Source organism: Phoenix dactylifera, chromosome 1 (genome assembly GCF_009389715.1).
Source record: "Phoenix dactylifera cultivar Barhee BC4 chromosome 1, palm_55x_up_171113_PBpolish2nd_filt_p, whole genome shotgun sequence".
Taxonomy (NCBI): Eukaryota; Viridiplantae; Streptophyta; class Magnoliopsida; order Arecales; family Arecaceae; genus Phoenix; species Phoenix dactylifera.
Genome location: NC_052392.1, coordinates 26,734,470 through 26,806,558, shown reverse-complemented (window position 1 = coordinate 26,806,558; position 72,089 = coordinate 26,734,470). Strand labels below are relative to the sequence as shown.

The following is a 72,089-nucleotide window of genomic DNA, read 5'->3' as shown; positions in this document are numbered from 1 at the left end:
GCCCACAAGCCTTGATCACACGGGCTGGGTCCACCGTACCTCCTTGGACCTGGGCCCGATCCAGGTTTGACGGCCCACCTTCCGTTGCAGATCCCTGTTCGGGCTTGGGCCTTTGGCCCAGTCTAGTTTCGCAATTGGGCGTAGGCCCTAGGCTGGATTCAGCCTAACTTCCTCGCACGCTGGGGCATGACTCGGGGCCAACTCAGGCACCAAATTTGGCATCTTCCCTGCGCCCAACACCGAGTTGCCCTCCATTCCATTCTTCGTCGGCGAGGTCCGACGAGCAATCTTCTTCGACTTCTGCCACTCCTCGGAGTTCGACGAAGAAGCAGGCGAACTCGGGTCGCCCCCAACCGGAATCGCCACCACCACCAGCTGGGCCTCTTCTCGATTTGGCTCGGCAGCGAGTTCAATAGCCTTCTTCCTCCTCGGGGCATCCCTGTCGGCGTTGCCCTGCTGCATGCGGGCCTGGGTCACGGTCATCCATGGTCTGTATGCACTCAGCATGCTGACCCCTGAATCTGCACTCAAAGCCACCTCCGGGGCACTGCCCCCCCCAGGCTGTTCGTGGAAGGAACCATCCAACCTTCACCTCGTGTGCCCGGTACTTGTCGGCCAGGTGCCCGATGCGGGCACAATGATGGCAAAGCCCCGGCAAGTCTTCGTATGCGAAGACCTGCCAGAACTTCTTCTTCCCCCGTCAACGAAAGCGCCGGGTGCCAGTGGAGCAAGGGTGTTTATCTCCACCTTCGCCCGGGCATACCCTAGACCCCGCCGTTTACTGGATGTGCCGTCGAGCTCCAGAGGTCCCCCCGTCTCCACTACTATTGACAATATCGTTTCCATGCCCTAGTTCAGTGGAAGTTCCGACAATCGGATCCAGACTACCGTCTGGCTGACGGTGTGGGTGCCCGGAGCGAAATCAGGCAACCACTTCTCCATTGCCAGCAACTAGCCCGCCACCACCCATGGGCCATCACCTCCGCTGGGACGCGCCGTCCTAGGCTCCTCACGATAACGGCCGTTCCTTCCCACTTAGCTCGGACCTGCTCCAATCGTTCCGATGGCACCACCACCACCCAAGGAAAGCGCCTCTCAAGAATCGCCAACTCCTCCTCGCTGGGCCGGAAGCAAGGCATTTCCGGGTTGAATTGACCTCCCCTACGCCACCTCAAACCACAAGGGATTCGACCCTGCCACCCCCGAGATCGGGCCCTGCTTCGCAACCCCTTCAGTGCCGCTCAGTTTCCGAGATCCGGGAGCCGCCATCGGACCGCCCCCCAGATGCTCGACGAAAATCTCCTTCGCCGCTCGAACCTTGATGCACCCTCCCACAAATCACCCTTTCACCCCCGCCCGCAAGTATGTTCTTGATTTCTCTTCCCTCCTTGAAAATAACAGCCTCTCTGCTCCCACTTGTAACCAGATACAAAGAAAGTCAGCCCGTAAGACACAAAAACAGAGAAGAATAAGAAGGAAAGAAGAGAAAAATAAAAGAAAAAAGAGTAAAATTAATCCGAAACCTGATAGCTCTAACACCTTAATATAAACATCCCCCACATCCACAAGCAACACCTTAGTTTCTTAATCTCCAACTTCGACAAATTCTGATGAGAAGATCACAGACAAGATTTTCCGTCTCAATACCGGATCCGTACCGGTACTACACTAGCATAGTATCAATATGGTATGGTACAAAAAAATTTTAGCATATCGAATGTCGATACGTTATTCGTACGAGATACCGGTACCAAATTGGTATAGTATGATATGTTCTGTATTGTTCGGTTAGGACCGATATAGTGTACTTTGCTCACAAACGTTTTTAGATAAGTTGGGATCAGGCCCACGGGAATTTCCTGTATAAACATGCCTTATCCATTAGAGACAATTATCGAGTACGAATATGCGTCACTCCTATTCGGTTATGGTAAGACAAGAAGGGGAACACATCCCAACAGCATTTATATCCTATTATCATCATCAAAGGCCTTTTTTCTAAGCACAGAAACCATAATATATCAAATTTCGAATGTGAATTAGTGTGGTACATCTAGACGGCTTTTAGACAAATCAAATCCAGCATCTATCTCTCGCTTAACGTGCCTATCTTGTTACTTTGCTAATAATTTATAAAGGAATATGCCATTAAAAATTTCTCTATCAATTTTCCTTACCATAATATCCGTAGTTCCTCTTTTCATGAATATTTACTAAAATGTACAATTACTTAAGTTAGATATAGACCTACGGGCAAACCTGGATTCTATTATGTCTAATAGATTAGACTCCATTTAAAATTTATAAAACAAATAAAATAGTCGAATTCCAGCTAGACTTTCTCTCTCTCTCTCGCACATACACGCATCCAATCCACCATTAGAATCAAGCTTATGCTAGCAGTGCTCTACTTCCCAGCTATTCTGGATTCGAGGCCCCCCGAAGCACTTTCTCTCTCCACAGTATTTAATTATTCCTCGAGTCTATGCCTGCATCCTTGAAGCTAGGTAACGAGAGGTAGAACGAGCCCATGCTGGCATTGGAGTGGAGAAATTATTAGGTAGATTTATTCTACAACGTGGCTATAGATTAAGCCAGTAGAAATTTGATATGCCTTATTTTGGGTCATATATGTATTTCGAAAGGCAAACAGTACGATAGACTGGATCGTCTTCTTTGCAGCTCATCACTTCGGAGCCTTCTTATGGGATGGCACTGGCTCCATTTCGCAGGGCCTTGCTTGTGTTTTGCATTTTGATTGCTCATGGCGTACTCACATTCGGGTGCAGTGAAAAGAAATTTGATATGTCGACATTTTTGAAGAAAAAATTCCTCAACTCATTTAACTTGATTTCTTCTAACCATGGTAAGTCCAGCATATGCATGTCACGTACGTGAATACACAGATGTGACATGTGTGAAGAATAAAAAATATTTTTTTGTATGAAAAAAGAAAAATATGGTTGAACAAAAATGAGGTAGTGAATTCGATTGAACAAAGCATGCCCAATTCATGAAAGCCCTATCTGCTCTTCACCGCAACCACACATGCGGTGCTACCGCCCAAAGATCCCCGCAATTTTAATCTCTCTGCCACCACATTATCACCACCATCAACCAATGGAATCGTAGGTGTTTGAAGTCGTAGAACTCTCGCATAATAGCACCAGCATCTAGAACCCTAGTCGTTCTAAGTAGTGCATGTTGGATTAGCTGTGAGAAGTCTTGGAAGTCGCTGCCACCGCTTTTGGATACCACGGCTTGCATTTACCACCTGAACCTCGAGGAACCCTAGTTGTGGGAAATTACCTATGCTTCTAGTATTGAGGTCACTCTCTACTATAAGTGTTCTACATGCACCTCTCTCTCTCTCTCTCTCTATTGGAAATGGAAATAATTTGAATAGCTAAAATCATTCAAGCGATATTTATCTCAGCTTGAAGAAAATGTAAGAGAAGTTGTCATCTTGGTTGTAAACTTTTTGGAATTAATCAAAATTTGAAATTATCAGTTATTTACGTAAGCACTTGAAATTATTTTGTCACTTGATAACATGGGTTTTCTAGTTGTCATTACCGGTTTCCAGCCATAGAGGTCTATACCCTATTGCCCATTTGTTGGTCTGTTGATTTGACATTGACACAAACAAAGATTTTCTGGGGTTTGGTTTTTGGATTTTAAACAGGTTTTCTAGACCTTGTTATAACTATTGAGTTGATGTTATTTCAATGACATTATTTAAATGCACTTTAGTCAATAGTTTATTTAAGATTTAATAAAAAGGAAGCATTGCATTTCTATTAGAAGAATGGTAAAATTTCTACTATCAACTTGATCATTTTCTTTGATTTTTTTTTGTTCATCTAATGCATGTGATGGTTTGATATCTTACATTTCCAATTGTGGCTTGCTCAGCTTTTCTATCAATACGTGTCATCTTTTTTACTTAATTATTGTTGATAAGAAATAGACGTTCATAGTATTTCTGCCCATGTAATTTTCTTCCCTTGTTAGTTTTCATTTGCACATTGTATTGTTCATTTGTCAAGTTAAATTATTTGAGACCCTACTAATGCTTGTATGTGGTTAGGTGCTAGTTGCAATAATGGAAAGTTCTAGTTATTGTGCTAAGAGTGGTGGAGAGATGAAATACCTTGGCAGTGAAAAAGAGGCTATTTGCCTTGATAGTGATGGGGAAGGGGAGGCCATATGTTCTCATTCTTGTAGAGAAGAAGTTGAAAGGAATGATGAGTCACCTAATGTTTTAAGTTGTGCAAAGCCAAGCAGAGATATATTAGGTTAAGTTGTGTATTATAAGAAGAAGACTTACAAGTTGTATTATTACTCCAAGCATTGTATAGGTTTTAGGATCTAAAGGAGAAAGTAATCTTACTTTGTTGGAACAAAAAAAAAAATCACATAAAGGACTGTTGTTGCTCAAAAGAAGGGCTTAAAAATGACTAGCAGCCTGATGAATGAACCTTTAACAAGCTGGACACCAGAACTGACGACAAAGCAATGATCCGGTTCATTGTTGATGAAAATGGGGAGTGGAAGGTTATTCGATTGGTTGCAAAGGATAATCATGTGTTGGCAAAGTCTGAAAAAAGGCACTTATTAAGATTAGTAAGATCTCTTGTAGTTGCAAAGGCAGGAGTTATCGGCTCTATCGTGAATGCTAGAACTTGAACAATGAATTTATATTTTTATATGATTGAAGAAGGTGGGAGAGCTGAAAATGTAGGTTTTATTAAAAGAGATTGTTACAATTAAGTTAACATATAGAAGATGATGCTTATTTAGTTTGGGGACTCCTAGGTGAGCCATTTGAAGTGCACAGCTAGGCAAGATAGCATGCTTTATTGGAATATGCATGTTGATTAGGATGGTCAGATGATGAACTTTTCTTGGAGGGATGGTAGATCAAGAATTAATTATGATTGCTTTGGTGATGTTGTGGTTTTTGATGCAACTTACAGTACAAACAGATATACTCTCATCATGCACTGCTCGCAGGGGTTAACCACCATTGGAAGAACATAATATAGGTTGCATATTCTTACCGGATGAAACGATAGCTAGCTTACTTTATATAGCTTTTTGAGTCATTGTTGGAGTCGATGGGTGATCGGCCTTCTAAAACAATTTTCGCTGATCAAGATCAAGAAATGGCTAAAGCAATAGAACAAGTATTTCCAACTACACCTCACTATCTTTGTTTGGGGCGTATCACCCAAAATGCTCTCTCACACTTGGGCAGTCTCGGTTCTAGCCAAAGTTTCCATCACTTGTTTCATAAATGTTTGTGAGGTTGTAACTCAGAAATGAAGTTGGAAGAAATATGGGGTAAGATGATCGCTGAGTATAATGCTCAAGATCATAGGAGGCTTAATAAATTTTATAAGATTCATCTAAAGTGGTGCACGGCTCTCATCAAAGACTCTTTTGATGGTGGGATCAGATCATCTCAAAAGAGTGAGAGCACCATGGCCCAGATGATAAGTTAATTTCTCTCACCAAGTTTGTGGTTGCATTTGAGAAATTAGTTAAAGGTTGGCATAAGAATAAATACGACGAAGACTTCTATTGCAATCAAATTTCCTCTGCATGTGCAATTCGACATAGTGATATTTTGAAGCATGTGGTGAAAATTTACACACATAAGATTTTCAGATTGTTTGAGAAAGAGTTTCTTGGTGGATACGGTGCCATATCATTTGAAGAAATTACATTAGGTGGCAGTCTATATAGGTATGAGTTGAAGATGCAGGGTAGGAGTTCAAAAGTCTTGTTAGTTAAACTTGACTTGTGGAGGTTACTTGTAGTTATAAGAAGTTTGAACCAATGGGTATACTTTGCTCGCATTCCCTAAAAGCTCTTAGCAACAAGAATATTAACAGAATTCCTAAAACATACATTATGAAATGGCGGACCAAAAAAGCGAGGAAAAGTGTATATAATCTTACGAAAGATGGGTCAACATAATTGAGCTACATTGAGGCTGAATTAGTTTTTCACCCTAATTGTCAATACGATTTGCCTACAATCTTGTTACAAGAAGTCAAGGGAAGGGAGGGATAAGGAAAATTTTTATGGGGTATACTCGAGCATAAAGAAAAAAGACTAGAAAGTTTTAGAGATAAGCAGAAGATTGTTGAAAAGCTAAGTTTGGATGCACATTTTGCAATTAGAGATAATGCAGCCAGCTATGATGGCAATAGAAGTAATAAAGCAGAAGATTGTGCTGCCCCTTTGTTAGACCCTCTCTATGTGACACCTAAAGGAGTTTTTCTTGGCTAAAAACTTTGAGAAATGTCCAAAAAAATCCTCAAATAAATAGCAATTTTCCCATAGTTTATATTTGATAGTAAAGAAAGTCTATTGGATAATTATTTATGAGATAATCACATTTTATTTCACTTCATTTGATGCAAAAAAAAGAAGAAAAAACCACCTCAAAGCCGATGGATCTTCCTGCTATATCCAATAGCACTTCAATTTATACCCAACTTACTATATTGTAAAAATAGCACAGTTTCTGTATCGACGGCACATTGGCCATCTCAAAACCTACCTATGGCTTCAAACTGGTATCAATGTCAACAAGTAGTCTCTACTTGCCTCATTATGCGGCCTTAATACCCTCACAGGTAACATTTTTACCTTTTTAATTCAATAAAATATTATATTTTCATTTTTCACATTAACATGACTAGTAATTTAATATTTTTAGGTTTCCAGTTTATTTGAGGCTCCGATGGGTCAAATATCTTATTTATGTAAATGTTGCAAGGTGTTGATGCTATCAAAATTTGATAGAGGGAACCGACAGCCCATTGTCAGTTTTTTATTGATTATAAACTATTTAATTATTGATTTTTCAGTTTTGAGAATGCCGACCATTTTATTAACTTAACACCAGGAGTCAATTACATATAGTTGGAGGCCTCTATCTAAAGTTAAATGGTAATTGGTTTCCAATATGAATGACACTGATGGTTATTTACTATCTAATGAATAAAACAAGTAGTTGGTTATTTGGTAATGAACCTGGAAGTTAGTTGTTCGCAATAAAAGTAGTAGTTCGTTGATTTATAATGAAACTAGCAGTTGGCTGATTTGCGATGAAACTATCTATTGGTTGATTTGTAATGAAACTAACAATCGGATGATAATGAAACTAGCTGTTGGTCGATTTGTAATCAAACTACTTTATGGTTGATTTGTAATGAAACTAACGGTTTTTATTAGAATTTGCAGTAGGCACTTGTTTCATATTTTTCAAATACATTCATATTGATATTATCATTTCTTTTATGCGTGTATTCTATGAATTACCTGTTATTGCTCTTTTAAATAGGGCAAACTTGTTCATGGAAATATCCATGCAAGATAGTGCAACAGAGCTGGTTAAATGAGGAGTCTTTCACTACAACAAAAATAGTTTTTGCCGACTCTATATTGCCGACGCTAGATAAAAGCGTCGGCTAATTTTTTTCTCGCCACAGTAACCGCCGACGCTTCTAGGAAGCGTCGGTAAAAAACATCTGCCGACGCTTATAAGCGCCGGCATAACGGAAAAATACGACAACGCTTATAAGCGTCGTCGGACTTTATCCCTCCCACAACAAAACCCAATCGACCTTCTCCCTCCGCAGTCCTAAATCCCTAGCTAGCTCACACCGACCGACTCCCAGCTCCCTCCTCAACCCTTTTCACCGATCTCAGCCATTCCCTCCGCCGAGCGACCCCAAATCGCGTTCCTCCACCGCATCTCCTTCCCCTCCTCCCCCTCTCCGTTGGCCTCCTCTCCGTGGACATCTTCCTTCTCCTCCGCCGCAGAGCACTCACGCGGCGTTTGAAATTTGGAGCCTGCAAGGACAGAGACAAGGCCAGGTTTGGGATCTTCTTTTCTTGCTTCGATCTTTAAATTCTGGATGTTTTGGATTTTCTTTTGTTTTTATAATCGAATTGTTTAGGGATTTTGTTCTAATTTCTCTGTTTCATGAATTTATAATCTGATCATTAAATTCATTTATCCGTTATAGGAGGAGTTTGTAATATTCTACTCTCCTGAAAAGGAGCCGATTCTTGCTACCGTACGAGTGTTTGCTCAGGTGAGTTCAACTGCTAACCCAAGCTTCCTCCTGTAATAATCCCCATATTGGTTTGGGGATAGTGCGGAATAAGCTGGAATTATCCTCCTTATCCTGCAGCCAAACTACCATTTCTTTTTTAATCTGGAATAAGGCATGGTTGGTTGATAGCCAAATCGATATCTAAGGGAAGAACTGGCCGAGGTCGGTCTTTGTCCTGTGATTGCAGTACTGTTTGACAAGCATGTCTTGCATTCATTCCGTGACTGGCGGAAATGATTACTCTGCCACTCGTGGAGATTACAAAAAAGAAAAAAAAAAAAGAATCACTATTCTACTCAGTTTAGCAAAAGCTATTCAAGTAAACTATAATGCTATACATTATCCATCATGTATAGATAACACTTATGATCGTATATATAGATAAGACTTCTCTGTCACAATCAAAGACCACCACAAACTGCTTAACGGTTCCGCACACAGTTCGTAGCTCTTTTTTTTTTAATTTATGAAGAGGAATAAGTCTGTAACATGATAGAAGATAAAATGCACCAATAAAGAACATGACATGGTACGTAGTTATAATTATTCAATATGTACTATATATAACAGTATATGGATGCATGAAATTTAAATGCTGATGGTTATTCAGGCTTAATGAGATATCTGAGCCACACATTTGCATTTCATTGCCCGACCTAGCCCATTCACCACTGCACATAACGAAAGAAATATCTCCTCCTTTAAGAGGCATGATATAGTTACACCAACCTAGATGACATGTTCTCAAAACTATATTCTGAGAACTAAAACTTCAACATGTAGGCCGTGTCCATATTAAAGGCTGGTTGGATGCAGTGTCCAAGTCAATCTCTTCTACTTTTGTTCTTTATATATTTTATTCTAGGTTCCTGGGTTCAACTACGGATTGTAACATTGCCACCATATCTAAGTGTATACCAAAAATTTAATTTCAAACATAATTTAGTTATATATTCATAGCATTGCCCACCATTTGAATATTGTTACAATAACAAGCAAGATGGTTATCACAACCAAAGTCTTTTCATACAACTAACATCTCTCTTTAATTCCCTGTTAATAAAAAAATGGCTTCTTCTACGCCGGTCATTTGTAGGTAGACACTAACCTAATAAATATATTCAGCACAATAGTAATATAATTTTTTTGAATTTTTTTGAGAATTTGAGATTCGAATTGATGCCCACCGTCCACACTTGTAGTAGACATATGGGCCTCCTGAAAGGGAATTTAGTAAAGTAAGTTATATAACCTAGATCTATCCAAAAGTTGTAAAATCTTTTACGCCCAACAAAAACAATTAAATTTAGCCCAAAATAAGATTTTATTTGTCGAAGATAATCCCAAGTTTTTTATAAGTCCAAATATCAATTTTTGAAGATAAGCCGAAGTTTTGCAAGTCCAAATATTAATTACGTACCAACCTATATACCATGTTGTTCTTCAACAATTGCAGGCTAGATAAAAAAAAACTTTCATGTGTATTCCTCCATGACGCATATGAGTTCCTTTGGTTAGTCACTTGTTTGGAGTTGAGTTTATGACAAGATGCTCATGAGTGGAAAAATACAACCTATGGTGACCCACCATAGATCAACAATAGCTTCGATCTCAAATCTTCAACATAGAAAGATGAAGAAAGAGAGAACACTCCTCACAACACAAAAAAACAAGATAAAAAAACAATCAAAAGCTACAGCCCGGTCACCAATATGTCAATATTCTCACAAGTCTGGGATTCTTAAATGGGCTACCAAGATAGAGAGAAGGAATTTAGAGAGAGTGGGTAGAGAGTGAAGGGGTGTTTGGAGAGAGAGGATGCATAAATAAAAATCCTAATACAATTTTCTGTCTTACAGGTATATGATTCAAATTTTGTTCTTGAAATCTCGTAGTAATTTTTTCGCTCTAGGTTTGGATGTTGGTTAGTCAAAAATTTCAAAATGGATGGACTCACATAACCTGCAAATGGCAGACTAACCATGGTTAGGAATATTTAGATTAGATGAGCTGAAAATATTTTTATTCAAAAACGCTGAAATGTTTAATTTTCATTTGCTTAGTCTACGACTGATGTGGTAGACTAAGTCCATCTGATACTTTCTAGTCCAAGTGAGCGATCACATGATTCCATGTATGCATGCAGAGAAACCAATTCGGATCAAAATACCAAACCTTGCAAATTTGTTGCCACTTCTAACTGGTTACATGTGAGGTTTATCTGGTTTCTCTAGCCTTACAACTTATATCTACATAGTTTATTTAAATATACTATGAAACCTCCTTCAATAATTTAATTGGTGAAGGTTATTTCATTGTTTCTTTTTTCATGGACTCTTGCTTCGGGAAAATAAAACCAACTAGCCTAGCTATCTTGTAGCTATGTGCATAATTTTTTTTGATTGATCTGAAATTTGCTGATCTTTTTAAGCAATGAAGACATCCCAACCCTCCATGGATTGGATAATACTTTTATACTAACCAAAATAGGAGTAGAAGATATACTATAAAGGGAGATACCAAAGCCTACATAAATTTTTTTGTGCACCTATTTTGACATTAAAAATTTCCATACAGACACTATATAATTTGCAATTCCTTTTTCTCAACTCATATGCCAAAATATGGCATATGCAGAAAAGTCATAAAAACATTGCAAAATAGAAGGTTTCACAGATGGCCACAATTTTGTGAGCTTCATAAACGAACTCCTTGAGAGTCTTTTAAGCACATGAGAATATATAGATTTAATCTATCCATGCCTAGGCTGATGACAAGCACAAGGTTAATAAGTAGCATCAAGATAACAGTCTTTTTATTTTAATTTCTGATGGTCTTAATGGAAAGAATTCACTACCCCATTTTCACTCATTTTATAGATTAATCTATCCATGCCTAGGCTGATGACAAGCACAAGGTTAATAAGTAGCATCAAGATAACAGTCTTTTTATTTTAATTTCTGATGGTCTTAATGGAAAGAATTCACTACCCCATTTTCACTCATTTTTTGTGAATAAGTCTGTGGAGTGATTGATTATAACCCTATTTGATTTTGATGAGCTCAAAGCATTTGAGTATATCTTATGTTATACTAATGAATTCAATCTAGTGTTTCAGTCAAATATTTGTAAATTTATGTTCAAGTGTCTCTAGCTTTGGTTCAATACACTTTGGATAAGTAAGGAATTCAATTTGAACCAAAGTCTGAATCTCGAGTCGACTCCGAAAGATTACGAGTCGACTCCAAGCATATCAGAAGCTCTGGCACAAGCTCGAGTCGACTCCTGCACATTACGAGTCGGCTCCGACTGAGAACAGACAGCCGGACAGAAAGATTCATCTCAGAACCTGTCAACGAGTCGACTCCTGAAGAATTCGAGTCGACTCCGATGCTTGCCGAGTCGACTCCATGGAGTAACAGACAGAAAGACAGAGAAACCATTTTGGACTCTGAGAGCCGAGTCGACTCCGACGGTTGGCAGGTCGACTCCTAAGAAAGCAAGAGTCGACTCCCAGAGAAATGCAAGGCTAAAAGTCAGAAAGCCAACTTCGATGTCTGAGAGCCGAGTCGACTCCCGCAAAGTCCGAGTCGACTCCAAGGCAGTTCAACTCCAAAGACAAAGACCGATACTTCGGTGTCTGAGAGCCGAGTCGACCCCCGCAAAGTTCGAGTCGACTCCGAGGCAGTTCAACTCCAAAGACAGAAGATCGGTATTTCGTGTCTGAGAGCCAAGTCGACTCCCGCAAAGTCCGAGTCGACTCCGAGACAGTTCAAGTTCAAAGATAGAAGACCTGTCTCTCCGGCTCTGAGAGCCGAGTCGACTCCAAGGAAATCCGAGTCGACTCGAGGAAGTAAAATCGAGAGGATGAGTTTTGAAGCCCTGAAGATCGAGTCGTCTCCAGAAGGAAAAGTCATCTCCGGATAATTGGCGAGTCGACTCCAGGTTTAGCCGAGTCGACTCCAGAACTGGACGGCACTCGATTTCAAATTTTGAACAGTGGGCGAGTCGTCTCCAGTAAAGCATGAGTCGACTCCAGCAACACTCGAGTCGACTCCTGATCGAGCGAGTTGACTCCGATCCCAACGGGCATTTTGTCAGGAGTTGCAGAATATGCAAAACGGCCTTGAATCTGTGTCTAACAGCTATTTTTCTTTGGGAATGGCTTAAATAGCCGGAGTGAACAGTAATAGAGTAAGAAAGAGAGACTCCATTCAAAGCTAAAGGGATTTCCACAAACCAAAAGCTCTCTAGAGTGATTACACGAAAAAGAAGGAAGAAGTGCATTGAAGTCGACTCTCCAACTGTCTTCCTCACATTCAAGGCTCTCCTCCTGATAGCAAGTCTACATCAAATTCAAGAGGAGTCAAAGAGTTTGAAAAGCCCCTTCCTCCATCTCTAAAATCAGTTTGAGGGCTTCTTACTCTTCCTTGCTTAAATTGTTTAAATACGCTTTTGAGAAGCTTGCTTTTTGTTTGTGTCAAACTATTTGTTACTTACTTGATTCAATCAGGGGATTGAATCAAGGGTGTTAAGGTTTGTTGGTGAGCCAAGGTTAAAACCAACGGTGTAAGGGTTTGATTGTGATCCCGGAAAAATAATCGGGTGGTTCTAGTCGGTGAGCCTGTGAAAACCGACCGAGTTCGTTGTGATCTCGTAAAACAACAAGTTGGGTTGTGAACTTGTAAAACAACCGGCTGTAATCCGAGGAATTATAGTGAACTCCCAAGTGAGGCTTGGGGAGTGGACGTAGGAGCAAGGGTTAGCTCCGAACCACTATAAAATTGCTTGTGTTTGTGATTGTTTCATTGTCTCTTCCTTTCCCTTCATCCACTGCATATAGCAACTAATTAATCCACTCGCAAAAGTTTTAATTAGTTACTCACAAAGTCTTTTAATTGCAATAATTATTTTAAAACCCAATTCACCCCCCCTCTTGGGTTGTCTATCTGGGCAACAAGTGATATCAGAGCCGGAACTCTTTTACCAAAAGAGTAAAAGATCAAAATGACAACCCCATTTGGATCTTCTCATATTGAGGGCCAGTCCACCCATAGACCACCATTCTTCAATGGATCCGACTACTCATATCGGAAGGCTAGGATGAGAATATTTATCCAAGCACAAGACTATGAGATGTTGACCACCATACTTAATGGACCATACATCCCATCAATTTTTGTAGAGGGTGTTACTGTACCCAAACTTGAAAAGAATTGGGATGACAATGATATAAGGAAGGCACAACTAAATGCCAAAGCAATGAATGTGCTTTATTGTGCTTTAGACCAAAATGAATTCAATAGAGTCTCTACTTGCAATTCTGCAAAAGAGATTTGGGATAGACTTGAAGTGACCCACGAGGGCACAAATCAAGTAAAAGAATCTAAAATAAATATATTAGTTCATAAGTATGAATTATTTAAGATGGATTCCAATGAAACTATCACTTGCATGTTTACTAGATTTACTGACATTGTCAATGGCCTAAAAAGCCTTGGCAAAAATTATACTAACAGTGACCTTGTCAGGAAGATTCTTCGTTGTTTGCCAAGGTCATGGGAGGCTAAGGTGACGACAATCCAAGAAGCCAAGGACTTGAACAAGCTTCCACTTGAGGAGCTTCTTGGATCCCTAATGACGCACGAGCTCACAATGAAACAACACAACGAAGAAGAATCCTCTCATAAGAAAAAAGTAATGGCTCTCAAATCTACTTCTTCTTACAAGAATTTATCTTGCAGTAGCAGTAGTGAAGAAGAAGATCATGAGGGAGATGATGATGAGGCTCTTCTCGTGCGTAAGTTCAGAAAATTCATTAACCGAAAGAAGTCCTTTCATCAAAGGAGAGGTCCCTCAAGTTCCTATTACAAGGATAAAGGTAAGGAAAGAAAAAATGAGGGAATCGGATGCTACGAATGTAAAAAGCCGGGACACTTTAGAGCGGACTGTCCTTTGCTCAAGAAGGCCAGCAAGTACAAGAAAAAGAAAGTCCTCGTCTCCACCCTATCGGACTTCGATTCATCATCATCATCATCGGATGAGGAACAAGAAGAAAAGGCCAACCTATGTTTTATGGCAAACGAAAATGAGGTAACATCTGAAACGCATTTAGATTTTACCTTTGATGAATTGTATGATGCGTTTAATGAATTAATGGATGAATATAAGACAATAAATCTTAAGAATAAAGAGCTAAAACTAACCAATCAATCTCACCTCCATAAATACGATAAATTAGTTAAGGATAAGGATTTTATCATTAAAGAAAATTTAGAACTTAAAACAAGCAAGCAAATGTTAATTCAAAAAACTAATACCTTAATTAAAGATAACGAAAAACTAACCAAGGAAATTTCTGAACTTAAAAAGGATAAACAAACTATTAGAGATAATTTCACAAAAGACTTAAATGCACTAAAAACAGAAAAACAAAAGTTGGCACTAGAACTTGAAAAGTACAAACCTTTTGTAGAAAAGTTTACATATAGTTCTGAAAAATTGGAAATGATACTTAATAGTCAACGAGCTGTGTTCAATAGAGCTGGTTTAGGGTATAAACCTAAAAATAAGCAAAAGCTCCTTAGTAATTTCTTTGTAAAAGTAGGGGAAAGCAAAACTAAGAAAATAACCTATTTTTGCTGTGGAACAATAGGACATAAAGCTAATGTGTGTGATCATAGAAAAGGAAAAGCTAAAGAAAAAATTAAAAGGGTTTGGGTTCCAAAAGGAACCAACATTACTAACCATGAAGGACCCAAGAAAACTTGGGTACCTAAAATTGTATGATTTCCTTGTGTAGGAGTGTCTTGCAGCCAAGGTCGACAAAAACTGTTGGTACTTGGATAGTGGCTGCTCAAGACACATGACGGGTGACAAAGACCAATTCTTCACCCTTGAGCCTAAGAAGGGAGGTGCAGTGATATTTGGAGACAATAACCAAGATCACATCGTTGGTATAGGTAAAGTACAAATCACCTCCTCAACCTTTATTGATAATGTACGATTAGTAGATGGTCTTAAACATAACTTACTTAGCATAAGTCAATTATGTGATAAGGGTTTTGATGTTTTGTTTAAACAATTCTTATGCATCATAACCAACTCAATTGATAATAGCTTAGTATTCAAAGAAATAAGACGTGAAAATGTCTATGTAGTAGATCTAGATGATCTTGCTAAAAACAGTCCTTGCTTAGTTGCTAGTGATACTAAGGAGAATGATGCAAGTTGGTTATGGCACCGTAAATTAGGACATGCAAGTATGGATACAATATCTAAGTTAGTTAAAAGAGATTCTGTAATAGGTTTGCCAAAACTAAAATTTGAGAAAAATAAAATCTGTGAAGCTTGTCAATATGGCAAACAATCAAGGAACTTCTTTAAATCCATAAATTGTGTCTCTACCTCTAGACCTTTTGAACTACTACACATGGATCTATTTGGACCAACTAGAACCACAAGTCTAGGTGGAAACAAATATGGTCTTGTTATTGTAGATGATTTTTCTAGATATACTTGGGTCATGTTTTTAACTCATAAAGATCAAGCATTTTCAGTATTTAAGAAATTTCATAAAGAAGTAACTAATGCTAGAGATGCTTCAGTCATAGCTATTAGAAGTGACCATGGAATGGAATTTGAAAATCATCTATTTGATGAATTCTGTAGTAAAAAGGGGATAACTCATAATTTTTCTGCACCTAGGACACCACAACAAAATGGAGTTGTAGAAAGGAAGAATAGAACCCTAGAGGAAATGGCTAGAACCATGCTATGTGAAAGTAACCTCCCTAAGTATTTTTGGGGAGAAGCCATTAATACACAATGCCATATATTAAATAGAGTTTTATTGAGACCCATTATAAAGAAAACACCTTATGAACTTTGGAAAAATAGAAAGCCCAAAGTAAACTATTTTCATGTTTTTGGATGTAGGTATTTCATTCATAATAATGGGAAGGATAACTTAGGTAAATTTGATTCTAAATCTGATGAAGGTATCTTTTTGGGATATTCTACATCAAGTAAAGCATATAGAGTATTTAACAAAAGAAATCTTGTTATTGAAGAGTCTATACATGTTGTGTTTGATGATACTAGTGATATCTCTTCTAGCAAGAGAGTTGTTCCTGATGATGATGCAGAAATTCTTGAAGAAAAGATTGATAAGATGACATTACAAGAAGATGAACAAAAACTAATTGGAAATGCATCAACAAGCCAAGAGGCAATTGTGGATCATGGGCTGACTAAGGCTTGGAGGTATGCTCATGGGCATCCTTAAGGAATTAATTTTAGAAGATCCATCTCAACCTGTTAGGACTAGAGCATCTCTTAGGAACTTAAATAATCATCTAGCATTTGTCTCACACTTTGAACCTAAACACATAGAAGAAGCTGAAAAGGATGTAAATTGGATAAATGCAATGCAAGAAGAACTAAACCAATTTACTAGAAACAAGATATGGAACCTAGTTGAACGACCCTCTGAATATTCAATAATAGGTACCAAATGGATATATAAAAATAAACTTCATGAAAATGGAATTGTGATTAGGAACAAGGCTAGACTAGTAGCAAAGGGCTATAATCAAGAAGAAGGTATAGACTTTGATGAAACCTTTGCTCCTGTAGCTAGACTTGAGGCAATTAGATTGTTAATAGCATTTGCATGCTCTAAAGACTTCAAATTATTTCAAATGGATGTAAAAAGTGTATTTTTGAATGGGTATATTAATGAGGAGGTGTATGTAGAACAACCTCCTGGTTTTGAAAATCAACAATATCCCAATCATGTTTACAAACTAAATAAAGCACTTTATGGTCTAAAGCAAGCTCCTAGAGCTTGGTATGAAAGACTTAGCAAATTTCTACTAGACCATGAGTTCTCTAGAGGAAATGTAGATACAACACTATTTTTAAAGAAGAAAAACAAAGAAATGTTAGTAGTGCAGATTTATGTTGATGATATTATTTTCGGTGCTACTAACAATCGCCTCTGCGAAGAATTTGCTGACTTGATGCAGAGTGAATTTAAAATGAGCATGATGGGAGAGCTGAACTATTTCCTCGGGCTACAAATCAAACAATCTAAGGAGGGCATCTTCATCTGTCAAGCGAAATACATCAAAGAGATGCTCAAGAAGTTTGATATGGAAGGAAACAAGCCAATCAGCACACCCATAGGTACGTCATGCAAACTTGATAAAGATGAATCAGGTAAGTCAGTAGATCAAAAGATGTGTAGAGGTATGATAGGATCTTTATTATATCTTACTGCAAGTAGACCTGATATCATGTTTAGTGTATGCATGTGTGCTAGATATCAATCTAATCATAAGGAATCACATTTAATAGCTGTTAAGAGAATCTTTAAATACCTAATAGGAACAAAAACCATAGGTCTATGGTACTCTAAAGATTCAAGCATAAATTTAATTGGGTACACTGATTCAGACTTCGCTGGTTGTAAACTTGATAGAAAAAGCACCAGCGGATCATGTCAATTCTTAGAAGAAAATTTAATCTCTTGGTTTAGCAAGAAACAAAACTCGGTTGTATTATCTACAGCTGAAGCCGAATATGTTGCTGCTGAGAGTTGTTGTGCTCACATCTTGTGGATTAAACAACAACTTGAAGATTATGGCATTAAACAAGATAAAATTTCCATTAACTGTGATAATACAAGTGCCATTAATCTAACTAAGAATCCAATTCAACACTTAAGAACTAAACATATTGAGATAAGACATCACTTCATAAGAGATCATATACTGAATGGTGATGTGACACTTCAATTTGTATGTACTGATGATCAACTTGCTAATATCTTCACAAAACCCCTATGTAAGGATCGATTTTGCATACTTAGAAGAGGGTTAGGAGTGATTGATCCATTCTCGTGATACTCTCCTCTAATTCATAGATTTTGAGGATTAGTCTAAGGTAAACATAGGACTTCTTATCTATGATCATCAATTCAGCTCCTAAATCATGGATAAGTCTATAACTATCTCTAGTGGCACGAAAATAACATGATTTTTGGGTGCGTGCCAGAGTTCGAGTCGACTCGGATACATTTTAGAGTCGGCTCATAGGGGAGTCGACTCGCGTATATTTCGGAGTCGACTCGAGGTCGATGGCATCATGGGGGGAGTCGACTCGCGCATATTTTGGAGTCGACTCGAGGTCGAGTCGACTCGCGACTTACTGGAGTCGACTCGAGGTCGGGAATCCGATGTTTTAACCCTAATCGAAACGTTCAATCGACACTTCTATTCACCACCGTCACTGTTTCAAAAACCCTAGAGTCGTCTCCGACCTCGTCTCCGACCCTTGTTAGGCCATTTCCGTCGAGTTTCCCTCCGTCCCTCGTGTCCTTTCCCCCTCCTTAGGTCTAGGATGCCTCGCAAAGCCACTGTCCCGAGCTGGAAAAGGCCCCATTCCGCGAGCGGCACCGAGAGACGGTCAAAGGCTCGGAATGAACCTGCGAGGCCACAACCTCCGGTTCCTTCCCCGCCGAGGCCGGTTCCCTCGCGTCCGTGCGCCGGGAAGGCGGTCTCCACCGGGAGAAAAGTCAACTTTGACTTCCTCTCCCGGGAAGGCTTTACCCTAGGGCATCGGTTAAGGGCTCAAGGGTTAGAAAGGTTTTGTTCCCTAGATCTCCCTACTTACCCGGGGTTAGTTAGAGAATTTTACGGTACTGTAGCTAGGGGTAATGGTGGTATTCAGGGAACTGTAGCGGGTGTCCCTATATTTATTTTAGAGGACTTCATTGCTCAAGTCCTCCATCTTCCCCAAGTAGGGGTGTCTCCCTCTCACCCCGCGGATAGGACTGAGGCCCTTACGGCCATACTAGAGAGTCCACCTCAGTCCCCCCTAGAAGAGGTGTCTGCAAATCAGCTATCAGCTGAAATGCGGCTCCTCTTAAGTATCATATCTAGGACCCTCTTCTCCAAGACAGGCCGTTTTGATTTTGTGTCTGAGAGGGACCTAGCCCTGATGTTCTACATACTTCATTCAGTGACTCCGCGATCGCCCTCTGAACCTTCATCAAGGAAAGGAGTAAAGTGCGCCCTAGAAAGGCGCGAAAGTGGGCGGCTTGCCCCTAGACCATAGATACTCCAATCAACTTCCCAAAACTCATCTATAGATCCATCTGTGAACCATTAGATAAGCCTAGATTGAGTCTCCCGTATGGTATGCTATTCACCCTCATCTTTAGGGAGTTAGGGGTTCCTATTCCTGAGGGAGAACCCTCTCGCTCATTGCATCACACTGACCGAATGGGTGAGGGGACTCTCCATAGGATGGGGTTCCATAGAGTCGAGGGAGTCTGGGTACGGAGACCATCCACTTCCACACCTTCTGACCCTACTACTCGACACTTCCCCAGCCCTGATCATGACTCAGATTTTCCCACCTATCCCTCCACTTCAGCACCATCTACTTCAGCCGGACCCTCCACTGCACCACCTTCTCAGCCACTGGAGGTCCGGATATCTTCTGAGCAGCTTCGGAAGTTGCGGCAGGAGATCGTGAGGGAGCTACGGGACGACCTACTGAGGGAGCTCCGAGGTCCTCAGAGTGCTCCCTCCACCCAGCTAGTACCCTCCTTAGCAGCCGTGACAGAGATGGTTGCAAATCTGAGGGAGGAGATATTCAACATCCGAAGCCTAGTTCAAGGACAATACTGGAACATAAGTGACGTCAAGGACGACACAAGGGAGATGCGAGATAGCATCAAAAAGGAACTAGGCAACCAGAGTCAGGGTGCTGAGAGACTAGCCAACGCACTGATCTTCAAGCTCGACACCCTCCAAGAAAGTGTGAACAACATATCAACTATTCAGTCTAGAGCCACCTCGGAGATTCTTGAACAACTGGAAAACATCAATGAGGGGCTAAGCATGGTCATCAAACACACTAGACTGAGCAAGGGCTAGAGTTGTATATTTTTCTTTACTTTATGTTGTACAGTCCCTTGAGGACTCACTTGATATGTAATCACACTTGTACTTAATTTTGGATAAATACAATGAGTAGAACTTCTTTTCAAAAATTGTGCATTCTTGAGTTTTTGCATCTTACTGTGCTTTCTACCTTTTTGCTATGATGACAAAAAGGGGGAGAAAATATATTGAATAGACATGTAAAGGGAATCAATAAAAAGAAAACTTTTAAAGCACAAAATAATTTGTTCTAAGTGGATTCGATACCTCGAGGCTCATTATCTCTCTGTTGGGGCTCCTAAAGGAGTAATCTCCAGAATCTATTCAAGGGATATTCAGAGATTAGTTGAATCATACTCAAGAACAAATTGGCAGATTTTCCCTCTAAAACCAAAAATTTAAGTTCAAAAGCTTCAATACACTAAAAGAAAATTCAGAGAATCTAAACAAAGTTGAATGCATGTGTTGAGGGGGAGAATTTGAAATCTTAAGAAAGCAAACTCATTAAATATATATAAGCCAAACAATTGATTGCATGACATGAAGGCTTATATAATTCCAAATGAAAGGGGGAGCTTTAACTTCAGAATTTACTATTTCACACCTTTCAGTTTTGGATAATTTAAATGACTAGACACTTGAATTCATTTTAAAACTTTACTATAAATCTCCTTTTTGGTTGAACAATTCACTTTACAAATACTCAATGTTTTGTCATCATCAAAAAGGGGGAGATTGTGGAGTGATTGATTATAACCCTATTTGATTTTGATGAGCTCAAAGCATTTGAGTATATCTTATGTTATACTAATGAATTCAATCTAGTGTTTCAGTCAAATATTTGTAAATTTATGTTCAAGTGTCTCTAGCTTTGGTTTAATACACTTTGGATAAGTAAGGAATTCAATTTGAACCAAAGTCTGAATCTCGAGTCGACTCCGGAAGATTACGAGTCGACTCCAAGCGTATCAGAAGCTCTGGCACAAGCTCGAGTCGACTCCTGCACATTACGAGTCGGCTCCGACTGAGAACAGACAGTCGGACAAAAAGATTCATCTCAGAACCTGTCAACGAGTCGACTCCTGAAGAATTCGAGTCGACTCCGATGCTTGCCGAGTCGACTCCATGGAGTAACAGACAGAAAGACAGAGAAGTCATTTTGGACTCTGAGAGCCAAGTCGACTCCCGAAGAACTCGAGTCGACTCCGACGGTTGGCAGGTCGACTCCTAAGGAAGCAAGAGTCGACTCCCAGAGAAATGCCAGGCTAAAAGTCAGAAAGCCAACTTCGATGTCTGAGAGCCGAGTCGACTCCAAGGCAGTTCAACTCCAAAGACAGAAGACCGATACTTCGGTGTCTGAGAGCCGAGTCGACTCCCGCAAAGTCCGAGTCGACTCCGAGGCAGTTCAACTCCAAAGACAGAAGATCGGTATTTCATGTCTGAGAGCCGAGTCGACTCCCGCAAAGTCCGAGTCGACTCCGAGACAGTTCAAGTTCAAAGATAGAAGACCTGTCTCTCCGGCTCTGAGAGCCGAGTCGACTCCAAGGAAATCCGAGTCGACTCAAGGAAGTAAAATCGAGAGGATGAGTTTTGAAGCCCTGAAGATCGAGTCGTCTCCAGAAGGGAAAGTCATCTCCGGACAATTGGCGAGTCGACTCCAGATTCAGCCGAGTCGACTCCAGAACGGGACGGCACTCGATTTTAAATTTTGAACAGTGGGCGAGTCGTCTCCAGTAAAGCATGAGTCGACTCCAGCAACACTCGAGTCGACTCCTGATCGAGCGAGTCGACTCCAATCCCAACGGGCATTTTGTCAGGAGTTGCAGAATGTGCAAAACGGCCTTGAATCTGTGTCTAACGGCTATTTTTCTTTGGGAATGGCTTAAATAGCCAGAGTGAACAGTAATAGAGTAAGAAAGAGAGACTCCATTCAAAGCTAAAGGGATTTCCACCAACCAAAAGCTCTCTAGAGTGATTACACGAAAAAGAAGGAAGAAGTGCATTGAAGTCGACTCTCCAACTGTCTTCCTCACATTCAAGGCTCTCCTCCTGACAGCAAGTCTACATCAAATTCAAGAGGAGTCAAAGAGTTTGAAAAGCCCCTTCCTCCATCTCCAAAATCAGTTTGAGGGCTTCTTACTCTTCCTTGCTTAAATTGTTTAAATACGCTTTTGAGAAGCTTGCTTTTTGTTTGTGTCAAACTATTTGTTACTTACTTGATTCAATCAGGGGATTGAATCAAGGGTGTTAAGGTTTGTTGGTGAGCCAAGGTTAAAACCAACGGTGTAAGGGTTTGATTGTGATCCCGGGAAAACAATCGGGTGGTTCTAGTCGGTGAGCTTGTGAAAACCGACCGAGTTCGTTGTGATCTCGTAAAACGACAAGTTGGGTTGTGAACTTGTAAAACAACCGGCTGTAATCCGAGGGATTATAGTGAACTCCCAAGTGAGGCTTGGGGAGTGGACGTAGGAGCAAGGGTTAGCTCCGAACCACTATAAAATTGCTTGTGTTTGTGATTGTTTCATTGTCTCTTCCTTTCCCTTCATCCACTGCATATAGCAACTAATTAATCCACTCGCAAAAGTTTTAATTAGTTACTCACAAAGCCTTTTAATTGCAATAATTATTTTAAAACCCAATTCACCCCCCTCTTGGGTTGTCTATCTGGGCAACAAAGTCCCTAAATTTCTATAAACTTTCAAACAGGTCCCTATTAACATATGATTGCTTGCACTAGCATGGGTCCAAATTTTTAAATTCCTTTATTTCAAGGTTTAAACGATAATACTTAATTTAATTTGATCAATCGAACCAACTTAAAATTGAGCCACGTCAAAAACCAGCCATCCCAAGTCAGTAAAGAGCACACACCGGATTGACACCACCAAGCCCACGCCAAGTAGGCTGACACCAATATTGGCTGGACCGAATCCAAAGATGAACCATGAATCCAAAATGTTTCAACCAGACAAAGTCCTAAATACTTCTTTAGTTTCAAAACTCAATGGAAGCCAATAGCCATTGTTTGTTTTATGCATTTAAGTTTCATCTAACACTAACAAATCTGATTTCTCCAAGATATGATCTATGGTTTTCATGCAGGTATAACTTTTATCGGGCCCCAAGGCTATTATCATAAACCAAAGAATTATTTGATTTTAAATCACAAGTATTTAACTCAATGATTAGTGGATCTTTAAGATCTAATCTTACCAACTAACTAGCATAATTATAGAACACAAGCCTGTATTCTATCTAATAACGTAACGTCAGTGCCTGTATAATCATGTAGAATCACTAGAGAACAAGCATGCATGAGATAAATACCTTGTACACACTTGGTCTGCAAGTTAACCAAAGCATAATCTAACCTCTAGCTTTGTCGAGAAAATTAACAAGGTACACATCTTAAGGCTCTTCTTTCCGGTGAATGGAGAGAGGAATTTGAGCCTGTTTATAAATGTCAGATACTCTCCCTTAATAAAAATGCTGCGAAGGGCTCTGTATAATGCATCATATAGGGGGCTTCTCATAGTCTGCCATATTACCATGTTGCGGAATCCCTAAGCCCTACCTTAAAAGGGATCCAATCTATTTAATGGATGATGGATATGCTGTAAAATTGGATAATTGTCTAAATTGGTTTGACAAAATGTGATGGCAATCATTGAAATGAAGTGCATTTATGTTTAATGCCTACCCTCTTTCTAAGGTTCTTCACATATTTATTTCTTAAACCAATTGCTAGTGTAGTGGATTGCATATAGTCAATCCTTTTGAGAACAATTGCATAGTAAATTCTTAACTATTAGTTATTGTTCATGGATGTTAGTTTTTTTTTTGTGTGGTGCACATCTTGGTTGTACGGGTGGCTTGGTGCTGCAAGCACCATATAGGCATGCCTACTTGCTAGAAACAAGGATTATGGTACTAGTAAAATGAGCACCGAGGATGTAGGTAGGCCCTCTTTAATTTGAGCAATCTATCTGAGTTATGAGCATAACTTGTTAGATAAATAAGTATTGCATGATCTATCTTATAATAATGTAGATGCTAGCTATTCAATTAGCGCAGAACAAGATAAGTCTTGTGAGGAAGAGAAATTGTGCACTTGAGATCTAATATGAGTTCTCTTGAAGCGAACTATTTAACTACTTGTTACAGGACCATTGCCTAGATTAGTTTAACTTGGCGTTGTTAATTATGGTTCCACACTTGTTTTAGTGTCAGCTTCAGTTTCTCAGCAATTGATGCTTTGCCCAATTGAAGGGCCCCCTTCAAGGCAGCATATCCCTTGGTTAACTTTCGTCTTCAATTTTTCTATCTTGTTTTAATGCCATTATAAGCATCCGTATGCATTGCGAGCTTTTTAAGCTTTGAGTCTTTCAAAAGTTGGATGTCTCATTGAAAGTGATAGAAAGGACTGCAATCCCAAAATAGAATTTCAGTGCTTATCATCCTACCACGAGCTAATAATTTAATTGGATTAAGATGGCCCCCATGTTCTTTAAACTATGCATGCTAAATACTGAGCAAATAGGGAAGAAGGAATTCTTAGAGTGTGAGGTCAGTGGCTTACCATTTGTTGGATTTGGTCTGCACGTATCCTGCAAAAAAGTTCCAGCTGACATTACTCTTGAGTCATTGGAATCTTGTTTTCTTTGATGGCAGCAGGTGGTTACATATTTAATAATGCAACTGATGAAGATTATATCGTGTCGTTTTCTCCATATCAAACATATCAAACTGCATTTGTGGGGCTCTCTGCTTGCAAACAGCTAGACTCTAAAAACTTTTCCATCAACAAGCAGCCTAGCTAACTTCCAGGCGTGCATAGAAATTTTTGGACGAGTCTCAAATTTGTTGATCCATCAAAATTTGCATTTATGGATGTTGCCGCTGAGGACCGGTTTGATCTAGGTGTCGAGGAGGAGAGATACTAGGGGACTCGGCGGTGAGCTGCTCAGATCATATGAAGCCAAGGTTTGGAATGGATGGTTGTCTAGGGTCAAGGTCCGCAACCAAGCTCTGACCTGAAACAGCAAAAATAAATAAGTCCTCTTATCAGAGTATGTCTGACGAGGGACTCTGCGATGCCTAAATCATGACGATACTTAGAGGAGGCTCTCAGTGGGTGATAACGTAATGATTTATCAAGGCTTCAAAGAACTTGAAAGGTTCTTCCGAAAGTGGATTGTATAGGCAAGGAGAAGCACTTGTTGCCTAGGAATTCGGGCACGTGGGTCGGCCGTGATTGGCGGGACTCCGCACGTTCTGAGAATTAGGCGCAGGCGTTTTGAACGTATATCACATCCTGCCTGTCTTACCGATTTGATTTCAGAAACTGCTCGAGATTACAGCCGAGGTGTCACTAGTTGTAGGGGGTTTTGAAATTTTAAAAGTCATCAACATTTTGCTTCTAGGTGTGTCATATGGCGGAATCTGGTTGTCAATTCAGAGACTTCATGGCGAGATTTGATTGGCTGGCTCTTTATATGGGTTGTGGTCGGTTCTGAGGCACATCAATGGACATCCAAACCAACCATGGCAATCATCAGGCAAGTGTGATACCTTTTTATATGACACATATAGAAGCACAATATATGTCTGCATGACAAACCTGTCGTTGGCATTTTTTTTCTGGTACTTGTAGTTGGCATTAGCTATGAACAGACTTCTCATGTAGACACTAAATTTGCAGTCCTCTTTGCTCAACCGATATGCTAAATTATGACATGTGCGATGCACGTGTGGCAGTCATGGAAACATTGTAACATAAAAAGTTTATGGATTTTCACAATCTGGAGAGCTTCATGGATGGAGGAACCCTGAGATTTGATTACATACGAGATATGATTTTATCCGCCCATGAATAGTCCACTATTATTCGTGATTGGCTTAATGGGCAAGAATTCAGAGTGTCAGATTTTTTAAATTCTTATCCAAGTTAACAGCTCTATCCCTGAGTTTTGTTTGCTAGCAGTACAAATTCACATGCTCAGCTATTCTTAAAACAACTCGTTGGCCAAAACTAAATTAATACAGATTAAAAATTTGTTTGAATGATTGGACAAAAAAATTTATGAAATTCATAAGTTGAACTAGTGCAACCAAAAAAATTATAGAATTATAGGCTAACGTGGAGCTATATTTATAAATACTTAAAAGTGGCTTTAGAGTGGGCCGGCCGAATCCCGTAGGTCCCAACATGCCCTAAATTTTAATAGCTGGAGCCAGCTACACTTGGCGATGCCTTGAGTTATTGTAACTCGAGATCTTTAACTTCATGGGACTTCTATTGCTCAAGATGCTAGACGACTAAAAATCAAAGGAATTCTGGGTCCGGTCTTAGCCTATGAACAACTCAAAACCATAACTTGGAGGCTTTAGGTGGAGATTTGAGACAGAAAGAGCTCTCATGTTGGAGTATAAAGGGTGAGCCACAGGCCACAAGCTGCAGCTAGTTTCTTGGTTAGCATTACCCGCTACCTGCCAGGTTTTTTCTGTGGATGAATGAAATGATGATTAGGGAGTTACGCTGGCCAATTGCCAATCTGCAAGGAGGATTCGTACATGGGCTGTCAACCATTGACTAATACTTTAAAAAGACTCACAGACCATCTTGGGTCTGCAAATTTACCAATATATCCTCAGTTTGATTAAGTGACATTTAATACTCTCTTATAGGGCTTCCGTTTGGGGGGAAAGAACTTTAGGATGACAAAATATATTTTTGTCACTAAAATAATTATTGAATAACCATTAGAAAATTATCATTCTAGTATTGTATACTCCTAAATTTCCATTCATAGTTTTATGATATTAAGTTGAGAACTTTTTATAAAGTGATTTTTCAAAGCACTACAAAAGAAATAGTCTTTTCCGGCGCTTTTTAGAGTCTGTGCTGACGCATATAAGCATCGGTAATTTTGGTGCCGACGCTTTAAAAAGCGTCGAATAGGTAGGGGTGGAGAGTTTTTTTGCCGACGCTTTCAAAAAGTGTAGGCAAAAACTTAAGCTATGCCGACGCTGATGAGCGTCGGCCTAGTTTGGAGTCTGCCGACGCTAAATAGTGTCGGCGAAAACCGAAGATAGGCTGACACTTATAAGTGTCGGCATAATTATTTTTTTAAAAAAAAATTATTTAGAAACCCTAAACCTAGGGGCCTTGAGGACGGCTTCCTAGGGCGGTCCCTGATTGTCCGGAGGCGAGGAAGAGGCGGGGGAGGAGGCCTCTATTCCGAATCACTATCCATGCTCTCCATTCCCTTCAATCTATTGGAGAAATTATAAAAAAAACAACAAGTTAATCACAAGAGAAAAAGATACTACACACCTGAACAAATGGTAGGAGAGGCCTGGGGTTTGAGCCCTTCCGGTAGAAATCGATGAATTTCTGGTGGGATACTTAAACACTAGGTAAAGAAGGGGCTTTCCGCTCTTGTCCAATTCCACATACAGCAATCTAGAAACCAAAACATAAAATCCAAAGGAAAGAAACAAATTTGAGTTAACAAAAAAAAGAAAAAGGGAGAAGAGAAAGATCTTGAATCGAAATGAGATAAAGAAATTAGGGCATTTGAACCAGGGAAGCTTGCTCCTAACTCTTCTGTAACATGCTCTCCACCACCCCTCCTGACCACCCTTCCGCTGTCTTCGTCCATCGCCAAGCCTCTGTTGCTGCTTGATACCTTCCTCTGAAACATCAGCCGCCTGTGCTAGACCCTCAATCTACTTGTCTTTACAATGGGCCACCTCTTTGTCGCCGTCCTAAAGCCTCTTGCTTTTCATGATGTAAAGGACAGAGGCATCGAGAAGGCGGTGGAGCTAGCAGCAATGCTAGAGGGGCAAGGGAGGCCATCCCTCTAGATAGCGTCAGCAGCGAACTAGGCACCGGAGTATGTTGTGGGAATAGGAGTCAAACTGGTGGTCAGGGGTCAGGTTCTGCAAATCAAGATCCTAGGGCATGCGACGATGGGGGCATTCAAGAGGGCAAGGGAGGTCAAAATTGTGTTTGAGTCCGGTAGGACCGCGAAGAAGCCTATCGATCGCCGCCATGGCGTCGACCTTCTCCAACTTATCTCTTCGCTCTAGGGATCGGGAGGGGTTAGGGATCAGGGGATTTGTGTGGGTGGGTGTGGGAAGAAATGGGCCTCCGACGATGCTTTAGAGAAAGCGTCATGGGGGTGGGGGCGGGTGGTTCACTCCGACGACGCTCGAAAGAAAGCGTCGAGAGGGGGAGTTCATTTGGACTCCGATGATGCTTTAGAGAAAGCATCGTGGGGGTGAGAGTGGTGGTTCATTTGGACTCCGAAAACGCTCTAAAGAAAGCAATGGGAAGGTGGGTTCATTTGGAATCCAACGACGCCTTTAGAGAAGGTGCCGTGGGGGTGGAGGCAGGTGTTCATTCGGACTCCAACAATACTCTAAAGAAAGCGTCAGGAGGGGGAGTTCATTTGGACTCCAACGACACTTTTAAGTGTCATCTAATCAACTCTCTTTCATTTGGCATCTAACGACGCTATCTAGCATTGTAATAATATCATGGCCACCAACGCTATATAAAAGCATCGGTATATTTTGGCGCGGCAGCCAAAATTATCGATGCTTCTACCTAGCATCGGTAGGTAAATGTCGGAATAGCCCATTTTTTCTGTAGTGAAGTTATATTTTTGTAAATGTAAAAAAAAAATCTAGATCGTTCTTGAGTTTAGTTGATTCTGTAATTTCTCGGATAACATTGAAGAGCATGAAGATGTAGTTAAGATTTATTACTATAGAAGAAAATATGGGATCCTTTATTCCTTTTCGAATGAGGGACTTGTTGTGTTGAGTATGAACCCTCTCCATTCAACAATCTTCAGTATTGGGTGAAGTGGAGCGAGAGAACAAAAATGTCCTTGAGAAAAGCATAGAATGAATTCTGTATTCACATTTGCAAATGTATAAGATTAACTATTGCACCAAGCATACAATTGTAAAAAAAATCTATTTCATTTTGCATGGGAAAAAAATCATAGGAACTAGAGCACATTAGAAGCACATGGCTAATATATTAAAGACTTGACAAGAATGTCGTCAAGAGTTTTGATGAAATCCTCGCAACATCATATATTTAGTAAAGTCACCTCTATAAGATTTTTTTATAGGAAACAGTCAACTCTAAAATGGTGCATATGTAATTGTAGTTACAAGAAAGTAATGGAGGATGGAACTCATGCAATTTCTATTGTCACGTAAAAATATAGTCATATCCAATACCAATGCTATGAAGGAATGAACTGGAAGGTTTGTCTTCATGAGAACCTATTTTTATTTTTATTTTGGGCCTGCTCCAACATATGTTGGGTTGGACCGACTGTTGAGCCACACACACGTATTTTGCACATATGACATAGAGGAAAACGTCTAATAGGATTCTTCCTCTCTTTCAATTCTGACGGAAATAAAGCCGTCGGATTTAGGCAGAGCTCTAGGGGCCATTTATAAAGGAGTCACCCTCTCCTTTTCGGCATCTCACCATCGAAGCCAACCTCCATCACTACTAACTTTTAAGATTTTTGCAGTTTTTCCCTATGAGTTTCCACTGAAAAGCTTCATTGTGCCATTATTGATTTGTCACTGAAGTTGAGGTATTAATCTTTGATTCTTATTCTCCTTCACTTTTCCAACCCTAAGACTACCATTAATGGTGATTTAGCCATTGGTCACCGAATTTCAAGAAACAGGGCCTCCTCTATTTTTCTTTTTCTTGCCCTTCAACTGACCACTGCTATTGTGGGATGTTGTCGCAGCTGAACTGGAAGGTTTGTCTTTGTGAGAACCTATTTTTATTTTTATTTTGGGCCTGCTCCAGCATATGTTGGGTTGGACCGACTGTTGAGCCACACACACGTAATTTGTATGTATGACATAGAGGAAAACGTCTAATAGGATTCTTCCTCTCTTTCAATTCTGACGGAAATAAGGTCGTCGGATTTAGGCAGAGCTCTAAGGGCCATTTATAAAGGAGTCACCCTCTCCTCTTCGGCATCTCACCATAGGAGCCAACCTCCATCACCACTAACTTCTAAGATTTTTGCAGTTTTTCCCTATGAGTTTCCACCGAAAAGCTTCATTGTGCCATTATTGATTTGTCACTGAAGTTGAGGTATTAATCTTTGATTCTTATTCTCCTTCACTTTTCCAATCCTAAGACTACCATTAATGGTGATTTAGCCATTGGTCACCGAATTTCAAGGAACAGGGCCTCCTCTATTTTTCTTTTTCTTGCCCTTTGACTAACCGCTGCTATTGTGGGATGTTGTCGCAGCAGAACTGGAAGGTTTGTCTTTGTGAGAACCTATTTTTATTTTTATTTTGGGCCTGCTCCAGCATATGTTGGGTTGGACCGACTGTTGAGCCACATACACGTATTTTGCACGTATGACACAGAGGAAAATGTCTAATAGGATTCTTCCTCTCTTTCAATTCTGACGGAAATAAGGCCGTTGGATTTAGGCAGAGCTCTAGGGGCCATTTATAAAGGAGTCACCCTCTCCTCTTCAGCATCTCACCATCGGAGCCAATCTCCATCACCACTGATTTCTAATATTTTTGCAGTTTTCCCCCATAAGTTTCCACCGGAAAGCTTCATTGTGCCACTATTGATTTGTCACTGAAGTTGAGGTATTAATCTTTGATTCTTATTCTCCTTCACTTTTCCAACCCTAAGACTACCATTAATGGTGATTTAGCCATTGGTCACCAAATTTCAAGGAATAGGGCCTCCTCTATTTTTATTTTTCTTGCCCTTCGACTGACTACTGCTATTGTGGGATGATGTCGCAGCCACCGCTGCTGGTAGGTTGCCACTGTGGGTGTGCCCGACCCTAGAACTCTCCTTTCTCTCTTTTGAGAAGAGACACCGTGGGTCTCTCTCCCTTGCTTTCTCTCTCTTGCTCTCTCTTCTTTTCTCTTTTCTCTCTCTTCTTTTCTCTTTTCTCTCTACTTTTTTTCTCTCTCTAAATACCTTATGGACCAATGGAGGGTTCAGGTAGTTACGTGGGTTTTGGTCGACCCTAGGAGGGGACGTAGACCGATGTTGTGTGGCCAAGGGTCCCTAACTAACATTGTGCAACCATCTATTCTATCCTTCTATAATTTTCAACCGTTGATTTTGGATATTTACAATTGTTATGATGACAAAGACTGACTCTATAGGTGAGCAATTGTCTAGGCAAGATGGTATAGAATAGAACACTTTACTCCCAAGTTCGTAGATTAAGGAGTGGATCGGTATTTGTTGTACTTGAGTCTGTCACCGATAGAAGTAAGAATTTCTGAATCTAATCACTTCTATAGATATATGTATTTTTATAATGTATATTGATGATTTTGGTTTTGCATTGTTTGTAGTATGATTATCAATTGATTGCCGATTTGGATATATAAATATATGTTTATTTATTATAAGCATTTATTCGATATTGATGATTTTGGTTGCTTCAAGTATGTGCTGGTTGTTTTGTTTCGGCTAGAAATATAATATGGACTTATATTTTATTTAGAAAAATGATTGACTATAAGATTATGTAAAGAGGATTTGGACAAGTTACATTATGGATTGCTAGTCATAGGTTGAACTGTGACACCTTGGCTTGCCACCATGGGCCAAAGCATAGGTATTATGGATTGCCATTCATAGGCCGAATCATGACATCTTAGTTTGCCACCATAAGCCGAAGCATGGATATTATGGTGTGCCGCCACATGTTGAAGCATAGAATTATGGTTTGGCAATCATGGGCTAAAGCAGGATCGTATATAGTCCAAATCAAAAAGATAATTATTGGTTGAAATATAAATAGTAACGAAAGATAACATATATGAGACAAATGTTAAACAAAACTTTTAGATTGATGATATACCTGATATATTTTCATGAATGAGATATATAGTTGATGACATTCATTTATGTATGCATATCTATATGGATTTATGAGCTATGCTGAATAATCAAGATGAGATTTTATGATTTTTATTTGCATTGTGATGTAGTTTATAGCTAACTTTTGTTTTAAAATTTACTTTATTTATATTAATGTGAGTTTTCTTACTAGGCTGTAAAGCTCACACCGCATGTTTACTTTTTTTTTTAGAGTTGATGCTTAATCTTAGATGAATTGGGTCTAGAGTTTTAGCATTGAAGTTATTAACTAGAAAGTTGATTTTCCTTTCTAATACCAGATGAATATTTAAATTTTGTAAATGAGTAAACTCATAATGATGGATTTATTTAGTTAGACCATTATAGTTAACTTTTATGATTAATTTTGTTCTTCTTATATCCTTGCATGATCTTTAGGGCATCGCACTAGGGTTCATATGGCTATATCAGTGGCCGACCTAGTGAGGAGGACCCCATCAAATTCCACCATGAAGGCAACAAGTCAAGCGAGATTCATTGCCTGCACGGAGGCTTAGACGAGTACATCTTCGGTGGACGAACTGATTTCGGACAGTTGAATTCCTTTGAGGCTAGCCCAAGCCCAGCCGAACTGAGGGCAGCCCCAGCGAGCACGGCCCCAACGCGCCCGCCCGCACCGACAAATCAGCCCATACACGTGCACGCATTTGTCGTGCGCGTCATCTGCGTGTGCCCACTCATGCGCCAATCACACCCATCATTCCGTTGGACAGCCAGCATTTCAACCCTTTCACGCCCATGGTTATCCACCCTTGGCCACCATTCGCGCAAGCCACGTCATCAACCGCGCACATGGACCACTCTATTCAGGGGCGACAATCATGGGCGCCCAAAATTGTAGCCTTTATGTGCACCGGATGGAGCACTCCGGAGAGGCCAAGTGTCATCCAACGAGGACTCTTCATGAGGGCATGATTCAAGGCTACATCATTTGAATTTATATCTTTTCCATTTGAATATTTGAATTTGAATTTTGAATTACTTTTGTACTAGGTCTATATAAAAGATAGGATAGGGCTAGTGAGGATATCTTTTGGCATTGTTATTTCCACCTAAGTGTGTGTTGGTGTAATAACCCTATTTTATATATATATATATAAAAAGGATAGAATAGTCCTTTAAAATTGATATAAGGGGTAAAATTGAAAGGAATCAAAAGTTAATGGCATAACAGTAGATATGTTGAAGTGTTAGGGGCAAAATGGATATTTAATAATATTAAACAAAGGATGAATAGCGCTTGATGTGACTTAATTAAGGGGGGTTTGGTCTGGCGGTGGGTTGGTGAGACGGTGGAATGAAACAGAGAAGGAGAAACACAGAGAGATGGAAAAGAGAAGAAGAAGAAGAAGAAGAAAGAAGAAGAAAAGGGGATTCGAAGTGGAAGGGAGTCCCGGTTGCGCTGTCAGCTGAAGGAAAAAATGTAGGTCTCCTTCCCTTCTACGCAAAAACCTCGATTTTCCGAAAACAAAAAGGTAAATACCTGTCCCTACCTAGTCTTCTAATGAAATTAGGCTATATAAAGGGTGGATGTGGTCTAGAGAGGTTGGATAAGGGTTGTAGAGGTGGTTAAAAGAGGAAGAATCAGATTTCGATAAGTTTTTCCGGCACTGCGGAAAAATTGTGTCGAAGTTTAAATTTTGGCGAATTGTTTTGAGGGTCAATCAGCCTCCGATAGCAATGCATCTTACCTCTTTGGAATCCTCCATGAGTGTAGAATGTTAGGTAAAAATTTCATAAAATTTGGAGTTTGGAAAGTGGACCAAAACTGGGATGAAGTAACGGGTGGGAAAATAAGGAATTTCATGCCATAATAGGGTATTAAGCCTAGATTAGGCTAAGGGGGACCTTGTACTCATGCAAGGAAGTCCCTAATACATATAAATGGTGAGTTAATTAATAAAAAAATAAAAAAGAAGGAAAAAAAGATTTAGGGAAGGAGAGAGTTGAGTCAATTAAAGTTTTCTATATTTATGGTTGATGCATAGATTATGAGTCCTTGATACAAGAATAAATGTATTATTAATGCATGTTTCAGTTGGCAAGGAACTAAGGATCAAGAGGAAGAAGTCCCCTACTACCTTCCATAGAGTTTCGGACGCGTATCAGGACCGTGCCGGATTGGTAGGTGAGTGGGAGTTTGTACTTTGCACCATGAGCACATTTCTTATTCATTTTTATGAATGTTGCCAAGTTTGACTTGATTCTACCTGAGCTTATTGATTGATTATTGTGGTAGATTCCTCTATGTTTTGTTCTTCATGCTTGATTATTCTGTACATGCATGGGAGAAATTGAGAGAAATTACAGGAGGAAAAAGAGTAATATGTTGAGTTACATTGCATCCTCTGACTCCTCACTCCCAACCCTGATGTCTAGTCATTATTGGGTCATGGTCGAGTGAGTGGTAGTCTTGATTATAATCCTTTTCAGTAGAGTATTGGGAGGGTGCATTATGACATTTATGCATGGCTTGGCAGTATCTACAGGACACCTATAGTCGATGGGGTTAGACATCAGCCTGTGTGCATATAGTAGCCTTCTGAGTGGGCGGAGCCTAGTCCCTTTCTAGGGGAGACACGGCCCTAGGCGTAGGATCGGCCGGTCCTGCGACTTATATATGGCTTGCCGCCGGGTAAAGTAAGACCCTGCAAGGTGCCGTTTAGTATACAGATGTGAGATGTTTCTATGAATTTCTATTCTGGATACTGGCCAGCATTTACATTATCAGTATGGTGTCTTATCCTGCATATGCATGTGATAGTAGGGAGTTGTTGTGGTTCGCCTAGGGCGTAAGACCCACCTTCCGACAGCTGTCTAGTGATGACTTCGCATATTGACACCCGATTTGTATGTTCCAGCATTATGATCCGTTGAGCATATTCATGAGTAGCATATATGTTTACCTGATTATTCCATATACGCTTCAGATGAGTTGATATTGATTATGGTGATATTGATGATTTACTCCATATTCTTTATGTTGAGTTCATGTTTATCTTGCTATTGATCACCATTCATATGCTCTTGAGATTTCATCTCGAGCCATGATTATATTCTGTCTCATATGCATAGTACTCTCTACTCCACTCACTGAGTATTCATATACTCACTCCCCAGTTTGGTGTTTTTGATTACAGGGCTGGTGTTGTATAGAGAGGAGCAGGGTTAGAGATTGCCTGCTAGCTGTGCCGCTCCATAGCATAATGTCGATAGAGGTTTATATATTTTGGTATATTATAAACCTTCTATTATATATAGTGTACAGTTATAGAAATAGATCCTGTTGTGGATATGGGTTTGACCATGGATGGAATGGAAACCAGATTTTTATACAGATGAGTTATATGCCTGTGATGATGTATTGATATATTGTCCAGGTTCATTATGTGACAGATTATGTGATTGCTGCTCTGACAGGTAGTATTGTTGTATGTATTGAGATAATCCTGACAGGTCAATATAGAAAAGGTGATCATTTTGTGCATGCATCATGCCAAAATTTTCAGGATTTATTGATGATTGATAGGTAGTAGGGTTCTACGCGGTGGCTGGTGGCCTTATGCCTACCCGCACCCTAGGACCGTCGTAACCACCCGCCGGGAACGGGGCGGGGGTCGTGACAGTTGGCCTATTGGCTTGGGAGGCCTTGTGCCTATGTATTTCGGCCTTAGGTTTGTCTAATGCTTGGGCTAGCATTGGGATAAACCTATCTCTGCTAGATTGGGCTAGTGTCGGGATAAATCAATCCCCCACTAGATTGTTCTTGTCTTCCTTTCTTTTGGAATCAAATCAGCAAACTTTTCTCTCATTGTGCATCTCGTGTGTGTTTGTTGATTCTACTTGGACAAACCAAGGGATAAGCTGCAGCCAGTAGTCCCTTGGTTGGTTCAAGAATTCCGAGGAAGAGACAACCATCCTTCTTGTGCAAACATCGAGATAAGCTGCAGCCAGTAATCTTGATCTTGGACAAAAGGATTTTAAGTGTGCCGAACATCCAAATCAACTCGGTGTTGCCTACCCTCGGTTGAGGCGGCACTACCAAATCTAAGGGCGGACGCCAAGGAGTAAAGGAACTCCAGTGGTGTGGGCGCGGCCGACCGACGCACCACACCAATTTGGTGCTTTTATTGAGATCCTTGAGAGGAGGATCTCCAGAGGTAACGCCACACCTACACTACTAGATCTACATTATCAAAAGAGCCGTACATGCATATCTTTAGTGTAGAATGGTTATCTTTAAAATTCAGCATCATTATCGATTTTGTGGGAATATGTTGCTAAGTATTTAGAGTTGATTGTGAGATCTGAATATTGTATTGTGAGAAGGGAGAAACTTGTAAAGAGTCCTCGATCCTTGTTTTGTTTAGTTAGGGATAACACAAAGGAAGGCTACTGGTAGTACCTTGTGCTTCTTCCTAACTGTTTTGCTGTAGGGTACATTAGAGACAATATAAAAGGAGGCTACTGATAGTACCTTATGCCCTTTTTCAACTACAATGATTCAGAAAACAAACATTGTATGTAAGGCCTTGGGGTGAGTGATTTGCAAGTTGTAATTTTTTTCTGATTTGTAAAACCCATACCTTGGGGGATTGGAGGCTGATTGTGGGTTGAAGCATAAGGCAAGGTCGGCTCATCCATTGGGTGACGACCGCAGGTCGGAAGTTTTGGTGAGCAACCAGATCTAAGTTTGAAAATTCAAATTTCAAAATCCATCTCAGCATTTAGTGTTTGAAATTTGAAATTTAAAATTCCGCAGAAGTTTGAAATTTTGCATTTATACCAGATCGACACCTTGTGATCCAAATTTGGAAATCCCTCAAATTGAAGGAAATTTAAATTTTGAATTTTGAAATTTGAAAACTTGTCGGAGTTTGAAAAAATTCTGCAACATAAGGGGGATTTGAAATTTGAAATTAAGAGGGATGGTTGGAGATTAACCTCCGCAAATTAAGGAACTACTGGACTTTAATTTCTGCACATCCTTCATTTGAATTTTGAATTTGAATCTGCTGGGTCTATTATTTCCTAAAATTCTGCATGTGTTGGAGCCTGCGGTTACTTAAAATTCAGCACACTTGTGAGCCGATTTGGGTTGGGTCCGGCTGGTGTTAACTTAGTGGCTGGTTAACTGCAAGAGGGGGGCAGACCTACAACAATCTAAGATATCTTAATTAAGTCAGATTGGGTGGCACATAAGGACTGATTTCAGCAAGGACAGAACCTTCTAGCAATCTAAAGTTTTCAATAGTCCAGTTTGAAGATGGAGTTCAGTGCAAACTCCAATGCTCGCAAATGGAGGTTTGACTTCATAAAGAAAAGTACAGCCCGTTTCGATAGAGCAAGGGAGACTCTACCCAATTTGAGGGATGATATAAGGAGAGGTAGAGAAGAGAAGAGAAGAGAAGATAGAGAGTTGGTGGAGTAAAAAAGACAAAGAGTGGGAGCTTAGGAGGACTCATGGCGAGAGGCCTAGGTTGCATGCCTCACGGCAGGGCTAGGCAAGGGATGAAAGAAAAAACATGAGAAAAAACACAAGGGAGATCATGAGGCGAGGAAGAATAAAAGGAAGAAAAGTGGTGTTAGAAAGATGGATAGAAGAGTCCAAGTCCGAGAAGGAGCCTTTCCATGCTCGAAGGCCTTATGGCCGAATAGACCACATGGATAGAAGGAGAGATAGAGTTTACTATGATGAGGAGATCGAGTCAGAGGAGGAGCCTTTCTATGCTCGAAGGCCTTCTGGCTGAAGAGACCACATGGATAGGAGGAGAGATAGAGGTTACTATGATGAGAAGACCGAGTAGGAGGAGGAGCCTCTCCATGCTCGAAGGCCTTATGGCCAAAGAGACTACATGGAGAGGTGAAGGAGAAGTCGGATGGTTAATGATGGTGAGGGTGATTTTAGGGGTTCACGGCTTCAGGAGAGGGGGCCAAGGAAACCCACACTGGACTTCCCAAGCTACGGCAGTAAGGACATCAAATCCTTGCAATCACAAGCAACATCGAGTGGCATAGAAGGTGCTGGACACATCTGCAACTAGCAGCCCATGGAGGTTGAGAAACTCTCTCAGGAAGAGCATCAAGCCACTGGCCAAGAAAACATGCCGGACGATTGCAGCAAAGAGGAGGATGCTACAACAGAACCTGCAACAACAAGCCATGAAGAAGTCCAGCGATGTGGGGTGGCTGATGCAGGAGGCTTGAAATAGAAGGTCACCATGAAGATGGAAGATCATGTTGGTGCAACACTTAGCAACAACAACTTGCAGGCTTGTGACCATGACCAAGAGGCAACAACCTTGATGTCCGGGCACAAGAAATCTGCAAAAGAATTGAAGCAACTGCTGATGGGGTTGCACCATTCAGAATACAAGAAGGGCTAATCTTCTTCATGCGGTTTGTCCATATGTCTTTTATTTCTAACTTCAGTAGGGTCATATTTGGGCACTTTTCCAACTGCAAAGAAGGAGGACATCTAGGACAGCTTCGCTCCTACATCCAAGTGAAGCACCTTTCCTATAGGAGAAGGATGAAGACTTGGCAAGGGTTGATCTATTGGAGCAGCATGTCGAAGATAGAAGCCATGGGGGAGAGCCATAATGAAGATGTGGCCCAACGGTACCTTAACCATATCCTTGAGGACAAGGATATTTTTCAAGGGAGGGGGAGTGATGAGGACCCCATCAAATTCCACCATGAAGGCACCAACTCAAGCGAGATTCATTGCATGCACGGAGGCTTGGACGAGTATATCTTCGGCGGACGAACTGATTTTGGATAGTTGAGTTCCTTGGAGGCTAGCCTAAGCCCAGCCAAACTGAGGGCAGCCCCAGCAAGCACGGCCCCAACGCACCCACCTGTACCGACAAGCCAACCTGTACGCGCGCACGCCCGCATGCATTTGCCATGCGTGTCATCCACGTGCACCCACGTGCGCGCCAATTACGCCCATCATTCCATTGGACAGCTAGCATTTCAGCCCTTTCACACCCATGGAGATCCACCCTTGGCCACCATTCAAATTCAAATGGCCGCCATGCATGCAAGCCACGTCATCAACTGTGTACATGAACCACTCCATTCAAGGACGACAATTACAGGTGCTATTCAAATTCAAATGGTTGTCATGCGCGCATGACACGTCATCAACCATGTGCATAGACCACCCCATTCACGGACGACAATCACGAGCGCCATTCGAATTCAAATGGCCACCATTCAAATTCCAATGGCCATCATGCACACAAGCCACGTCATCAACCGTGTGCATGGACCACTCCATTCAAGGGCGACAATCATGGACGCCCAAAATTGCAGCCTTTATGTGCACCGAATGGAGCACTCTAGAGAGGCCAAGTGTCATCCAACGAGGACTCTTCATGAGGGCATGATTCAAGGCTACATCATTTGAATTTATGTCTTTTCTATTTGAATATTTGAAATTGAATTTTGAATTGCTTTTGTATTAGGTTCATATAAAAGATAGGATAGGGCTAGTGAGGATATCTTTTGGCATTTGTATTTCCACCTAAGTGTGTGTCGGCCTATTGGCTTGGGAGGCCTTGTGTCTATGTATTTCGGCCTTAGGTTTATCTAAGGCTTGGGCTAGCATTGGGATAAACCAATCTTCGCTAGATTGGGCTAGTGTCGGAATAAATCAATCTCCCACTAGATTGTTCTTTTCTTTCTTTCTTTTGGAATCAAATCAGCAAGCTTTCCTCTCATTGTGCATCTTGTGCGTGTGTTGATTCAATTTGGACAAACCAAGGGATAAGCTGCAGCCAATAATCCCTTGGTTGGTTCAAGAATTTCGAGGAAGAGACAACCATCCTTCTTGTATAAACATCGAGATAAGCTGCAGCCAGTAATCTTGATTTTAGACAAAGAAATTTAACTGTGCTGAACATCCAAACCAACTCGGCATTGTCTACCTTCGGTCGAGGTGGCACTACCAACTCCAAGGGCGGACGCCAAGGAGCAAAGGAACCCCAGTGGTGTGGGCGCAGCCGACCAATGCACCCCACCACCTAGGTGACTGTTTCGGGCATGATAGAAATGGTATTAGAGCATAGATTTAAGATCGTTAAGGATTATGACAAAAATATTTTGCAGGGTTTGGTATACAATGAGTATAGAAGGCTTGGATAATTTGCATCTCAAGTTATAATTAGTGGGGTTTGACAAAATTGGAGCCTCTATAGAGAGTATTTTTCCGCAAAAATTATATAGTGAACCCAACACATTTTGATAGGTTTAGATCAAAGTGTGTAGCAAAAATGTGGTGGTTGAAATCATTTGAATTTGGTTGAAAATATTAACTCTAATTCAAAGGGCGTCATAATAGAGGACTTGAATTTCTTCTCCTAGTGGAAGAGGCTATCTAGGAGCTCGAGGATAAGATAAGGATCATGTACCCTCAAAGTTTTGGCTTCGAGGTATATTAATTTTGAGGATGAAATATTTTAAGGAGGGAGAATGTGAAAACTTATTTTTTTTTTATTTTGGGCTTGGTCTAGCCTCGGTTGGTCTGGACCAGCCATTGGGCCTCACGCACATGCTTTTCACACACAGTAGGGAGCAAGACTCTTGTTGGCCTCACACACTTGCTTTGTATGCGCAGCGGGGAGTCTTTCTCTTTTCCAATTCTGATAGAAATAGGGCCGTTGAATTTGGGCGGAGCTCTAAGGCCCTTCTATAAAGGATTTCCCCTCTCTTTTTAGGCATCTCACTATCAAAGCTAACCTTGATTGTTACCGATTTCTAAGATTTTTGTAAAGTTTTTCCCCATGAGTTTCCGCTCAAAAGCTTCGATGTGCTACCATTGATTTGTCACCGGGGTTGAGGCATTGATCTTTGATTCTTCTCCTTCACTTTTCCAATCCTAAGACAACCATTGATGGCCTAATTAAGCCATTAGTCATCATATTTCAACGAGGGCCACCTTTGTTTTTCTTTTTCTTCCCATTTGGCTAACCAATGCCACCGTGGGACATTGTTGCAGCCAATGCTGCTATGGGTCACCCTCATGGGTGTGGCCAGCCCTAGAACTCTCCTTCTTCCTCTCTTTTGAGAAGAGACATTGTGGGTCTCTCTCTCCCCCTCTTGCTTTCTATGTTGCTCTCCCTCTTTTCTCTTTCTCTCTCTTCTTCCCTCTTTTCTCTCTACTTTTTCTCTTCTCTCTTTAGATATCTTCTAGACCAATGGAGGGTCTAGGTAGTTACGTGGGTTTTGGTCAATCCTGGAAGGGGTCCCAGATCAGTGTTGTATGACTGAAGGTCCCGAGCGAGCAATGTGCAACCATCTACACTATTATTATGTAATTTTCCACCATTGATTTTGGATGATTACAATTGTTTTGATAATGAAGCCCGGCTCTATAGATGAGCAATTGTCCGGGCAAGACGGTGTTGAGCAAAACACTTTACCCTCAAGTTTATAAATCGAGAAATAGATCAGTATTTGTTGTATTTGAGTATATCACTGGTAAAAGTAAGAATTCCTATACACAATCAATTCTAGGGACGCATGTATTTTGGTAACTTATATCAATGACTTTAGTTTTGCATCGTTTGTAGTATGATTACTGATTGATTACTGATTTGTATATATAAATATGTGTTTCTTTATTGTAAACATTTATCTAATATTGATGATTTTGGTTGTTTCAAGTATGACGATGGTTGTTTTGATTTGGCGAGAAATATAATATAAAATTATATTTCATTTATCCCATATTGATGATTTTGTTGTTTCCAATATGACAGCTGTAAGATCTTTTGAATTTCATATAATAACAAAACAAGCAATTCTATATCTCTTCTACGATGTGGTTGGGCGTAATTGGGAAAAGTACAGGTGTTTAGTTCCATGACTTTGACTGCACCTCTCATGCATGGCCCAGGAATTTGACATAGGAGCAGGATGTAGCCAGGAATTTGAAGGGAGAGAGAACCCATACTATAACCACCCAAACCCCTAGTAATAGAATGACATAACCTTCGGGATATGCCCTAGTTCATGATATAGTGCTAAAAAATTTAAATTATTGACTTTTAATAAGCTTGAGCTCTAATACCATGTTAACTAGCTAGTTGATCCAAAAAATTTAAATTGATAATTAATAATATTGTAATAATCTAGGATCTTATCTAAAAAAGTTAGTTAGAAGATATTATTTGAATTTTTTAGTACATAATCTCACATACTTTTCCTGTTTAAGCCCTCATGACCTCACAAAGCTAAAGGTCCAAATCTATTCAAATCCATTCTTAATACCATATATTTAATCACAAACACCACAACCAGTCCATGGTCAACTTAATTGGCCCCGTGCTATAGTGTCGTCTAGTCTATATAGACCATAGATCAAGTCTGCTCTGATATCATTTGTAACAACGCAGGAACTCGTCTAAAAAAACTAGCTATTATTATTTGAGTTCGTTAGCCCTGTACGAGCACCTAAGATCTAGCTAATGTACAACCGATATGAGACTAAATATACATCCGCATGAATCCTTATATATGTTGTTAAGATGAACATCTAATTCTCCTCAAACACACCAAAAATTGCTGTTACTGTGTAGTCAATCATAGACAACAAAGAATCGACAAAACAGGACCGTGAATTGATTTTTGCGAGAACTTTGCATTCGGTACCAACAATGAAATGAACATAAAACTTCAAAAATGAATGTACCACACTATATTTCTATCATAAGATTTACTCTTAACTTTTGGGGATATGGAGGGTAGCATTCTATATCACTATCCCACTCCATTGGCTCTTGTCAAACCATCCATAACGTGTTTCTGACCCGACAAGATCTAGCTGAAATCAAGGGCCCTCAAAGATGACCCAAATTGTTGGATTGGTCAGACGAGTGGGGGTGGGTATGAACGTTGTTGCTACGAAATTTGGATATATCTGGGTCAATGGCTGTTGGGTGCTCTGGCCGATGCATTAGCTGGGACCTAGCCTTTGTTGCTTGAGAAAATTGGAAGAGATTTGTACCATATCGGCAAAGTGGGCTGAAAAAAAAAAAAAAAGTTACATGCCAGTGCAGTAATATCTGAAGCCTAAAGACTAAAAGTACATTGGAGTACCAAAAAAAACCCTACCACCTGCGGTATATTCATGAATATCTCATCCACCATATCCTGCTTTACTTTCCAAGATATGATCAAAGTACTTTGTTATCTTTTTTACTGCAGCTTGGGTCAGCCCATGTGTTGCTGACTCACTTAGATTCCCTGTAGAGCCACAGCGAGAAACTTGAGGTCTGTATCCCCACAGCACATAAATCCAAAATCCCAATGTTCTTTTGTGACAGAAATAAAGGCCAAAGCAGCCAACTTTTATTTTGATGGGGGTGGGCGTGGGGTTGCAGGGTGTGAATTTTAAATATCATTCAATATCCTCATTATTAATAGCCAACAGGAAAAGGTAGATCCAATAAATTTATTCCAAAGGGAGGGTCCCTGCTGAATATATTGAACTCTGCATCTTGATAAGTTGCAGGGTGTGAATTTTAAATATGAGGTACTAATTTTTAACATAAAGAAAAATGTATTTTATGATGTTAATTTTGGTAAGAAGTACTTGAACTAGAAACAACAGTGAGGAGGGGCAAAAATTTGTCCAACCCAGAAACCTGACCCAGTTTAGGCTGGGTCCAGTGAGGGGAATTTTTATTGTAGATCAGATATGAGTAAATTCTTCCTGACCTTAGTTTTAAAAGAATCAGATATGAGTCAAAGTTTTGACCCTATACTAGTCATGAGAGTACTGTTTTATTTGGATCAAGCCAGACTTGAGTTGGCATGGCTAATAATAAAAAAAAATAAGGATTTTAAGGGAGATTAGCCTGTTTTCGTAAATATCTTCAACTCATCTTGGAATTGAGCTACCAAGAATTGTGGTGCAAGTTACCAGTTAGTCAAGACTGAAGGTTCCCAAGTTGATCCTGGTTCATTTCATATCAGTCAAGGTTTCTCATGTCCATCTACTGGTTTAACCTAACCCGATCCAACTTGTAGCTTAGCATGGCTTGACCATTGCCACCTCTAGTTTTGTTTATGAAGTGAAGATGAATATAAGCCTACAAAATTGAGATATAACATTGATGGTCAAGAGCTTTAGACACCTGCAGAAGAGTCTCAAAAACGACATCATCCTCGTTGGAATAAGGAGCAAAATTTCATTACAATCAAGATGTGAAGTTATTTCTCTTGGTAATTTATTTTAGTTAGAAAATTTCGTATAATATCATGTCAAATATTAATTTTCTTTCTATCATCTTTTGATTAAATAATACCGTTGCTTTTGGAGTCCAATACATATTATTTTGCTTGCCTGGGACAAAATTTACACTGTTCTACCCCATCTAGCACCATAATGAGATAAATTGGCATTGTTTACATGACCATTGTACTGCTTTACTGTGTAAGGAACATGCTAAGGTCATTTCCGTGCACTTGCATGTGCTACATTAGCCTAGTATGCGTACGAAGTAAAAGACAAATAAATTTATTTGATGCCAAGAAATAATCTTGAATAAATATGTTTGCCAGCAAAATATCTATATATACCATCCATATTTATTTTTTGGCAACATAAAACCAAGGTTAAAAAAATAATATTTAATAATCTAATTTTATTTTCAATTTTTAAAAATATAAATATAAAAATTTAGTGTTTTAAATTTTTTAAACAAAACAGTTTGTAGCTCCTTTCTATTTGCCGATTACATCATTGAACACATTGCCCGTCGCTGGCTGTTATTGCTGCTATTATTGTTTCCATCATTATAATTGTCCCTATAAACACAATCCAAATAACTCTTAAATAAATTGATAAAAATAATAAAAAATAATTAAAAAATAAAAATGGAAAGTCGAAAGAATGTGAAACGTGTAAATTGTTCACGCATATGGTCTTCTTTCTTAAGGTCACACCCGTCTCTTCAAATAGTATTAGAATTTTTTTTTTTTGATTCCCTTGTAAGTAGTTTTTCTTATGAAAAAAAAATGAGTTTGTCCAAAACGTTATGCCGCAGCCGTGAAGGACAAGATAAAGCATCGCACTTTGCAAACCTTTCATAAAGTCGGGGATTCCGTATGGACTATACGAAGGGTGGCCAACCGTGGTAACATGCTTTTTAAGCTTGCCCACCATCTCTCGAGCAATCATGGTAGCTGGTAATCCCCTAACTGCCCTCATTTGCTCTCATTAATCATTATGTTGCCTTACTAATCATGGCAAATTTAATCATTGTAGAGCAATGATTTTTTTTTCCTAATTTAAAATCAACAAAGAAAGTGGAGTAGAGATGACAATACGAACTACAATAACTTGTTGCAATAGGAACTACAATGATTAAACTTATTTAACAAGAAAATAGAGCAGAGATGACAATAGGAACTTCAATAAGATACTATCTTCCTCTAACTTGTATTGCCTAGCTATGTTGCTATGGAATTAAATTACAAATTCATGAGAACGTTAGTTGCTCGCCATTCCAAATTCATGAGTCGCAAGTTAGTCATGCAATTCAAAGTTACTAAAGGGCTTATTATGTGTCTTACCATTTCTACACTTTGCATAAAGATCATATGCAATGCATGATATTGACTTTAATGGTATTCTGGAGTGCCTTGTACTAATATCAACATAATATATTTTTAGTCTAGTGCAAGAATCTTGGATATTAGTACTAACTTTATGCTGAATAATTTTGTATATCATGTGATTATCCACTAATATAATGCTAATACAATTAAAACAACATTTATTTATCATGGATGTTGGCAATCTAATTTTGAGATCGTAAAAAATTCAATATCAAAATTTTGGTAATTTAAATGAAATCATACAAAAGTTATATCATAAAATGTCCTATTTTAGTAGGTTTTTGTATATCTTAAATGTAAATGGATAATCTAAATTTTTAAAAACCTAAAATATTGCATATCACAAACAATATTCTTTATTAAAGAAAGCTGAATGCTACTCGTTACCGATCCACATAAATCATACGAGCCGTATTGTTTGACAATTCTATTAGACGACATAGTTGCATATATTATACCATGTACACCATGACAAGCTACTATCTTGTAAGTGATTGAGCACCGAGCACCGCTTGTAAGAGATAAAATAACCAACTCTAAAAATAAAAATGAGCAGAGCAACAATCAATTCATGGTATATTATTGTAAATATAATTTCATTATACCTCCTATATATCGAAAACATGAAGCTAGCACTCATAAATCTCTTTGTGTACAATGATGTAGGCCTTTATATATAAAACCTGAAATTGAAGTGATACCACACCAAATGTTATCTATCTATACATAAACTTGGATAACATATGACGTGTTTATATTTAAAATCACAATGTCCATCATGGAGGTTTTCTTTAGCGAGCAATAAAAAATTATAAATACACCCATCCTCACGTATTTTCCAAAAACAAGAAAAAGAAGAAAGGAGAAAGAAATGATGAGGGCATATGCGGCATTTAAGCAATCCCAAGGGCACCATGAAACATTCTCATGGGCATGCATAGGATCATTCCAGTCTTATTCTAGGGGCGGAGAGAGCATCCTCTTCCAGCCTAAAAAGCTTTATTCTAGCGGAGGGAGAAAGAGAGGAATCCATACACGCTCTCTCTCTTTTCCCTTCTTTTTCGCGACCCTTCCAATTCCTCCTCCGCTGCATGAAATCCATCTCCATCGCTGGAAAACTCGCTTTTCACCGTCCCCAAATTCTCTCACTCTGTCTCGACGAGATCTCTTCTAGAGAGGAATCTGTTACTCTGTAGTTCGGCCTCAGGTAGATAGCATCTACTACTGATTTGGATCGATTTGTTTTAATTGTTTCAGAAGTTGTCAAGCTGTTTCTTCCCGTGTTAGTTCCCGTTTAAGTGGTGTTTTTGTTGCTGTTTACTAGTTTTCTATGATTAGTGTTTACAATCTGACGCTCGGAGTCTTTCATCCGGTGACGAGAAGTTGAGGGAAGAAAAAAGGTATTTTTTATTTATTTCTTTTGTTTTGTCGGTCCGAATTTTTGTGAATTGGGCCCACGAGCAATTGAATTTCTTGTTTTCCTCCGAGGAATGAATTTTCCCCCCAATTTTTAGTTTGTTTTATATTTCTATCTTTTTATTAGATTCATGGGCAAGCTGAATAGTTCTGATGGACTGAGGTGATTTGTGTTTAGCTATTAATTTATTCTGTGGTTTTTATTTAGTTTTTTCTTGTGACGGTTCAATTTTTGATCTCTGTAAGATTTTCTTTTTTTTGGGGGAATAATTCGAGAGTTAGAGTTGGGAAGTTGTTTTTGGAAATTAATATTATGAGAGGAGATGGAGTGTGAGTTAAATTTTCAGGTGGATTTAGTATGTTGATCTGTTCACTTTACCATGCGGCGGATTAAGATCACACTTGTTGGCCTTGTTTTTTAAGTTTCTTTTGATTTCCAATCCGGTTTTTAAGTTGTTTTTTGTTTCGGATTTTTGCTCCTTTTGCGAGGGATGAAGAAAATTATTTGACAATTTGAGGGTGCTAGAACTGTTGATTTTTCAGAGTTCTGTTTCTGAAAATTGCAAGCATTTTTCATTGTTCTCATATGAGATGTATCTTGCTAGTTTAATTTCTTAATTATAGAATCTAGATTTTGGAGGTGGGATATTTTTTTATGCATCGGGCGAGTTATTCGTGCAGCATTGTTTAGGTGTTGGTTTTTGAATATATGCGCACGAGATTTATGAGTAAGTTTTTATTGCTTACTTCACATTAATTTTTTCGCTCAGCACTCATCTGTTGGCTTGCTGAGTTGTTCTATGTGACTCGAGGTAGTGGAGTAGGTGATTAAATTTTGGAAATTTTTGTTATTTAGAGTTCTCATTTAAATTCTACTGATTTCCCATGTTGTGTATATGATTTCTATTTTCTTTAGCTTCAGTTGCTTTGTAGAGCCAAAAGTTGGGAAATTCAGGTTTCTTGGGTATAAAGCTGTGTCTGATTTTTTATTATCTACATTAAATTAAGAATCTTGGTGTTACGTAACACCCCTCCCCACCTTCTATCTTCTTCTTTTTTGTTTTAATGTAAAGTGTATCTTTTGTTAATACTATCATGATTCTATGAATTATGGTCTGCTTCATAAACAGTGATGTGATTTGTTGTAAATATGGACTATATTTGTTAACTTTTGCATCTGATTAAACCCTGCTGTAGGTTTTACTGCTTGTGTTTCACTGGATCCATACTATCTTCATGGTTTAAGCCGTAAATATATGATTCTAAGCTGTGAGTCCAGCAATGCTCTTTTCTGAAATCTGCAGATATATCTCTGTGCTAAGTTTGAAAATTGAATTGCCACATTCTGGAAACCTGGTACAGAGTTCTCGGTGTTTTTTCTAGAAATGGGAGTTTCAAGCTCTAAAATTGAAGATGAGAAGGCCCTTCAGTTGTGTCGAGAAAGGAAACATCTTGTTAAACAAGCCATTGATGGAAGATGCTCACTTGCAGCTGCACATGTTTCTTATATTCAGTCTCTCAAAAATACCGGAACTGCTTTTAGAAAATTTGTAGAGCCTGAAGTACCTACAGAGTCTTCCTTGTACACGTCAACATCTGCAACACCGAAGCCTCTTGCTTTAACTGATAAGTCTATTTTTCAATTTTCAAACTCATCTCCATCTCCCTCACAGCATGTGGATGTAGGTGAATCTTTTTCTCCAGTTCCTTCGCCTCGTTCTTCAGGACGGTTTCATGTTAATCATATGAAAGCGGGCAGGAGCTTTTCAACTACTGTTGAGGAAAAACTGCCCATCCCTGTCATAGCAACCCTGCAGTCCTCCACAACTCCAAAACACCTTACATCTCAGTCAGATGAGAATTCATTGCTTGAATCTCCATCGCCACCACCTGGTACTCCTCCATGGGATTATTTTGGTCTCTTTCATCCTATTGATAACCAGTTCTCATTTCAAGATGGGAGGGGGTTAAATTTTGGTTTGGACAATGGTGATGATATCAGACGTCTTAGGGAAGAGGAGGGAATTCCAGAATTGGAAGAGGAAGGTGAAAAAGCCTCTACGAATGGAAGGGATGATTTTGTGGATTCAGAAGACGATTTTGACCAACAATCATCTGAACCATTAGTAAGAATGTTTAGAAACAGAAATGTGATTCAGGATCACCATTTAACAAATGATTCTCCTGCCATTCTATCTGTGGAAAGGGTTGCTTCAGAAACTGAGAAGCAAAATGGGGAGAAGAACTTGCTCACCAATGGGAAGCATGAGACCGATGAAACTCCAGAATTGACGCCATCGAAGATGGCATCTTCTGCAGTTGCACTTCATATTAATGGGAAGGTGAAGGAACCAGGTCCAGAAATTAAATTTGGGTCAAAGGACTTATTGTCATGCATGAAAGAACTTGAAGATCTATTTTTTAAAGCTTTTGACTCTGGAACAGAAGTTCCAAGGATGCTGGAGGCAAACGAAGTGAACTTCCGCCCTCTGTTTCCTGAAGAAATAGGTCAGTATTGTAGAGTGTTACATAAACGTTTATGCACTTGTCAGCATTGTAGCAAGTGGCTAAAAATAAGTTTCACTTCTTCATGAAACCTGGCATTGTTGTTGTTATTGGCGTAGGGCTTCTAACATGAATTTCCTGAAACAGCACACAGATCAAAGGCATCTATATTTCTCACAGCTTGTTTTGCTTGCTGCAAGGAAGAAGTCCCTCGATCTCAGGGTAGGCTTTTCTTCTCCTTTATTGGACCATGGTCCTCTCATTTGAATATTGATTTTTTTTTTCATTTTTTCTTTTTTCTTTTACCTTTTTTAATCAGTTATGTCCTATTTCTGCATCAGAGAAGAGTTGGGATCTGTACTTGCAAATTGTGTCCTAATTTCAGCAGTTTGGTGCTTTATGCATACTGCAGTTGTCTGTTTTTGTGCTAGAAATTTCTGGCAATGGTTTAACATAAAATATCACAAGTCCTGATCATTGTTTTAATATCTTGAGGTCATATGCAGTGTCTTCTTCAAATGAGATAAAGTACTTAACGTGGCATAAGTCTGTATCATCACTCTCTTCATCCTCCAGAAACCCTCTTGGTGCAACATCAAAAGAGGATATTGAGGACCTGAGCAGTAATCTCTTCAGCAGCAGATATATGAATTCAGGCAGTCATGCATCAACATTAGATAGGTTGTATGCCTGGGAGAGGAAGCTCTATGATGAAATTAAGGTAAACTTTCAAATTATTGTTGAATTGCCTTTACTAACATGTTATCATATTCTGACCCTTCTCTTAGTGTTTTATGGATCTTCCATTTTATTTATTCATTTTACATCTTTTAATCATAAATACCAAAAATAACAGAAGAGCAAGGTATAACTGTGAAAGTTTTATATGAAGTGTCTTCTTTCTGCAGTAGAAATATAGCCTGCTGAATGACAGTTGTCTTACTAACAAATTGTTGTTGATTCAGTCAGCTGCCAACAGGTTTTCTTTGTACCAATCCTTTTTCACACTGTAAAATTGAAACAAGCCATTAAGCTAAATTGGAGGTTCTTTGGTGCTCATATTCATATATCTGGTCCAATTGGTTCCATTCATTTAACATAACTTTGTATACTTGAATGCTGGCAGTTAATTTATTAATGTTAATAAACATAAGATGATTTGATGAATTGCTACAAGTACTTTTGTATTGGCAGTGCAATATCTATGTATATGCAGAGGCAAAGAAACTGGAAGAATGAGTAGATGCATAAAGGTTCTTTGGAGCATCTCAGTTTTAATCAATAAATATGCATTTTTGAATCTTGTATCCAAATTCACACTGCACGGCATCTACTATTTGTTCTAAAAGAGTCGATTGTTGGTTGGTAGTCATGCTCAGGCACATTGATCAGATTTTGTTCTGCTGTTTCTACTCCTTGAAATGTTCCACAAGAGTGTAGCACTTAGCTCATTATTTGATCTGGAAGTCTTGAAGATCAACTTAGTCTTGTGCTAGTTCATGTTTATTCGATGGGGCTTCCAAATGTCTTGTGTCAGAACCATTATCATGCTGCTTATAAATTTATTTTTTCATGTTTTGTACAATTTTTTTTTTTTTTAATCTATGGAGCAATTATGGGATAAAAATGCTGCCTTCTTATATTATAGTATGGCTACTCATTTAGAAACTCTGAAACTTATACATCATTATTCTATGTCAGGCAAGTAGTATCATTCGAAGGGAATATGACATGAAGTGTAGACTACTTAGACATCAAGAATCCAGAGCAGAGAAGCCCGATAGTATTGATAAAACCCGTGCTGCTGTTAAGGACCTGCACTCTAGAATTCGGGTTGGAATTCAGAGAATTGACTCCATATCAAAGAGAATCCAGGAATTAAGGGACAAAGAGCTCCAACCACAACTGGAGGAGTTAATTGGAGGGTATGATTCTGTTGCCACTTATCAATGTAATTACATATTTATTTGTACACTAACATGAAAGAAAGACCCTTGTGCATACACTCGTGCATTCAGATATGCATGTTTAATTGCACACGTCATCTTCTTGATCACCAAAGTTCCTCAGTTTTTTTGGCTACTTTATAAATTGCTGTGTGAGTGGCAACCTAGACAAAAGAATTAACTTTATGGTTATGTTGCTTGAATACTGGTTTGGTTGTCCATTTTATTATTAGATTCTCAAAACTCCTAGAAATAAAGTGAGAACAATGATATAGATTTGGATGTGCACGTACACATGCATTTATCTACTTTCAAGTTGAACATAAGGAAGATTTGGAGTTATTTTCATGTAAACACATTGAAATAGATTCTGAGTAACAAATCCATTAGGGGACATAAATTATGATTAAATAAAAAAAAACTATCTGTTTTCATATTGCTATGTCTTATAAGCAATCATCCTAAGCATTGTCTCATGATTACTGTTTCTAGGTTTTAAATTTATTAGGTACCTTCGTAATCGTATTATACTGAGTTAAGCTATCAAAAGTATGTGGATAATGGACAGTCTTGAACTCTTTAAGATCTGATTTCTAGATTTTTGAGATTTTCTTACCATAAATTTCATCATCTTAGTGAACCCAAAAGAATCTTAATATACCAGAAGGAAGTCGATAAGTCCAGTATCAGTACTGCAACTAGGTAGAATTAATCTAGGAAGCTTGAATTTTCAGGAAGTAAGTGGTAGTTGAAAGAAAGTTTATTCAAGGGTGATATTCCTGCATGGTAGTGATTGTGAAAATCTACATGCTCCATGAGTCACGCCTGTACCCTGTTTGTCAGGGCCTTCCACTAGAGATGGAGCCTGCAAGAAGTATCTTGAGATGGGTTTTGAGCATTCCTCAGAATTTTATTCTAGAATAGAAGTTTCTGGGTTCTGATTTATACCTTATATTTATGCCCTTCTATAAAATATATGAACAGCGACCACAGACTAAATATTCATGACTTCATAAATAAATTAAATAAGTTTCTGAGCTGTGCAAACGTATGTTAATCTATGTGCTCCAATGAGAATGATCCTTACGAGAGCTAAAGTGAAAAAAACTAAACTTCATCAGGAAATTATGGTCTATAATGATCAACCTATGCCTAATCATTTTTAAACTTAATTTGTGATGACTAAGCATCAAAATGAATCACCTGCAGTTATCCATCACTGTTGACTCTTCAACCATGACGATGTTGGTTAAAAAGCCAAAATTCTACATCAAATACACTAGACAATTGTAGAGCATATAGCAATAGCACGGGGGTAATTTGATATACGAATGGAATATGGAGTGATGGAGTTCTTCGTCTTTCTAGTTTTGTTTTTCCCTAAGATAATTGTAAGATTTACCTTCATGAGTGGTGTTTCTGGAAAAAACCCTTTCATCAGTCCACAATGACAACACAGTCTTCTATAAGTTGAAAAGAGGGGACTGCTTGCTCGAAGTCCTTTTGTCAAGCATTAGTTGCATTGGTTGGATATCTCTTGCCTCGGTCCCCAGTTACATTTTTTGTGCTACTTAAGTCTTGTATACACTGCATCTTAGCTCATGATGACACCTGAGGCACACGTGCATATTCAACCACATAGCAAGGCCAAGGCACGATAATGATGAGGGGCCTTGAGCCGAACCTCTTGAGCTAGTGATAAGTCGGAGGCTAAAGTACTAACACCGTCTAGAAAAACTGCCCGAGTCAGTTTGAAGGTAGCTCAGCATGGGATTTGTCGCTTCATAGGCTGAGTAAGGAGAGCGTTAGCTAGGGTAAGTTGAATAACTTTTAAGGGCAGGTTGAATGAAGACCAGCTATGCAAGTTTGAGACCGATCAATTATGATTATTTACTGGAGCCATCTATCAATCTTGTAGATGGTATGAGGCCCGGAGGTTACTAGAATGTGGATAGTGGAGGACTGTTAGTGCCAGTTACTAGAACTATCAAAAGAGTGGAGGCTGGATGGGGACTGCTGTCACTGGAAATGAGCAGTTACCTTATTGTTTGTCATGTTAAGTATAACTAATGGGATGTAACCTGAAACTTGGACCCTTCTACCTATCAAATAACTCATTAGTGTCTTTATCTTTATCTTTAATTTATCCTTGTATTTATTTTTAATTTTCTTGCTTTAGTTACCTATACCACGAGACCTGGAGGTTGCTATAATCTGGATAATGGAGGACGGTTAGTGCTAGTTATCAAAACTATCAGAAGAGTGGAGGCTGGATGTGGACTACTATCACTGCTTATTGTTTGTCATGTTAAGTATAAATAATGGGATGTAACTTGACAAATAGACCCTTTTGCGATCAAACAACTCAATAACTCATCCTTATCTTTACCTTTACCTTTAATTTATACTTGTGTTTATCTTTAATTTTCTTGCTTTAGTTGCCTAGTTCCGCTCTAGTTTTGCCGTAGTTGTAGTGTTGTAGCCCTAACTGCATCCCACCTCCTCCTTTTTTGGGCCGGCAGTATTACGGTAGTGAAAGTTCTAAAGATCAAAGCACTAAGGTCTGCACTACCAACCCTTCACCGTATTTTGTTTCTGGTTATTCGACGTTGGTGGCATGCCCGAGCACTTGCTCAAACTTGCTGGGGGACGCCCGCGCCGTCCGATCCCCTCTACGGAGGATTTCCTTGCCAACAAGTCTATTCTACCTTTGCATAAGTTCATGTTCAACAAGAATCTTTTACTTCAGTAGGAATAGACCCAAACCATGAGAAGAGGATTATAAATGTTGATGAGTTTTGGATCTTTGAAGGGCAGAATAAATCTGGAAAGATGCAATACAATTAAAAAGAATGGAAGTGAAGAAGGCATGAATATAGACGAATGAGTTAATTCTATTTAAGAATGATAATTCTATATACATGTCCCCACCATATTAATGCTTTCTGTTGTAAAGCGTGTATCTAGTCGAACAATCCTTATTTACTCATTTAATTAAAATATTCTAGTCTACAAAACAAGTGAGAGTGAGATTAATGAACAAACTAGTATACTAATGCAATCTAGAATATTATTATTTTTAAAATTCTTACATGTTGGATACTTGTATTCTGAAACAACACTATTGACACTTGAAATCATTAAAACATGATGATAATACCATTCCATATCAATTCCTAGCTGCTGCATAGAGGTGATATACCTGACATTACATTTGAGAAGAGATTATGCCTAAGCTATCGTGCTATAAGACACTTCGGCCATCTAACTATTTATTATATGTACATAATTTTTTGCATAGAGACATGCTTATTTACAATACAAACGAGTTTGTTTAATAAATTTTTTAATGGTTCCTGTGTCAAATTTCTTTGGATACGGCAACTTCCTAAAAGATGTTAGCAACATCCAATTGACATGAATTAGACATGAAATTAATTAGAATCTTGTTATTGGATAATACTAACAGTTAACATGTTATTCTTATGTTAATGTTGAAGTTTTAAATGATGATAATGTTAGCTGAGGATTGTCTTTCAAGAGTGCTTGTTAACTGTTTCTTAATGGATCTGTGACAAGTGCCAGAGTCTTGGATATATGTTTCCATGTACAAGCATATGTATGTTTTTTTCATATTTAATTAGGAGTTGTTGACAAGTCTAGACTGATGACACATGTGAAGTTATCTGAAGGAGTTTGATAGGACAGCGTTTAGAGGATCTGACAACAGTGACATTGTTATTTTGTTTAAGCAAAGGTTGAAAGCTCAGTGTCAGTTTCATTTGAGCTTTTCAATTAGAGAGTTTTGGTGTTTTCGGTACTCTCAAACCATTTATTTTAGTTTCCATAAAATATAAGATAAAATAAGAGAAATAAAAAAAATAGATTCAGTAAATGAAACATATTTTAAAAATTTAGAATAACTTTTATTGTTTGGAATCATTGAATACACTGTTTCATCATCTTGAATTGTGAGTCCGAGATGATAAATTTCAAAATTATATTGAAACCAATAGGAATGCTAAAATTCATGTTAGTCATCAATGTACATTATGATATATTGTTCAGTTGTTTGGTAAATATACTTATCTAATACGTGACTCTGTAAATGTTTGCAAGAGTAGAATACACAAGCATAAAACTGCATATAAATATGAATTTGATATGACATTTAGTGTCATATCAGGAACCAAGTAGTGACAAATAAATTATAATTATTTAAGTTTAAAATTTTGTGACTAAGAAATAGTTAATTGCTGCTAGTGATGAATTCCCCTTGAGAGTTTTATATAAATATATGCTTAATGTCTTAGAAGTTATTTTTAGGGCTCCATAACAAGTATTTTTTCTTTTGAAAGCTCTCATTCTTGGCTCATAAATATAGGAAATTAAATTTATGTCACCCATGCAAGTTGTTAAATAACGTTAAAAAAACTCTAATATTGCACATGTTTTATACTATTTTGGTAAATCTTGCCCATTTCTTAAATGGTTTGAAATATCAAATTAATTAACGCAACCAAATTATCATATTCTTCAAGGGAGAAAAATTATCATAGAAATGTGTACTTCATGGCAACCATGGGCCAGCCACACAAGTCCCAGTGACCTGAGGGAGGAAGAAGTATATGTGTTGCCTTTTTTTTATGGGAAAAAATAGGAAACCATAGAAGATATGCATGAATGGCATATGGCCTAAATTGGCTTGAAAATTAGTGATGCGTAAGGTCTATGGTAATGAATGGGGAAGGGATGCCCCTAAGAGCCAAATTGGTGAATGGGTCTTCGTTTTCCTAATCTAGAACTTCGACAATGTCGAATGCCTATTGTATAGGTATTTGTGTCACTAGTACCCAAAAAAATAAAAATAAAAATGAAAAGTAAATAACATAATTGGTGTTGCTGAGGAAAGGTTTCTGTGACTGGTAAGAGATCAAACCTGAAGGCAAGCCATATAAAGGATGCAACGTTTGCTATTTTTATTCGCTATCTAGAAAAATTGTGCTATTGTTCCATACACTATTTGTCTATTTGATGGGTGAAGACTGACCGAGTAGGCTTTTTCTGTCTTAGAGGCAGATACATAGAACTCCAAGTAATGACACTCCTATTTACGCTTGCAACTACTGATGCATTTATTGCTTTCTGGGGAGCTTGCATTGCAGTGAAATGGGCGTGCCTTGCTTTTCTAGATGGCTAGATGAATTGCAATAACATGAAGATAAAAGAAGCATGCCTTGAAATGTAAGCAAGACAAATCAAAGAAAATGTTCGTTAAAGTAAACTTTCAAAAATATGCTGAAAAATGGAAATAAAGAAAAGCAAAGATGATGTAGTAAGCCATAATCAGTATTCGGTGGAGTGCCTACCCATGCTTGGGTGGAAATTCTAATCAGATATTTTAAAGGGCATGCCCTTGAGCTCTAGCTCTTGTTCTTGATCTCCCATCATTGGCTCCTTTTTGGACTTCTCAAAAGGGCTGGAAGAAGGGGCTTCTCCAGCATGAGGGGTTTGCAATTTGAAAGTAAAACAGAATGAAATGCTTTGGCCTCAGTGTTCTTCTTGGTATGCCCATGGTTACTTTTTAGAGGATGGAGATTGGCTGGCTCCTAGAGTTTTATAAGACTTTGAATTAGAAAAATAAGGGAAGTGTGCACTAGCTTTCTTTCCTTCGAGTGGAGAGTTTATATAGAGGTCAGATGGGTGATTAGATGGTTATAATGATTTTTCAACATGTTTCTCGCTATGGTAGGTATTAATCCTAGGTACGGGGGAACTTGATTGGTGGATTAGGTTGAGCCTTAAGTTGAAAGAGTTGCAGGGTGGTGATTAACCTAAGGCTAAGATGAGATTGACATAGATGGAATTTTGGATATATAGACATAAAAGGAGGGAATGAAGGTTGAGTATCACAGCAGTCAAGAAAAATGTGTAGTAATGGGTAAAATATATGAATGTGGTAGGGATAAAAGATGAAAAATCTCATTGTCTGTATGTATGCCAAGCTTTTCACATCAGAAGAGGGTTAAGGTTGCATGAGAAGAATTGTCTGTAATCCTTTTCTCCCTTGGGACTGGATATGCTTCAAAAAGAATAGTTGGTGGTGTCAGATAATAAAAGGGAATAAAAGTTGGTTTGGAGTTAGGATCTTTCCTACCCTCACATTAGGTGCATGACAAAAGCATCAGACACCAAATTGAGTGTTCAATGTGTGTTAATGTGGGGATAAATTGGATGTGAGATTAGCGCAGATAGAAGCAAAATTTCCATGGTCTAATAAAAAACAAATCTTACGTGATAGATCTAGTGACTGTCTAATTGAGGACTTTGGGGTTTGCTTTAGGAATAGGAGGGTAGTTCTGGTATTTTCATAATACATTTTACTAGGACAAAGACCTAGGTCAAAGGTGCTCTGAACTAGTGTAAGGCCAAAATAAGCTGACGTTTACACAAAGTCTGGGGAAGGTTTCCAATGGTTAGACTAAGGTTGGGTTGGCCTTTGGAGAAGTTTCAGCTGACTAACATATTTAGATTATTTCTTTGAAGGGCAGTAGACTTTAAAAAAAAAAAGTTCCAGCGTACATTGTGCTATGTGAAAATTGTGGGCTGTAAATCAGTTCTCAGAAAAAAAAAGAGCTCGCTGGATTGATGCTCTATTCTGCTGATTTTCAGGAGCTTCAAACAACTCCCTGCAGGTAAGATGCATGTTAAGTTGGAGGATTCATATTATAAATTGTGGCTCTCATTAGCAATGTGATGTCAACTAGAGTGATCATAATTCAGACGAGTTTACTTATAGAATGATAAAATATCAGAGTTGACAATTAAATAAGCAACACTAACTAAACAATTATTGCATTCCATCCAACTGGCTTGGCTTAGCATTCAATCAAATTGTCCCTTTCCTAAAGCAAATCAATCATATGCTCACTTCTATCAATTTTTGATCTTTAATTGTTTAACTTCCCAATTGTTTGGGATTAAAATAAGAATATCTCACTTCCTTGGTTCATCATCATCCAAATGCACTATGCCATTAACATTTGGTCAAGTACCATCATTGTAATAAAAATTAAGAATCACTAGGCATTGATAAACAACCTTGTTTTGTTTCAAGATAGAAGCTATTAATTCACTTTACATCTGAAGTGAAGTCCTTTGAGATTGGCACGATCCATGGACAAAATCTTATTAATTTGCATAGCTTTACGCTTCATTTATACTGCTGCCTTCAAATTATAGAGAAATGCATTTTTAGTTCTATTTGATGAAGTCACTTGTGCTGATTAGCATGGTAGCAAGGAGTGATGTTGATCCATGGATATAGTTTGGCTTGGTGATAGGAGTGGTCTCACAGTTATTGAAAGGATTGCCGTATCCTTTGGAAAATAATTGTCAATTCATCTCATTGCACAGTGGCTTTGCGGGAAACGTCAACATATAAACCCACTTAGATTGTCCAATTTCTACTGTAAATTTAGTTGGTTCTACATTTTGTTAACTATCTTCTTTTCCATTGTATTGCCGTCTACATGAGCTGATAGTTGCTCTGTGCCTAAAGTAACTGAGAAGTAAGAAGATATGTAATGCAAAATTTAAATATTTCCAGAAATCATAGAAACATTTTTCTGATTAGGCCTCTTGTGATTGAGAAGCAATGTCCTGAGCAAATTATTCTTCTTGCATGTGTTTTTGTTTTCCATAGATGCATCCCCTCAATATATTGTTCTGTTCCTTGACAAGGTTTTCATCTTCTTAATAATTATTATTGAAAATTGGAGTTCTTTTTTCCTTATGGAAGCAAATGTAAGTTCAAAAATCACAGAATTCAGCCTGTCCAGGACATCATTTAGCAGTATTATATCAATTTGTTATTTAATCAGGACAACCATGTTTGTATGTGCACATTATCAATTTAAATCGCGAGAAAACCTTTAAACAAAGTGACCCCTAATGCAGTAATGCAGAAAACAGTTCACAAGGGGAAAAAAAGGATCGTTGAATAGTTTGAAATATGTCATGTTACTCTAGTTGGCATACAGTTGGTATAAATTGTTGGCACTGGCCAGCTTGTCCATGCCCTATATGCATGTATGGCATATTATTTTGCAGCGTAGAGTAGTCATGCATGCATACCTGGAATAACTGGGGAAATGGTGGAGCTTTTTGTTGTTCAAGCTATTAAATTTATATCTCATGATGATAGAAAGGATGGTATTGATCCTGCTAGTTGTTATGATATTTTATACTTATTTGGCTAATCTAATGGTTGTAGAAAAACTTCGCTTCCTTTTTCCTTTGGATATTGAAAAATAATTTTTTGTTTTTTTTTTTTGTAAAAACCTATATTTTTGAATATTTAAAAGCAAGTCATCATTCTAGGTGTAAACTACATGTAAACATTTTAAGCCACTTGAATATGCATAAATTTATGGTCGCCCCCTCAGCCTCTACATCACTGGGTTTCTTTATTAGTTATGACTTTCATGGACCAAATGCTCCTTGAATATATTAAATTTTATTAGGGGCGGCAATCGGGTCGGGTTGGATACATGATAGATGAAAAATTTGTCAGCTTAAACCCAAGCTATTTATTAAATAGCTCAAAAATATAGATCTGAACCTGACCATTTTATTAAATAGGTAATCTAGCTCGATCTACAATGGGTTGAAACATGTTAAACAGGTTAAATGGTTAAGCATTGCCACCTCTAAATTTTATGCTTCTGTAGTTATTTGTAGAGATTGCAATTGTTGTGTGGAGAAAGGAATGCTACATCTTTTATTGATGCAACCTATGAATTTGGCATCCCTGATCTCCATGCATTAAATGCATAGCAACTAGACCCATTTCATGTATTCGTATACTTTAGTTTACATGCATCAGTTGGATCCCGAATTTATTTAATGCTTTTAGAACAAATGCTGTGAATAATATGACTCTGATGCTTCACCTCAATTTTGTTTGTCTATTGCATTCAGTATACTGCAAGTCTTAATCCATGTCTCAATGCAGCTTAACACAGATGTGGGTAATGATGCTTGACTGCCACAAGAATCAGTATAGCATCATCTCAGGCTCATGCAATAATGGCAGCACCAAAGTCTCAACTAGGTCAGAATCTCATCGTCAGGCCACTATGCTTCTTGAGCGTGAGCTGAGTTCTTTGTGTTCAAACTTCACAAAGTGGATCTCCGCACAAAAATCTTACATAGAAGCCATAAACGGGTGGATTCACAAATGTGTATTCCCCCGAAAACAAAAGTACTCGAAGAGAAAGCCAATAGAGTTCGATCCAAAAAGAGATATCGCCCCACCAATATTTGTTACTTGCCAAAACTGGTTGGCCCTACTGAATGAGTTGCCAATGGAAGAAGTAGCGAATTCTCTAAAAGATCTGGTGACAGTGACAACCCGTTTCTTGCCTCGCCAAGAGAAAGGCCATGAGAACTCAAAATTATCCTTAACATTCTCCCGGAAGACAGGGCAAAGTGTTGGCCTCGAAGGAGACATTGACAGAAATGAATCCCCTGTGGATTGGAGTCTGAATTATGACAGCTTGCTGTCAGGTTTGGCGGGCTTCTTGAATCGGTTGAAAACTTTTGCTGAGTCATCAGTGCAGGAGTATGAAAATCTCCAGAAGTTCATCAGCGCAGCTCATCTTAGATATGAGAACAGTGGGTTGAGGATGTGAGTGTCCTCTGTTTCCGAAAGTACTTGAGAACCCCAAGGAATGAAAATAAAAAAAGACAGCTGGTTAATTATGGTTCAATAAGTTGATTGCAGGTGTAAGCCAATGAAGATATTGGAGAGGGGGACCCACTGAACTGCTCCCTTTGTAAATTTACTTGGGAAATAAATGGTCTTTTGGTTGGTGATTTGTGGAGTTTGAAAATAAACACTAGTGAGGCGAATTTATGTTTTGGATGCAAGTAGATGCTGCAGACTAGTCTAGTTAGATGTAGGAGGAAAGGATGGGCTTTCAGGTTTATTTAGAAGGTGTATTTTTCCTGTTTCTTTTTTTTGATTATCATCCAGAGGGTGCATTAATGAGTGGGTGATAAAACATGGAACTTGTGCGATGTTATTAGATCCTGCATTGTATACATGTTCAGAAACTCAAATACCTAGATCTTCAATAATATGTGCATTTTTTTTGTCCTTCATCATGACTATGGTGCAACTTATTGGCTTTTGAATTTTTTTAGTGAATATTAATGAAAAAAATATAGTATTCTCAATCGTCTTGGTGTTGCCAAATGGAACTGTTTGTGGGTCAAATTAACAAAATAAGTGAGGGAAATAATAGTATTTTATTCATTAGTCTGTTGAGTGGTTGGCTTGACAAAAAGAAACCTGCTGCTCGGCAGGATTTGTTTGCTTTGCTCCACGAGGGGTAGTTCTAAATACACCCCCCCGATTGCTCAGGACACCCCCCAAAAACCAAAAAGAAAATACCCAAACTAACCTTTAGTGTAATTACCATATTGCCCTTGAAATTTTCTCAGTACACCCCCCTTCCTCCTCCTCCGTCTCCTCCTCCGTTTCGTTTTGAAAAGGAAAAAAAAAACCACCCCTCAAACCCCCCTTAAACCCCTCGATCCATTTACATCGTTTAGGCGATCTTTGAAGGAGATTTAAGCCCCATTCGAAGCATGGACAAGCAACTAGTGATTTGGGACGAAGAATCGGCCGCAAAGGTACGTGTTCCACCTTGTTTCGAAAGTTTTTTTTTTCACGGTTCGTGCTCCGTTCGGCACTGGATCGCCGAACAAAAGGCTTCTGTTCGGCTGCATAGTGCCGAACAGAAGCCTTCTGTTCGGCAACGCTCTACCGAACAGAAGGCTTCTGTTCGGCTGCACAGTGCCGAACATAAGGCTTCTGTCCGGCACTCTGCAGCCGAACAGAAGCCTTCTCGTGCCAAATCGCGTGCCGTGCTGAATTTTGTGCCGAACAGATCCTCTGATTCATTAATTCTTGGTGATAAATTATTTTATATGTAGGGCTATGCTACAACCGAATCGAGTATAATTGGATCAGAATTTGTACTGGATTACACAAGCGAATTTACAACTTACGAGGTATTATAATATATTGTGCAATTTTGTATTAGTTTAGCGAGCTATTTTTACAACTGTGTACTTACATAAATTGTTTAATGTATAGATCTTCAAGAGTAGAGAGGACTTGTGTAATTGGTGTCGTGAAGCTGGGAGGCGAAATGGTTTTGTTGTTGTAATCAAATCATCCGATGCAGGTACCATTTCTAAGAAACCCAGAATTACGTTAGGTTGTGAGAGGGGTGGGACGTACCGAACCACAAAAGAAAAGCGAATAAAGACTGCCTGTGGGACAAAGAAGTGTGGATGCCCTTTTGCATTAAGAGAAAAGAAATTGGATACTGCGGATGATTGGATATTACTGGTCGTATGTGGAGTGCACAATCATCCCGCTGCAGAGAATCTGGAGGGGCACTCATATGCAGGGAGATTATCTGAGCAGGAGACGGAATTGTTAGTGGATATGTCGAAGAGTTTGGTTCGTCCAAAGGACATATTATCCACATTGAAGGAAAGAGATGCCCTCAATGTTACGACTATCAAGACTATCTACAATGTACGTCAACGGTTTAAGGTTGCAGAGAAAGCCGGGAGGTCTGAAATGCAACATCTATTAGGTAAATTATCAGAGGCTAAATATATTGAGTGGCATAGGAATTGTACTAATACGGATGTTGTGCATGACTTATTTTGGGCACACCCTGGCAGCATTGATTTGTTCCGTGCATTTCCCCGTGTGTTGATAATGGATTGCACGTACAAGACGAATAGGTATCGTCTTCCGCTCTTAGAGATTGTGGGGGTGACATCTACTGACATGACATTTTCAGTTGCTTTTGTATACTTAAATTCTGAGGGGGAAGAAAGCTATACTTGGGCATTAGAGAGATTGCGCAGTGTCATAGCTGATGATGTTTTGCCTGAGTTGATTGTTACAGATAGAGACTTGGCTTTGATGAATGCAATTCATAGAGTATTTCCTACTGCTAGACATTTATTATGTAGATGGCATATTAGTAGGAATGTTTTGGCCAAGTGCAAAAAAATTTTCGAATTGAAGGAGAAATGGGATAAATTTATTATGAGTTGGAATGTACTAGTGCTGTCCTCCACGGAAGACGAGTATAATGATCGCTGGAGTGCACTGCAGAGAGAGTTCGGTACCTATCCAGATGCACTACAGTATGTGTCAGATACTTGGCTGAGCAAATACAAGGAAAGATTTGTTACGGCGTGGACTGATACATGCAGGCACTACGGAAATGTGACGACAAATAGGTATCACAAATAAAGACTCATTTAATTTTAATTTGCCTCAATTCTTATATCTAACTTTTATTTGTTTACTAGGGTCGAGAGTGCACATGCAAAGCTCAAAAAGCAGCTTGGATCAAGCCAAGGAAGTTTCGAGTCATCTTGGACTAGAATACATGGATTGATTGAGTTGCAGCACAGCTCCGTTAAAGCCTCATTGGAGAAGAGTTTATTGGTAGTGCAGCACAACTTCAAGCCAGCTGAATTCAAAGAGTTGCGAGGTTTCATATCTATAAGTGCGTTAAATCATGTCCTCGCCCAATCGAAACGAGCCAATTCAGTTGGGTTTGATGATTCAAATTGTGGGTGCGCTATTCGACGCACACATGGTATACCATGTGCTCACCAGATTGCGCGGTACAGGGTGGAAGGTCGGCCCATTCCTCTCGACTGCATAGATCCTCATTGGAGGAAACTTGATATTCTGCCTACCCCCCCCCCCCCCCCGTGCAGCCAATTCAGTTGAGTTGTGATGCAGAGTTAGATTTGATTGCGCTACGATTCAAGAAGTTAGATGGGGCTTCTCAATTGCAGATGATCAAGAAGTTACGAGAGATTGCAAGTCCAGATAGTACACCTCTTTTAGAGCCTGCAAAACGGAAGACCGGTTCACGTGGGCGCGCTTCACTGAAGGTTGATACGTCTACTCGACGTGACCCGTCTGCGTTTGAGTTGGTTCTATCTGGACAGGATAGTTATTCACCTGGTGTTGAGAAAGTTACCATCCGCAATCCATCTACTCAGATTCAAAAGAGACGGCCCAAGCAAAAGGTAAGTACCAAATATTTATTTCCTTACAATAGGTATCACAATGTCTACGGGACGGTCCGTGCCGTGCCGGTATGTCATGTGCCGATACGGGACATGTCGGGACGTGCCGTGCCGAGATGTGCCGATACGGGACATGTCGGGACGTGCCGTGCCGAGATGTGCCGATACGGGATGTGCCGTGCCGAGATGTGCCGATACGGGATGTGCCGTGCCGAGATGTGCCGATACGGGACATGTTCTGCCATTGTTACATATTTTCTATCATTTGATATTATTTGCAGGTTTTTCGTACTAGAGCCCAGTCACATACGCCCATTATCTATATTGATGCTATTCCTTCTGCCTTGAGACCATACATCCAGCATATCAAGGATGTAAAAGCTGATGGGAATTGCGGATTTAGGGCAATAGCTGACTTACTGGGATTTGGAGAAGATGACTGGGTGCGTGTTAGGAAGGATTTATTGCAAGAGTTGCAATGTCATTCGGACCACTATCGCACATTATATGGTGTGGAAGGGACGATTGCTGAGATCACTCATGCATTATCATATTATGATGATTGTCCACCATATGACAGATGGATGACTATGCCGGACATGGGTCATCTTATAGCATCCTGCTATAATGTTGTCCTATACCATCTCTCGTTGCAACAATGTCTGACCTTCCTACCTCTCCGTTCTGTGCCAGTACCTCTTCTATCCCGCAAAGATATCGCTATCGGATTCGTAAATGGAAATCATTTTGTTGAGGTACTACGTTCACAACACTTGCGAATATTTAATTTTGCTTATTTAATTTTGCTTATTTATAATTTTGTAGCTATTAATATTTTTTTATTTCTAATTTTGAAGGTGGTCTTGTTGCCGGGACATCCCGTTCCGCCAGTAGCGACCAACTGGCGAAAATATCATCTTCCTTGTGCTACCGGATGGGAAAATTCATATGAAGCACGGATTCAACAGTTCAAAGAGAGCATCTCACCTAATGTTATAATTAGCGAGACAGTAGAGTTAGATTGATTATTTATATATGTACAATTTTTGAAAGTTGTAAATTTTTTTGGCCTCTTAGAGTCATGTACTGTGAAACTCCATCATCAATATAAATCAAAAAAATATCTGTCTTCGCATTGTTAGATTGATTGTTATGTGCACTGTTATATTTGTGTAAAATAGAACGGGCCAGGCTTTACAAAGATTACACGTAAATGTACCAAAAATATATATTTTTCATTAATATCAACAGTTTCAAATTACCCAAAAAAAAGTCGAAGCTACATAATCAAAATAAAGGCTCCATCATCAATCCCTATGACGCCGTCGTCGACGCGTGTACTGCTGTACGTCCGAATGAGAGGGTGCTGGATCCGAATGAGAGGGTGCTGTACTCGGGCCAGGCTCATCACCCAGAAGTAACTGATGCATCTGACAAATAGCATGAAATAGGTGCCCGGCACCTAGTGACGTAGCCTCTGAGGGACCCATCCGTACAATGTCGGTACTGATACCGAGTGCATCTGCAATACGCCGCCGGTGCATGTCAGCATCATCATGACCTCCCCTAGCTCCAGAATGAGTACTCGAGCGCAGATGAGGAGGCTGAACTGCAACGTGCGTGATACGGAGATACCACTCCATGTATCCCGGTACGCTGTCTGATGGCCGGGTAACTGGGTGGCTCCTGCTCGCCTGGCTCAGCACGTGGTCCTCCCACCGCTCCCAAAGCTGATCCATATAGAAGTAATGTATCCGGTACGAGCCTGCTGTGGAACCTCTGTTGGCTCGCGTAGGGGCTAGTGGCGCTCGAGGGATGGTCTGAATACGACCAAACTGTCTAAGAACCCTTTCTGGATGATAGGGTTCTACGATATCAAGGCACTTGATGGAGCCACTAAAAAATGCGACGGGTATATATGGGCGATCTCCCCGAAGCCGATGATGGGGATCCCAAATAACCTGTAAAACAAAAGGTCCATTTCAGTTTAATACTATATCGCATATTAAAAGTACTGACAAACACAAGCAAATGGTAATATGATACGTACCTCATCGATGCTCAAAAGGTCCAATGACTCACGTAGAACCACTAAATGGTCCATCGTGGTACGGGATGGAGTACCGGGCATCCAGCGGTGCACGCGGGGACTGGCATCAGTATACTCGAGCGACGGGTGAGGACTGAGTGCTGGAAAATGCTCATAAATCCATGCCTGCAGAAGCGTCATATAACCACTGATCTGCCTCACTGATGACCTCGACGCAATCCCCAACTGCCGATACAAATATGCTAAGGCAGCTGTACCCCAGGCATATGTGCTCACCCTATCCAGATCCCGCAGTAAACACAGATACGCTATAGGCACCCTGGTCCCACTCTTATCAGCAAAGAGTGTGCAGCCTAACAAAAATAACAAATAGGCTCGTGCTGCACACTCTATCCTCTGCTTTTTGTCTCTATCAGATACAGAGTGAAACTGAGTCCTCAGCCACTCCATCCTCACAGACTGACCGCGCGATGACAGTACCTCCTGACGCGCGTCTCCAGCTGACACCCCCAACAACTCCACAAGTAGCTCCTCAGCATCCCGATCACTCATCCTCTCAGGAGAAACTGATACTGAGGAACCTGCGACAGGAATCCCTAAAATGGCGGATACATCATCCAACGTGATAGTGATCTCGCCAAATGGTATATGGAAGGTGTTCGTCTCGGGCTGCCATCTCTCTACGAAGCCCGAAATCAGAATCTTATCGATGAATCGATAAGAGCACTGTACTAACTCTACGAGGCCCGACTGCCTCAATAGTGCTCTGAATCTGGTATTTGGTTGGTTTGAAGACCACCACTTCCATTCACCAACCTTGGCAGTATGGTTCATGCACTTTAGTGGAGCTCGTTCCTGTAATATAAATGTATAATTACTACTACTTTATAAAACATCAATAAACAAAATATAATGCTATAACAAATAAACAATACCTGTTGCCTCCAGATGGAAGCTGCTATATGCGTCCTGAAACTGATCAGGACGGACTCATCCTCTGGACCTCCTGGACATGGTCCAACGGACTCATCGTCTTCGCCCCTAGCGGGCATATCATCATGCTCTGACTCAGGAGAGTCCGATGGCATATGAGCAGGCTCGGGAGAAGCAATCCTAGCACGACGTCTCCTAGCTGACGCCGTAGGTCTAACTCTGGCGGGACGGGGATCCATGTCTGAAAATATAGAAATTCAATGTTAGGCTATATCAAAGAAAATAATTCAATTGCATACATAAATGTTCGGCACAAAATTCAGCACGGCACGCGATTTGGCACCAGAACCCTTCTGTTCGGCTGCACAGTGCCGAACAGAAGGCTTCTGTTCGGCTCTGTGCAGCCGAACAAAAGGCTTCTGTTCGGCTGCACAGAGCCGAACAGAAGGCTTCTGTTCGGCTGCTCAGAGCCGGACAGAACCATTCTGTTCGGCTGCTCAGAGCCGGACACAACCATTCTGTTCGGCACGGTGCAGCCGAACAGAAGGCTTCTGTTCGGCACCGTGCAGCCGAACAGAAGGCTTCTGTTCGGTTGAGTGTTGCCGAACAGAGGCTTCTGTTCGGCACTGTTCAGCCGAACAGAAGGGTTCTGTTCGGCGATCCAGTGCCGAACGGAGCACTGGAGGCGGGGGGGCGGGGAGCTACCTCGACGTGGTCGTGGAGGCGCCGGCGAGGTGCTCGTTGCTCGGGAGATGGCCGGGGAGGTGGTTCCGGGAGAATGCCGGCGACGAGAGGGAGAAGGGGAGAATGCCGGCGACGAGAGGGAGAAGGGGGAACGGGGGGGTTTTGGGCGAGGGAGAAGGGGGAGACGGAGGGGGTTTGGCCGCCGGCGAGGTGCTTGAGGTGCTTGAGGCGAAGTTTTTTGGGCGGAAGGGAGAAGCCGGCTGGAGTGGAGTTTTGGAGGGGAAGAGCGGGGTTGGGGGGGGGGGGGGGTTTGGGGGGTGTAGAGAGCAATTTAGGTGAGGGGGTGGGGAGGGTGAAGGGTAATTTAGGATTTTTCAATTTTTTAGGGGTGTCCTTAGCAAATGGGGGGGTGTAGAGAGTATTTAATTTTTTTTTAATTTTTGGGGGGTGTCCTGAGCAATCGGGGGGTGTATTTAGAGCTACCCCTCCACGAGTCCTGGAACTCCCCATATTACCTCTCAAATTCTGAACAATCACTCCCCAAAAAAAAAAGTTACAAAGATTTCACGATCTATTGGACACCTCCTATCTCAAACAGAAGTTCAAACTTTTAACATCATTTGCATGAACAAATTTGGCCGCGAGATGATGTGATCTGCAAAGCTGCTCCTAGATTCATTTCAAGAGATTGCAAGCAGAATTCAAATGTTTTCCTCTCTTTTGAAAGGTGAAAGTTAATTAACAAATTGGTGGCAGTGCACAAGGGTGCTGGTGCCGGGCTCAACAATGGTAAATAGCAAAGGAGAGGTATTTCGGAAGGCGAACAGTGCGGCACACTGGGTCGCCTTCTTTTGCAGCACACTACTCTGGACCTGTCACATGGGGGCACTAGAGCACGTGCCATTGGCACTAGAGCACATTCTGTACTGTGACTTTTCTGGGCATACTCACAGCTGCATGTAGTGAGACATCGTTGCACCAAAAAAAAAAAAGAAAAGAGGAAGGCGATGGGATATCTCCATGTCCTCTTCTATCCAGCTCTATTTTTTTTTTTCTCTTGCTTCCATTTCTCATTTTTTTTCTCTCTAATCTATTGGGTTAAACTCTGACAGGAGCCGGAAGGAAACGGTATTAAAAATCCGGCTTTAAGTTTTGCATGGATATCACGTTTGCATGGCCGCCCGCCCACTGGATTAGCCGTGAACTGTACACCCCAGATATCTAAGCAGACTGCCTGCATCTCAAATTGGTAATCCAACTGATTGATTTCCTGTCAAAGCTGCAGTGTTTATAATTTATATTTAACAAACAGGTTATATTACTAAGATTTTTTTTTTTCCCGACGCATGGAGAATCTATTTGGGATCACATCCTAATTCTGTGATCAGCTTTGACTTACAACTCTCTGCTTTCTTTTGAAAGCAATTTTCAATCTAATCTTGAGGATTTTTTTCTAATCTCCAGGTAATTTTTGAGATGGGTTCTGATAAATCCCTCGAAATGTAATGGATCTTAAATCCTTTTATTCCAACATTTTGTGTTTCTATCAAGGATAATTTGAAAAGAACTTTGACGAACCTTACAAGAGGAGTCTGCTAATCTTAATGCTCTCGGTTATGCCTGTGTTTCTCTTGTTCCAAAAATTGAAGGTGCAAGCAAGATCAAGGAGCTTAAACCCATCGTCCTCACTAATTGTATTCAAAAAATAATTTTCAAGGTGTTGCCTAATAGATTGAAGAATTGGATGGGCTCCTTGGTGTCCCCTCAATCTCCTTTGATAAAGGCAAGGAGTATTACAGATGGTTGTCATTGATCCCAATTGGTCTAAATGTGCTATAAAAGCGATGGCAAAATGGTGTCATCATAACAATATATTTTAAAAAGACTTTTGACGTGAGTTTGTCCAAAATCAGTTAATCAAGATTGGAATCATCTAATCCATCCCTCCTTGGCTCTTGGATCTTGATCTCTAGCTAGCTAATCTCCAGATTCTGGTCGAGAGGGGGGTTTTGTTTCGGTTCCCTTGTTTTAATTGATTTCGGTCCTCCTTTCTTTTCCAGTCATCCTTATTGTCGATGCTCATTGTTGATGCTTGTGGCCAGTTTCCTCGTGCCGGTCAATGTTCACTACCAAAGCCTTAGTCACCAGTGAGCGACTGGAGCTAGAAAATTCATCATACCCCTTGTTCAGACTGACCCTTTTTCGGTTTGTTTCTTCGATGCTGGCCACTTGCTGTCGCCAACTGCCGCTCACGGTGGTTGATCGGTCCTCCGGTCGGTAGTACTATCAGCAGCCCTCTTCTTCCTCTGTTGGACAGAGAAAGGCCTTCTTTCTCTCTATTCTCTTCAATTCTGTCTCACACTCTCTTGTTTCTCTTTCTCTACATGATTTCTCTCTCTATGTTTCTCTGAGGTTTTTTTGGACTCCAGAATAGGGTCCATTCTCAATGATCTTGATCAACCCTATTGGAGGGGGCCTTGACCCTTGGTCGTCTATAGCCTATCGGTCTCCATCTTGGCTCTTGTTGGACATTGCTAGATTTGGACATCCTCGATTTTTATTGAGTCACCTGTACGCTAACCCGACTATAATCAGATGAAATTACCTTAATTAGACCGATTAGGATGTAGGGCACTCCCGCCTGACCAGCTGCTTGAAAATTAGAATTTTTATTCTTAAAAACAATCATTGCTAAATTTTTTGATAAAAAAATATAATTTTTGAATATTAGGCTTTGAAGAGGATTTTTAGAGTCAATTGGATTTGTCACTTAATTCCACCTACAAGGTAAGTAATACAACCCTTTTTCTATATTTATCAGTAATTTATGAAATATTAATAAATTTTGAAAATATATTATTTATGATTTATGAACTTGATGCATGGTGCTTTATTTTGAAAATGCCTTTTTTTGAAATATCGTATGATGCATGATAGAACATATTGATTTTGATGTGAATTGCTCTTAATTGTTTTTTGCTATCGTATGATTTTATGTATCTTTCAATTTAAAATATAAAACATATTTTTGAGTATAAAGATTGTGATTTGAAAATGGATTTGGACTCATAACCTGACTATATATTGATACCTCGCCAATGGAGGTTAGATGCTAGTATATTGATACCCTACAAGCAGGGTTATATGTCAATACATCGATACCTTGACAATAGGGGTTATGCATTGGTACAATGATACCCTGCTAGTAGAAATTATGCACTGGTACATCGATACTTTGCCAATAAGTATTATATGTTGGCACATCGATATGCTGCTAGTGGAGATTATATGTTGACATATCGATACTCTGCCAGTAGAGATTATATGTTAGCACAGTGATACCGTACTAGTGGAGATTTTACATTAACATTTTGACTATTACTGAGCTCATTATCTGGATCAACCATAGGGTAAAAGTATGGTTATAGTTCATAGTTGATGAGATAAAACTTGATGTTTTGAAAAATATTAGATTTTTATGAACTAAATTTGAATTTGAAAAAGGATTTCATTTGCACTGGCCTTTTGAACTCATTAATTCCACATGCTTATTTTCAGTAAATTATTATTTATTTTGTTACCTGATTTATCTAGTTAAACTGTTTTATTGCTTATTGGGCCGTCTTGCTCATTATTCAATATTTTACTATTTTTATAGATCTTGAGAATTAAGATGATACAGGGATATTCTTCGAGAAGGAGTGATTAGAAGTAGAG

At 39.5% G+C, this 72,089-nt stretch overlaps 1 protein-coding gene across 8 annotated transcripts; it reads left to right on the top strand.

Moving 5' to 3' along the window:
- The first annotated feature begins 46,642 nt into the window (after positions 1–46,642).
- Positions 46,643–61,729, top strand: LOC103722286 (protein ROLLING AND ERECT LEAF 2-like). Of its 8 annotated transcripts, none has more exons than XM_039130838.1 (8): positions 46,643–46,899; positions 47,031–47,092; positions 48,306–48,377; positions 48,471–49,616; positions 49,761–49,835; positions 50,120–50,334; positions 51,315–51,538; positions 60,576–61,729. In XM_039130838.1, the coding sequence occupies exons 4-8, from the start codon at positions 48,494–48,496 to the stop codon at positions 61,252–61,254; spliced, it is 2,316 nt and encodes a 771-aa protein (XP_038986766.1). In that variant the 5' UTR covers positions 46,643–46,899; positions 47,031–47,092; positions 48,306–48,377; positions 48,471–48,493; the 3' UTR covers positions 61,255–61,729. The 8 variants fall into 8 exon arrangements, with proteins under 8 accessions (XP_038986766.1, XP_008811000.1, XP_008811005.1 ...); XM_008812778.3 differs by having other exon boundaries at positions 47,017–47,092; XM_008812783.3 differs by lacking the exon at positions 47,031–47,092.
- Positions 61,730–72,089: the final 10,360 nt, after the last annotated feature.

What these genes read in the sequence shown, in the direction of transcription:
- LOC103722286 (XM_039130844.1), top strand. Translation starts at nt 48,494, where the DNA reads ATGGGAGTTTCAAGCTCTAAAATTGAAGATGAGAAGGCCCTTCAGTTG. An exon ending in AGCTCTATGATGAAATTAAG is followed by an intron (nt 50,335 to 51,314) that starts GTAAACTTTCAA and finishes ATTCTATGTCAG; the next exon opens with GCAAGTAGTATCATTCGAAG. An exon ending in CTGGAGGAGTTAATTGGAGG is followed by an intron (nt 51,539 to 60,575) that starts GTATGATTCTGT and finishes GTCTCAATGCAG; the next exon opens with CTTAACACAGATGTGGGTAA.